The 71,142-nt window shown below is 47.1% G+C and overlaps 2 protein-coding genes across 2 annotated transcripts; both read left to right on the forward strand.

Moving 5' to 3' along the window:
- Positions 1 to 1,253: 1,253 nt before the first annotated feature.
- Snap47 (synaptosome associated protein 47) lies at positions 1,254 to 30,804 on the forward strand. Its single transcript, XM_051180554.1, has 4 exons — positions 1,254 to 1,789; positions 9,868 to 10,358; positions 16,811 to 16,935; positions 30,281 to 30,804. The coding sequence occupies exons 1-4, from the start codon at positions 1,293 to 1,295 to the stop codon at positions 30,425 to 30,427; spliced, it is 1,260 nt and encodes a 419-aa protein (XP_051036511.1). The 5' UTR covers positions 1,254 to 1,292; the 3' UTR covers positions 30,428 to 30,804.
- A 25,266-nt stretch (positions 30,805 to 56,070) lies between these two features.
- On the forward strand, positions 56,071 to 58,655 carry Prss38 (serine protease 38). Its single transcript, XM_051180560.1, has 5 exons — positions 56,071 to 56,212; positions 56,387 to 56,549; positions 57,125 to 57,396; positions 57,914 to 58,056; positions 58,327 to 58,655. Exons 1-5 carry the CDS (start codon positions 56,077 to 56,079, stop codon positions 58,579 to 58,581), a joined length of 969 nt encoding a protein of 322 aa, XP_051036517.1. The 5' UTR covers positions 56,071 to 56,076; the 3' UTR covers positions 58,582 to 58,655.
- The last annotated feature ends 12,487 nt before the right edge of the window (positions 58,656 to 71,142 follow it).

Genomic DNA, 71,142 nt, shown 5'->3' on the forward strand with positions numbered 1-71,142 from the left:
GCTTCTCTGGGTGTCTTCCCACCTCCCAGATTGGCTGTTCAGAGAGTGGCTCAGTGAGATAATGAAATTCCCATTGACTCCACATCACAGGAGCTAGGGATTTTGTCAGTGCTACCTCTTGTATGCTTACACCCATCCTGGTATTTGCTTATCAGGGACTTACAGGCCTGGTAACTTGTAGCACTGTCCCTGGAGCCTACAGCTGGGTTCAGTATTTGAGGGATCATGCTAAGGCTAAGATATTTACTAAGGAGTAAAGTCATATCATATGAAGACTATTTAAGAGACAGGGAGAGATTGAAAGAAACAGACAGTCAGAGATACAGACACAGAGAAACACTGGCAGGGAGAGGTGGGAAAACTCTGCTTGCCCAATCAGTACCACAGACTACAGTGTGGAACCTCCTTTCTTGACTAATATTTGGTATCTGTACAAAGAGGATTGGGCAATATATTCTATAAGGGTTAGTTTAAACCTGTTTCCATATTTACAACTGCCTTGATAAATATACTTATAAATATGAAATTATAAACAGTACCAGGTGTGCTGGCACATGTCAGTACTTCTAGTACTGGTTAAATAGGGCACAGGGAAATTGAGGCCACCCTGAGCTGCATAGCTTCAAAGTTTGTCTGAGCTACATGTGAGACCTTACTTCAAACAAACAAAAACCAAAGGCTGGCTCATGAGTAGACCACTTCCTAGATGCACCTGGGTGTAATCCTCATTACTGGGGTGGGGGGTGGAGGAGAAGTAGAAGAAAATGAAGCTGGCACACATCACTGCTTAAGGCTACATACCACTATCTGCATATAAATGCATCCATGTACATGTGACCCTGAGATTACTGTTCAGAAGGGGGACTTTTCTGTAAGCACTTGGACACATTCACCAAGATGAAAGAGGATCCTTAGGAGGAGGATCTTGTATAGATACACAGTGATAAGGACATCACAGCCACAGGGTCGTGTGCATGGGAAATGCCTGGGGCCTCGTCTGTACTGCTTGCACTCCTCATGGCTTGCCCAGCGGGCATAGGAGTGGAGGGTCTCATGTAGGGAGTGGTGGGACAAGCCCAGTTCTTGGTTCTGGTCTCAGCCCTCTCTACCCTTTACTTGCTGGGCAGAGGCCCAGAGCTCCCCCGAGGCTGTCCCTTCTCTCCTGGCTCACTTACTATCTGTGCTGTAAAGGAAATTGATATATTTCAGCCTCACCCACCCTCTAATTGTTTCTTTTCCCTCTGAGACAGATACTACAGCCGCCTGTGTGTAGTCCAGCTACTTAGAGACAGATGAGCGGTGATGTGCGTGTCCACTCCTGGCCTTGTTCCTACTACCTGACCCTTGAGAAGCAATGGGTTCCTGGGAAACTGACCTTGACACCTCATTCGCTGAAGTTCAGTGCAGACAGAAGTGAAGAGGTCCTTGTGGGCGTGCCTCTCTCCAGCATCACTGAGATCAGGAAGGAGGCTTCTCTCTTTATCTTCAGTGCCATCACAATCCTGGAGAAGGGCCAGGCCAAGCACTGGTTCAGCTCACTGCGGCCAAGTCGCAATGTGGTCTTCAATGTCATCGAGCACTTCTGGAGGGAGCTGCTGCTCTCCCAGCCAGGCACCGCTGCCGGCACAACCTCCCCCATGACCAGGGGGCAGGAGCTGATGGGACTGATGGCTAGTTCCCAAAGACGCATGGAAGATACTTCCAAGGTCCTTCATCACCAGGGAGAGCAGCTAGACAGTGTCATGAGGAACCTGGAGAAGATGGAGTCAGATCTAGATGTGGCTGACAGGTGGGCAAACTCCAAGGTCTGTTTCTCCTGGGAAGGCAGAGTGTCCTCTCGGCAAGCTCACGGTTAAGACATTTCCAGCACCCAGAGGAAAGGCTGTGCACCCTTCTGTGTAGACTGTGTGGGACGCAGCCCAGAGAGCCATTGCCTGTCACCACCTGGATCCTGTTGGTTCACAGAGAGTAGGGAGACGAGTGTCCATGTTGTGATGGGCTGTACGAGGATGGTGTCTCACTCTGTGGTTCCTGTGTGCTGTTCAGCCTTGTCCCCAGTTCTCAGGTCATGAGTGTGTCTGTCTCCTCCTGATAGTGATCAGCTTTGATGGGGGACAAATAGTTTTTTTGTGGTTGTTTTGTATATAGTTCAAAATGCCCTCATTGAGTTTGTCCCTCAGAGTGGGCTTTTTGTTTGTGTGCTTATATTATTTCTTTGGTAAGTTTTTCCACATCACTTTAAAAAATGTGACCCATTTGGAGCTCCTGTTTTTGTTGTCCTTTATTGGCTGTCTTGTGTTTTCTCTTCATTTTGCTCTGTCCTTTTTTCATTCTGGCTTATATTTCTTGAGTTTTTCTTTTATTCCTGTTAGATTTTAATTTCTAAGATTTTTTTTCTGTACATGTTGTTTGATTCATACTCCAACACTGCTTCCTGTCTGTTTTATCTTGGCATTTCAGTTGCCTTTGTTTTGTTTTATTATGTTTTCTTTGGTTTTACAAGGCCCTGGCTGTCCTGGAACTCACTTTGTAGACGAGGCTGGCCTCAGACTCACAGAGTTCTGCCTGCCTCTGCCTCCCAAGTGCTAAGATTAAAGATGTGTTTTTTTGTTTGTTTGTTTAATTGATCTGTCTCTCCTAAGTTTCCTTTTTCTGGATTTCTTTATTTTCTGTCTTTAATCAGAAGCATTTGTTCCAGGGTCCCTGTGTAGGGGGACTTCCAGGACTGGATTGTCAATAAAATTTCATCTTGGGTCCCTGCCTCCCTCCTGCAATGTGAGCCCTCTAGGCCTTGCTTGCCTTAGCATGGAGGTTCCAGCTCTCTCCTCTCCATTCTGACTCCTCTCAAGTGCCCAGGTTGTGTGTAGGATCACCATGTCTTCCTTCAAGTCGGCGTTCTCTGTCACTCACCCCATTCCACCCCTGCCTGTAGATGATGCTGGCACCGCCTTTGTTACTGCACCTGGATTTCCAGCCTCTCCTGCCACTGGTATACAGAAAAGTTTCCACAGTCTTTTGGCTGTCTTTCCCTGTCCTTGGGAAAGTGGCGTTCAGCTTGTAGTCCTTAAACAGCATTCCCTGAACATTTTTCCTAAGACCCATCTTTGAGTGTGCTCTTTTTCAACGTACCAAGTTCAAACTTATTTAAAATTTAAATTTCTGTGTTTTGTTTTATTTTTTTCGAGACAGGGTTTCTCTGCATTGCTTTGGAGCCTGTCCTGGAACTTGCTCTGTAGACCAGGCTGGCCTTGAACTCACAGAGATCCACCTGCCTCTGCCTCCAGAGTGCTGGGATTAAAGGTGTGTGCCACCAATGCCCATATATATATATATATATATATATATATATATATATATATATATACACACACACACACACACAAACACACACACTTGTGTGTGAGCTGCCATGTGGGTGCTGTGAATTGAACCCTGGTCCTCTGGAAGAAGTCTTAATTGTTGAGCCATCTCTCCAGCCCCTGAGCTTATTTTTCAGAAATTAGCTTGGAAATGTTCTCTTTTTGTTTTTGTAATTATATCCCTGTTATCTATAGTTCTGCTTTCTTGTTTTGGTTATCCCAGAGTCCCTCTGAAATTGTTAGGTAGGAAAATGGACCTCTTTGGTAACCTGTAGTATCGGTGCCACTCTGAGTAGCCTGGTGAGAGCTCAGACATGATTGTCCATGCCTCCTAGAATATGGATTAGCCCTTTGTCTGGCCTGTCTGCACTGCTGGCTACCATTGTCAGTCCCTAGCAGCCACTTTGGTTATCAGATATTTTAGGTGTTTAGTGCTGCATTCAGGAGCATTTTACTTAATAGTGATCCAATGTGCAGGATCCAATTTGATATGGCAAGGAGAAACTACAGAGTGAAACACAGGAAGATGTCTTGAGAAGGAGACCACTCACACAAGTCCTATTGCAATATAGCAATAGTACGTGTGATCTGTAAGTAACTATATTGTAAGTATGTGTGTAGGAAATGCAGCTTGTATAGGGTTTAGTACTATCCTTCCCTTCCATTATTCCTCAGGGCCTGGGAACATGTGTCCCTGTGGAAAAAGGACTGTGTTTGTAAAGAGTATGCGGTGCTCCTGAGCTGCTGCGTGGTGGAATGTCCAGGCTCTCTTGGTGCTTCATAGGCATGATGGCCTTTGCCATAGTCCACACCTGGTTAGGGATATGCTCAGTAGTAAGACTAGCCATGGAGGTATGTGTGTGTCAGGCTTGTCACAGGAACAGAGGCAGAGAACTCCTCAGACTGTCTAGAGTTGGCAGTTCTGTTCTCCTGGCTGTGACTTAGTTGGTCCTCAGGATGAAATAAGATAAAATGGATGGGGAGAGTAAACTCCCATGTGTTCTAGGAGTGGGGTCTTCCATTATTTCTTCTCTTCTGGTTGCCCATGTCATAGCCTGTTTCTGCCCCTGTGCATGTGGATAATTCAGCATATTTCATAGTTTGCCGAGTTAGAGTTCCTGTTGTTTACCTTTGGTTTCTGTTGGGAAACCAGGTTTAATCTAGACACACTGGAATCATCTGAGTTCCTGTTCTCTCCATGGAAACTCAGTAGGTGAGACCCTGCTGTTGTAGGGCTAGTCACAGTGGATGCTGGCCCAGTGCTCAACTCTTCTCTGAGGTGTGTTCAGGACTCCTCCTGACAGTGCTCACCCTTAAAGAGCCTGCTCCATCACCACCCCGCTCAAGTTGGAGAGGCCACATCCCTCCCACCTACCCACCTGCTATTTCCTGCACTGTTGTCTCATAGTCCCTGGCTCAGCATTCATGAGCGCCTCAGCAGAACCAGAGCTTTTGTGCTTTTAGTGTTAGAACCAGAGCTTTTGTGCTTTTAGTGTTAGAACAGATGTCTTGGCATGAGGCTCCAAGTGTTGGCTCTTGTATTTCCAGTATTTGTCAGTATCCTAGAGCCCATTGAGCCTGTTTCCATGGTAGGCTAGACTGAGGGTTGTCTGAGCAGGTTTGGTTCACAGAGTGGCCTCCAGCCTCAGAATTTACTGGGAGGGACTTGTGCATAAAGGGAAAACATTATCTGTTATTCTTTTGTTTGTTTGTTTGTTTGTTTACCACTTGTTGGTTGTGGCCCAAGTGTCTTGTCAACAGATGGACAGATAAAATGTGACATACACACTCACACATGCACACGCACATGCACACATACAGAATGGAACATTACTCAATGATAAAGAAGGATGAAATTGTGTCATTTACAGAGAGATGGAGGTACTTGAGATCGGTAAATAGCAGATTCAGAAAGAAATATACTGCATGTTCTCTCATGCAGAAGATAGGTGGAGGAGCAGGAAAGTAGTAATAGGACCGTCTGGAAGAGGGAGGAGTCCCAGTGGAAGGGGGTGGAGAAACAAGAGTAACAGTAAGGAAGTGCTACCTAACTGGGAGCAACTGGTGAGAGCATTTTCTTTCCTTTTTTTTCTCTAGACAGAGTTTCTCTGTAGCTTTGGAGCCTGTCCTGGAACTCACTCTGTAGACTTGGCTGGCCTCAAACTCAGAGAGATCTACCTGTCTCTGCCTCCCGAGTGCTGGGATTAAAAGTGTGGGCCACTACCACCCAGTTTATGTGAGCATTTTGACTGACAACTTAAAAAAGTGTACATCCCCTTGTCAGGCAGAAGGGATAGCAATAGGAAGAAGCATGAGGCTGTAAGCCTTGCCATTCCAGGAGGTGGGAATGAGGACACAGAGAGGGCCATACCAGGACCCAACAGGGGCTGCTTCTATGTAGAGCTGTGATGAACACACTCAATCACAAAGGCCACAGTGATGGTGGTCAGCATAGTGGGCTCTGATGGAAAATAATCTAGTCAGAGCAGCAGTGCCCCTCACACAAACACAGATAAGGAAAATATGGCATATCCGTGCAATGAAATGTCATTCAGCCATGAAGAGTAAAACCCAGCTGGTGTAGCAATACAAAGGAACCTGGGGATTATGATAGTCAACTAAGTAACTGAGGCACAAAAAGACAAGTGCTGCATGTTTTCTTTTGTAGAAATCTGGAGGGGATTGTGCATGTTTGTAGCTCCTGCCTGACTTAGTAGGTTCCCAAGCCCACCTTGTTTGTTTTTCCTCCAGCTATTCCTTAAGCAGAGTGGACATACTCAAGAGAGAGCAAAGCCCAAGTGTTGGGTCCCTGACCTGAACTGAGAGAGCCATTGTTGTGGTAAAGAGTAAAACGAAGCCCCTGAAACTCCATCTGTCAGGGAACATAGTAGCCAGCAGCTTAACTGTGAAGGGTTTGAAGAGGGAGGGCCACCACAGCCAGCTGGAGATTGGCTCCCTCTACCCTTCCTTGGGTTGCACTGATCAAGCCCCCCAGGATCCTCCACACCTTCAGCTCCTGGGAAGCTGTGAATGAGTCTCTAGGGGTTTTATAGACATTTCATTACATGGGGTGATTGGTTAAACCACTGGCCATCAGTGAGCCCCTTAACCTTCAGCCCTTTTTCCTTCCCTGGGGGCTGAGATGAGACTGAGGGTCTCCACCCCCTGATTCAGCCCTGGTCTTTCAGTGACCAGCCCTGTCTGGGTGCTATCTAGGAGCTGCTGACCAGCAGAGAGTTCATCAGCACATAGAATACACTTCACTTCCAGATTCCCAGGAAACAGGACAAGAACCAAATGTATTTCAGAAAGTCATTCTGAGAAATGCCTGAAAAGCACAGCACATTTAGGAATCTGCTCACTTTTTATTTTCATTTTGGGAAAAAAATAAAGTCATGTTGTTAAAGTTTTTTATAGGTGCCCTTTATCAGATTGAGAAAGTTTTCTTCCTGTGATAGAATTCTTCAGACTGGATGCTATTCTGATGAGCTTATAGCTTCCCTGTTTCACTAGCAGGGAGATGAATTACATTGATTAATTTTCAGGTGTTAAGCCATCCTCATCTCCCTGGGATAAGTATCTCTTATTTGTAGGTTAGTAGTTTTTTATGTCATCAACTATACTTCCTGATTTTTATAACGGATTTTACTGGGTTGGGATTCCTATGTCTGGTTGTGTCGGGTCGGTGAGTCGGGCGACTTGTGAGATGGATGGAGGATGGCGCTGCCCTCACACTGTTCTTTGAACAGGGCTGTGGACAGACAATTGTTGATCCTTATCTTTGGCAGAATTCACCAGTGAAGCCACTTAGGCCACGGTGTTCTCTCTGCTGTCATCCTTACAGATTTAGTTTCTAAACTTATTCAAATGTTTTTCCTTGCTTTGGTTTCAAAGGTTGAGCCATCTAGTGTTGTACATTTCAAATAAATTGTTAGACTTATTGGCACGGAGAATAATGTCCATTGCTAGTCCTGTGTCAGAAATTTATATTTTCTCTATAGTTTCCTTGGTCATTTCTTGTTAGTAATTTGCATTTTGTATTTAAGTCTCATCAAGGAACTGACTTTTGGCTCTGTCTTTAAAGACATGATCTCACTATGTAGCACTGGGTAGCCTGGAACTTACTTTGTAGGCCAGGCTGACTTCTAGTTCACAGAGCTCCAGTTACCTCTGCCTTCAGACTGCTGGGATTAAAGTCACAAATCACTCATTTTTGTTTATTTTCTCTGTGTGTATACAGGCATATATGTGCCATAGCATCTGTATGGAAAGTTGGAGTCAGTTTTCTCCTCCAATCATGTGGGTTCAGAGGCTCAAACTTAAATCTTTAGGCTTGGTGGCAAGTTCTACCCACTGAGCTATCTCCCCAGACCAGTTCCTTCCCCACCTTCCCGCCCCCCCCCCATTTTTTCCTGCTTCTAATTTAATGATCTCTACACTTGGGCTTTTCTACTTTCTTTGTATATATTTTAGTCTTCATTTTAAACCAATTTGAAATAGAAGCTTAGATAACTAATTTTAGACCTTTCATTTATTTGTTTATTTATTTTCGTTTTTGTGAGGCAGTATTTTTCTTGTAGCTTTGGCTGTCCTGGAACTCACTCTGTAGACTAGGCTGGCCTCTAACTCAGAGGACTGCCTGCTTCTGCCTCCTGAGTGCTGGGATTAAAGGTGTGTGCTAACACTGTCCAATCATAAACCTTTCTAATAATCACATACACATGTAGGAAACTCACTTTTCTCAGATGGGATCATGTTTGCTTCTCATGTGTATTGTATTTTCATTGTTAATCATTTTAAATGTTTTTTTTTTTCTTTTTTTTTTTAAAGATTTGTTTTTATGCCTTATGCTCTTAGAGGTCAAAAGAAGGTGTCAGATCCCCTGGCATTGGAGTTATAGGTGGTTATAAACCACCATGTGGGTTCCAGGAAAGAACCCAGGTCCTCTGTAAGAGCAGCAAGTGCTCTTAGCCACTGAGCCATTACTCCAGCCCCTTTAAATGTTTTATTTCCTTTTTGAATTTTTGGTGCATGTATTTTCAGGATTTGTATTTGTCATTTGGACATAGTGTCTTTGCAACTAGATGCATTCCCTGGCATGAGTGTTCTGCGCCCAGTTGAAAGCAGTGTGCATTCAGCAGATGCTGGGTGATTTAGTCAGGTTATACTGTTCAAAATTCCAAATTCTTACTTTTTTTTGGTCATTGTCCCATCGGCCATTGAAAGAAATGTAACTTTTGACGTCTACAACTGTGTTGTCTGGGGTTTTTTTTGTTTGTTTGTTTTGGTTTTGGTTTTGGTTGGTTGGTGGGATCAATTAATTTTGAAGTGGCATTATTTGGTACATAGATGTTATAGTGTTAAGTCTTCCTGTTGGGTGGATTCTCTATCATAACAACGCCTCTGGTAGCATCCGTTTACTGTTAGCATCCTGTGTATTATGTGTACATTTCAGCTCTTTGTTTCTGTGAATCTTCTCTTTCATGTTTTACGGTGTTTTTGTGAACAAGGTATAGCTGCCTCTTGTTTCTTTCAAGGTGATCATGTCTTTTAACTTTGTCCATTTGCTTTTAGTCTGAATGCTTACTTGGTTCAGTTTAACTCATTTAATTCTGCTTTGTGTTTACTGTTTGTTCTTTTTGATAGTTGCTTTTTCTTTTTAAAAATTTTTTATTTATATTTTATGTGTGAGTGTTTTGCATGTATACCTGCATGCCAGAAGAGGGCATCAGATCCTATAATAAATGGTTCTGAGCCATCATGTGGTTGCTGGGAATTGAACTCTGGTCCTTTGGAAGAATAGCCAGTGCTCTTAATCACCAACTCATCCCTCCAGCTCTGTACAGTTGCTTTTTCTTTCCTACCTCCACTTGATATATTGGATATATTTCTTGTTGCATTTGTGTTGTGCAGTCTAATAGACACTAGCTATACTAAAATTGAATTATATCAGGAAGTGGCTTAGACATAGAGCTTTGGCCTACTATGCATAAGGCCCCGAATTTGATTCCCCAACTCTACAAACAATTACTTAATTGAGTCAAGAATTGAATTTCTTAGTTGCCATGGCTATATATGAAGTGTTTGGTAGCTACATGTGCCTCCAGTTATTTTAGACAGTGTTGACAGAGCATTTCCATACTGCAGAATGCTTTAGCAGACAGCTCTGTAGAGCTTGATGGATTCATGGATTCATGGATGGACTCTGAGTCAGAACTCTCCAGGTCAAGGCATGGTGTGGAAAGAACAACATGAGTCATGTGCACATGTTGTTGTATCTTTGGTTAGCTGGATCCCTTCCACACAGGTGTGCTTACCACCCCAAGCCTCAGGTCCCCACCCTGTGCTCTTTCTGTTTCCTAAGTGCTTGTTGGGGAAGATTGAGTATAAAACGGTAACATGCTCTACAAAGATTAAAGCAGTCTTCTGGAGAAAAACAAAAACAAAGGCCTTACATACACCTCAAAACTGACCATCTCTGACTTCCATGTTTTCTTTGCTCTTTTAGATTGCTGACAGAATTGGAGTCTCCTTCCTGGTGGCCTTTTAGCTCTAAGCTTTGGAAGACGCCAGCAGAAGCCAAGACCAAGGAAGCTGCCTCTTTAGCTGCTTGTGAGCCCTTTGGAAAGGAAGGGGTGGTGATCAGAGTCCCTGCTATTGTTTCTCAGAGAACAGAGTCTCATTCCAAGCCAGGAAAGCTCACTGTCCTGGTTTCTGGTTTGGAAATCCATGACTCCAGTTCATTGCTCCTGCACAGGTTTGAGAGGGAAGATGTAGATGATATCAAGATCCACTCTCCTTATGAGGTCAGCATACGCCAGCGGTTCATCGGGAAGCCAGACGTGGCTTATCGGGTGATATCTGCCAAGATGCCAGAGGTCATTCCCATTTTAGAAGTGCAGTTCAGCAAGAAGATTGAGCTCCTGGAAGATGCCCTAGTGCTCAAGAGCAGGACCTGGACTTCCCCTGCAGAGGGTAATTGCTCCATTCGGCATGCAGGTGAGTGGCCAGCAGGGCAGTGCGTGTACCAACTTCCAAAATTGGAGCCTCACTCAGCATGCTGTGGTGTGTGTTAACGTGCGCATCAGTCAGCAGCTGCTGGCCCTAACTTGTAGGCAGTGAGGGGTCTGTACAACCCTTCCAGACTGCCAACTTAAACCTGTCCTTGACAGATAACTGAGTTTCAGAATAGGGCAGTGCCAAAGCTTGTTTTTTTGTTTTGGTTTTGGTTTTGGTTTGGTTTTTTTTGAGACAGGATTTCTCTATAGCTTTGGAGCCTGTCCTGGAACTCCCTTTATAGGCCAGGATGGTCTCGAACTCCTAGAGATCCGATAGCCTCTGCCTCTTGAGTGCTGGGATTAAAGGCGTGCGCCACTACCGCCCGGCAAAGGGCTTCTTGGTTCTTGACTGTCTCCCAAAAGTTCACCTCTCAGGGTTGCACTGTTAGGAGGCAGTGGGGCCTTTAGAAGGGAAGGCCTTCTTGGAGGTCCCTTAGGCCATTGGAGGCTTGCTCTCTATTCCCAATTCTTCCTGTCTGCTAGTGATAGTGAGCAGTTTTGTTCCTGCTATGACATACTACCTCACCACAGGTCAAAAACATCAGGGGTCACTTGACCTTGAACTGAGACCCTCTAGAACATGAGTTAGAGCAAATCTTTTCTAAGTTGGTGTTTGGGTATTTCCTTGTTGTATAGAAAACTGACTAGTGTAGGTAGAGGTATTATCAGCCCGTTCTGTGGTACTTTAACAAAATACCAGAAGCTAGGTGTTTTATAAAGAAAAGATTAGCTAGTTTACCATCCTGAAAGCTTCAAGTCCAAGATTGGACAGCTCTGGTCTCTGGCAAGGGTCATTGCATGGCAGATATGCAATGGTGAGAGCACTTGACAAGACAGGATACTGAGAAGATTCAAGGACCAGGCTTTTCTCCTTTATAGCAGAAACTTACTAGGATCCCATAATCTTTCTCAAAGACAGTATCTCTGTGAGCTGATGACCTCCCCCTAGGCTCTGCCTCTCAAAGGTGCTACCACTTCCCAACATCTCTTAGCACCTAGCATATGAGCCCTTGGAGACTCACTCAGACCATATCTGAACAATAGTAAAGGGTTTGGGTTAAGTCAGCGAAAGGAAGCTTCAAGCCCTGAGCCCTTGCCTTTACACCTGCCCACACCTGCTCTGACACGTCCCCTACCAGCTTACCACTATCTTTGGCATTGAGTTGGAACTTTCCAACCATAACCTGGATGTGCATTGTAGGGGTCTGAATCCTTGAATTTTTGGACACAGAGCTGTGTTTTCAAGTTCAGGTGCTATGTGCTGGGTCAGGTGGGGCAGCAGATCCAGGATAGGGGTAGTACATTTAGACATGATGATTTCACCATGGTATTCAGTTTCCCTGGATTAGGATTAGCAAGGTGAGGACCCAAGTATAGCAGATGAAATGCTGTGCTCAGCCCTTTCTAGAGAAACTCTCAAGACTGTGTCTGGGCCTGGAGAGATGGCTCAGTGGTTAAGAGCACTGGCTGTTTTTACAGAGATCCTGAGTTCCCAGCAACCACGTAGTGGCTCACAACCATCTATAATGGGATCTGGTGCCCTCTTCTGGCATGCAGGCATACATGCAGACAGAATACTCATACCTAGTGGAGGCAGGAGTAAGATGATGAAAGCTGGCACGCACCATGTTGGGGAGGAGGCATGTGATATCACGACTGGGTGGTAGCTGTCCCAGGGGAAGGATGACTGAGGGAGGAAGTGCCCCCCCGGGGGTGGGTGCTGCAGGTAGGAGACATTACAGTGTCTTAGGAAGGTGGTAGCCATCCCAGTGGGAGGAGGACTAAGGAGGCCTCACTAGCCTACAGGTAAGGTAACCTAAGGAAGTTTTCATGACTTCACTGCTTTGGTGGCTTCTGTTAGAGTTTTACTGCAAGATAGGTACCCGTCCAGTGGGTCTTGTTTGGCGGGAATTCTGCTAACCTAGTGTTAGCACCTAGTGTTAACAGAAGTTCTAGGCATGTACACAGACTGCAGTGGTTCACTGCCCAGATAGCATTGTCTTTAGGGAGCCACAGGTGTGCTTCCTGTTCCCACTCCTGATCAGAGCAGTTCTCCAGCTGGTGCAGGCCAGCCTCCGTTATTATAGACACTGGCTTCAGGATGTCTCCATAACCATATTCTTAGCAACAGGGATTTGATTGAATTACTGGGAACTGGTCCTTTGCAAGGGACACAGAAAAGTGACCATCACTGGGACTCTTGTGGGGGAGCATGACAAGCTGTGTTATTTTATGTCTTCTGGGGACTGCCTTGGAGGGAAATGCTATCCTCATTTCTAGTGGATGGGTGTGCCTCCCAGTTGGCTGGTCTGTTCAGGAAGCTCACATGTACTGAGGTTTGGTGGGGGAGATGGCTTCCAAGTAGGTGGGAACTCAGTGGTTTTCTTGCCCACAGCTTGATGGAAGGGTTGGCACCTTGCCCGCACCTTCATGCACTGCAGTGCTCAGCCAGCTTCTGTCTTACCGCTGGGAGGTGGAAATTGGAGGCTGTGTAGGTGGAAGCTTTGACTGAGGAGGCCCCAGGGCCCCAGCTTCTTCTGAAGGTGTGCTGTGTGCATGTGGCCACACAGGGGCAGTCTTGAAGCATGGCGAGCGTCTGCTGCTGGAGTTAAACTTTCCCTGGGAAGCTCCCCAGAGACTATTGGAGTGAATGCTTCCTGCAGACCACAGAGGCTGCCAGTATCAAGGGCCTGGGCCTGGAGAGCAGGAAGATTGGCATGTTGTCTCAGGACAGCACAGCTTGATTGGTGTTTCTCTTTGTAGCATGCTTAAAGCCATGTGAGCTTAGACTACTTCCAGATTTTCAGGCTCGTTATCTCACTCGATGCCGCTCAGATTTTGAGTTTTAGATCATGGGATATTTGTGAATAGTAATGGAATCATGAAGCATAAGTCTGCATATGAAACTCACTGCTGCTTCATTAACATAACTGTCCGACTTATGTTACATAGACCAGGCGTGATTTTATACATTCTTGTCAATGATGTTGTTCATAGTTTCAAAGTGTCCTGGAGCTTGTAGCTCATGAACTCTGGGTTTTAACATTTTTGTGTCCTTTGTTGCCCCCAACCCCAAATGTGCTCTGTCATTAACTCCTAATATTAGTGTGCCTCCTTGTCACATCCAGGGAGCATCAACACCGGGTACCTGGTCTCTTCCCTCCACCTGGCTACTCTGATGGTACCTCTGATGGTGCCTCAAAAAGCCTATAGGAGGACTCCCTGCTGGAGTACATGATCAATTTGTTCCAGGCTGATTTTAAGACCTAGCTAGGAAGCCCTGCAGGGTCCTAGGATATTCTATTGCTATGATGAAACACTATGAGCAAAAGCAAGTTGGGGGAGGAGAGGGCTTAATTTGCTAACACTTCCATATAACAGTTCATCATCAGGGCAGTAACTCAAACAGGACAGGAACCTGGAGGCAGAAGCTGATGCAGAAGCCATGGAGGGTGCTGCCTACTGGCTCTTCCTATGGTTTGCTTAGACACCCAGGGTTGGGTCCTCCCCCACCAGTCGTTAAGAAAATGCCCTGTAAGCTGCATGCAGGTTGGCCTTATGGAGGCATTTCATCAATTGAGGTTTCCTCTTCTTTGAAGACTTTAACTTAGGGTGAGTTGACATAAAAACTAGCCAGAGCAGTGCCCCAGGATGAGGTCCTCAAGTGTACAAGCCCTGTGCTGTGTTTGGTTGGGTTTTCACAAGGGTCCCTGGTGATACAGGTGTTACCTTTTGCCGGATGGTGATCTTTGGGGATACAAAAATGGGTGTCAGTGTGACTGATGGTGCTCCTGGGCTCCAAAGAAGGGTCCTCAGGGTTGCACAGTGCTGATCTGAGTTGGCCAGATGGCTGGTTAGGAGAATGGTTGGCCCTCATGCACCTTCGGTCTCCATGCTCCAATGTAACTCTGTGTTGCAAAGTTACTGTGAAAGTATAGGTGTCTGTGGAAACACAACTTGATCTCCTTCACTGGTCCTGCCCTGTGGATACATGTGCACTTTGTGCTCTGTCTTTGTACCAGCTTCTCAGGCCTCATACAATCTGCAGCCCCTACCAGAGGCACTGCTTTCCTTGTACAGATGGATGAGGAAGGTGCCCAGGAGGGGGCTCTGCCTAGGTCAGGCCGCTGTCTGTCTGTGGAGGCCAGTGTCTGTCCCCTTTGCCAACTGACTCCCCTGAAGTCTTACTCACTGCAGAAGCCAGTTTGCTGCTTCTATTAAACCGATCATTAGTGACTAAAGAGATAGAAACCACCCTGTGCAGAGCCACAGTAATTCTTCTCAGATGCTTCAAAACATGGATCAACAAGTCTGCAGCCAGCCCTGGAGGTGGCAGAGTTCCGTGGCTTAGATGGGTCCCAGCTGACCCCACAGTTCATGGAAAACATCCCAGATGTATTAGTAACATCCATTAGGAGAGTCTTGCTTCAGTTTTCTGTTTGTTGAAGTCCTGGTTTTTCAAGCTGTTGAAACTCAGTCAGTCAGGGTCAGCCCTGAGGTTTCAGTCACTGGGGAAGCTTCAGTCAATCTGTCTGTCTCCTGAGCTTCAGTCAGTCAGTCTCCTGTAGCTTGAAGTGTGGTCACCATGGTCAGTAGCTTTGGAGTTCTGCTTCCCAAGTCCATGCTGCAGCTAAGGCTCCCAAGAGGCTCTGGGGAAAGGCCTCCCCAGTGTGGGAGCAATGAGGCTGGGCAGTGTGACGATCACAGTGTGCACCGCTAATTACAGGCCAGTCAGCACGAGGCAGGGGGACCCCTAGTGCAGGCAGCGGGGGTTCTTCGGACCCCTGGATGGGTGTCCTTTGCCTTCTCACCCACCTGGAGGAGCCCTCTTTATCCTGGGCTCTCACCCCGAGCCCACCTACCATTATCTCCTTAGGTCGATGATTTCTCACACACCTTTTCTCTAGCTGTGTCCACTTGCTGTAAAGCAGTGCTGTACCAGCCAAGAACTCCCATGGAGAAAGGCGCTCAGCAGTGAGCCCTGGGAACTGGAGGTGTGGGGGAGGCACATAGTTACAACCACCACATTAGCATCTGGAAAATACAAGTTTGTAATCAACTGGTCACAACCTGGTGCTTTTTTTTTTTTTTTTTTTTTTTTTTTTTGAATGTAGTAAGAAAACCACTGTCCCAATGATGGACCCTAACTCTCCCTAACTCTGCTATTTGGTAGATTGGATTTACAGGCTAAAGTGTGCAGTGTGTGTGTGAGCTGAAGGGGGTTCACCTCTGTTCACTCACCTCTGTTCATCTACAATCCTGTGGGCCTGTCCTCGCCCTGCTTGCCTTTCTCCTGAGGGTGTGGCCAGTTCTTAGCTACTCCTGCCTCTCTCTTAGGAGGCTTGCCTTTCAGACATTTGGAAGCAATACAGAGCGAAGGGAACTCTGCTGTGCTGGAAGCCCCCCGGTGTCTTTCCTGGGGAAGACAGGCATGTCTCAGTGACTGATCATTTTGGTTCTTGCTCTCAGCACAGTGAGTGCTCCCCTAGCTGTGCCTCTGTTCCTCTCTTTTTCTGGTGTGTAGCAGTGAGCTGCAGGCTGCTCTACCCTATCTAGCTAAGAGATATGTAAAAGCCATGGGAGGGGCTGCTTGTCGGACTCTGTGCTCTTACTGTTTTTGTCCCAGCCTAGTAAACACACTTGGCTGCTGCTCTGCATCCATGGTGCCCCTGTTGCAGGAAGAGCAAAGATCAGGCTTCAGTCGAAGACCTTATCTGGGCTAGGAAGTTCTGGATTTGTGGCTGGAGTAGTTCTCTAAATAAAGAACAGGTGGCCCATGGCAGCCTCCAGGAGCCACACTGTATTACACCAGTTACACTGTACTGCCAGCTGTCCTGTGTTGGGTGCAGGCACACAGGTGTGTGTTGATCTGCGAGCTGCAGGGCTACCCAGTGAGCTGAGCCTGCCTGACCACAGAATGGGTAGCTCTGACTCACTAAGACTGGAGCAGGGCAGGTTTGTACATGGAGCTCCACTTGGCTCCAATAGCTGGCCATTTCCTGTGCTCTCTGGAACCGCAGTGTTCTGTGGAATAGCTCAACCGTCCCCACATTTCCTGGTGATATGTTTCACCAGGGTTCAACGGTTCTTGTGTTTTATATGCCACATCTTTAAGAATTGCACACTTGTGGATTAAAAGACCCTTCTCTCAAGAGATACTTACAGAATTGACCCTGTGTGTTTACAGTGTTGCAAACTCACCTTGATGTGGGGCTTTCAGCTTAGTAGAGGCCCAGGCACCAAGGCCCATCCATACCCACATGGACACTCGGACATGCTCCTTGGGCCAAAGCCTGTGGCAGTCTTAAATGCTCCTCTGTGAGCTGCTGAATGCTTGTGTGTGGTTTGCGCCTTCCGAAAGTTTTCACCACTGACCTCAGCTTTCCGTTCCAGCATCCAGACTGATGGGCTGCGCTACACACCGAGAGCTGCCCGCAGGAGGCCAGGAAGGCGAGCAGCTGCAGCTGCAGAGGAACTGGCCGCTACTCTCTGAGGGCGAAGCCCAGGAGTTGACACAGGTAGGGAGGGCCCACTGCCTCAGTGGGCCAGTTCAACGTCTCTGTCCTCACTACCTTTGCATCATCCCTCTCCTGCCTGAAGATAGATTACATATGCCTTTCACTAAAACAATGGTTCTCAACCTGTGGGTCTCAACCCCTTTGCAGGGGGTGGGGGTGAGGGGTTTGAATGACCCTTTCACAAGGATCATCTAAGACCACTGGAAAACACAAGATACACATATTACAATTCATAACAGTAGCAAAATTACAGTTATGAAGTAGCAATAAAATAATGTATGGCTGGGGGGGTCACCCCAGCATGAGGAACTGTATTAAAGGGTTGCAGCATTAGCAAGGTTGAGAACCACTGCTCTAAAAGGAGCTGCTTGGTCCCAGGCTTTGCTATGTTTTTGTAGTTGGAGAAAGGACAAGAAAGCTGCCCATCCCAACTCTTTAATTTCATGGCATACAAACTCACAGTGTTAATATGCTATAAACACCCTCTGCACATGCAATTGTACCCGTCGCCACATCTACCCATTGTATATGTATGTGTATTGTATGTGTATGTATTACATGTGTGCTGTGCCTGTTCTGTGCAGTATGTGTATACTCTGCTTACATGTGATTTTGCAGTATGCATGTGCTCTATGTACATGTGTTATAAGGTATGTATATACTGTATGCTCTGTGCTCAGCATGAACACGTTTTCCTCTACATGTATGTACTTTTAAGATTAAATTAGCTTGCTCAGATCTCTTATGTTCAACGTTAGATTCTGAAAGAAGTTTTCTACTTTTCCTCAGAAGATTGAAATTTAAATACTCAACACATTTACTTGACATTTACCTCTTCAGTGTCCCTGGACAGTGTGCTTGCCTCTTCTTCTGGTTTTTGAAGAAGTACCTCATCAGAGTGTCATTTTATGTGCAGATATTTCAGTCTCCATCCTTAGAAGATAGAAGTACTTGTAGGATATGATAGCTTTTCTCTGTAGTCATAGCAACCCTGGAGGTTTAGGAAGACTGCCACAGGTTCAAGGCCAGCCTGGATTGAAGAGAGAGGCTCTCTAAATCAAAACAACAAAAAGCAACAGCCAGATAAGTCAGGAGGATGAGGCAGTAGGATCATGAGTTGCATGCATTTATACATACATACAAGCATGCATAAATAAATGTAGTCCTATTCTTAATTTAGAAAATGAAGAGCAGGAGTCAAGGAGACAGTTTAGAAATTAAGAGTACTTGCTCTTCTTGTAGAGGCCTGAACTTGGTTTCCAGCAACCACATGGTGTCTCATAACCATCTATAGTGTGCCCCTCTGGTCTCTGTGGGTACTACATGCACATAGTGCATATACACACATATAGACAAAAGAGTCATACACACGAAGTAAAACTAAATAAATCTTTTTAAAATAAACATGATTAAAATGCCGAGTCAGTGTTCACATTGCCCTGGACCTGCCATTGAGGCCTGCCTGTTCTAACCAGGACCTGCAGCCACATTCAGAAATGGTAACAGCTCTGCCCCTTATCTGAGGGAGTTGCTGATAAAAACAGGGTTCTGTTGTGGGGCCATGCCTGTCTGTTTGCATTAGGAGATGAATATGAACAGTCATTCGGTAAACCTGTTTTTTAAAAGTGAGTTCTCAATTTATATGTCTGCATAGGCACTAACTTCTTTGAGCTCAGCAGTTTCCTCTTTGGGAGCCATCCCTTCTGTGAGGTACGTTAAACATAGACCCCCTGCTACCTTTTCTTCATGGGCTTGTGTCTATGTTTAAGCATGACCCACGCACACTGCCAGCTGTGACCAGCATCTTCTGCAGGCCACTAGTCATACTGTCTTCAAGACCTTCTGGGTGTGGTCTTACTCATATAGGATTTTGAGAAAGCCCAGTGGGTCAACGCCCACTTCTCTGAGCTCCTCTGAGCAGCCTCCTGAGAGCTTGGACAAGAGAGCTTTGGCCTCAGGAGGTTGTGTCTAAGGGTGCCTGGTACCCACTTTTATGACATCATCTGAGTCCTACAGTTGTGTTTAGGCAATTTTACTTGGTTGCAATGATGGTCATGTAGTCTGAGAGGCACCTTCTGTTTGTGAGCATCAGATCTCTGTCAGTCTTCATCCCAAAGTTGAGGTTCAGAGGGAAAGATGTCAGGATGAACACAGCACAGGCCAAGAATGGGGCAGGGCTCCACAGTGCCTGTCTATGGCAGCACCTAGAGGTCCTGGAGGGATCCATATTGGCAACAGTAGATACTGAGTGTAGAGGTCTTAGTCTTGGGACACTGAGATCAGTGGGGCTGGAATGGGGTCTATGATGCCAGACTGAACCTGAGGGAATGGGCAGGTGGGGGCTCTGTACTGGTCAGGGGGTGCAGCCTAGCTTTACATGAAATGGTCTTTTGAAGGTAAAACACATGTTTCATATTTAGAGAGGAATTCCTGGCTGTACAGTTGAAGCTCAAGCACAAGTAGGAATGAGTTAAATTCTGGGGAAAACAAAAATGCAAGAAATCCTCCTCCATCCAGCTGTGGTTTTGGTTGCAGATGCTATTAAAGCCATTATGTTGAGATGTGTCCTGGTGATTTAAATTGCAGTTGGGGATGCTAATGGGGAGGTGGCCAGGATTACACAGGGTGGGAGTGGGCCGAGTGGGTACGCAATCTGTGGCTACCAGCTGCCGCGTCACTGCGGCTAGGGGAGAAAGAGCCCAGGAGGCCAGAAGGAAACCAATCCCCTGGTAGATTTGGCAAAACTCCTCAACTGACAACTGGCATAGTGTGCTCCTCCACAGAACTGTGGCTGCACTTGGTTCAGGGGATCTGCAGGGCCACACGTTGTTGGTGGTAAAGGGTTGACGATAAAACAGGAAATGGAGACTGCTCTCCCAAAGCTAGGCTTGCAGGGTCCGTACAAGGCTTCTTCCTATCTCTGCTTCTGTGCCCTGACCTGAGCCAGGAGGTTCTTCCTGCTTTCCCTTTTACTGGGAAGCTACCAGTGGGGATCAGAGTGATCAGATCTGGTGGATTGTGGGCAGAAAGATAGCTGCTCCTAACAACAGACTGCAGCAGAGAAAGAATACTCCTATTTGCAAGATCTAGTGTCGTGCCCAGAAGATGTGGTGGGGCTCCTCACACCGGGCAGCTGAGGTCTGCACAGCACGTTGGTCTCGCAGCTTGACGTTTATCTTTAGAGTCCCCCATGCTCCCTAGATGCAGTCCACGTGTACCTGTACCTGCCCAGATACTTAACTGTAGCTTTCTGGAAACAATTTTGTGGCTCTCTATTGGCTATCTAACCCACTTGAAGAAATTTGTGGGCCAGTGAGATGGCTCAGTGGGTAAAGGCCCTTGCCACCAAGCCTGATGACCTAAGTTTGATCCTTCGGACCTACATGGTGGAAGGAAAAAGCTAAGTCTCACAAGTTATTCTATGCCAGACATGGTAGTACGTGTTTGTAATCCCCAGAAAATCAGGGAGAAGAAGCAGGGGAATCTCTGTGAGACTGGGGACAATCTAATGTACACAGGCCAGCCAGGGCTACACAGTGAGACCCTGTCTCACAACAAACAAAACAAAAATGATAAAGTAGCCAACTGTCCTCTGACCACCACATGCATGTATGCATACACACACAAAAAATCAATAAATATAATTTTAAAATTTAAAGAAATTCATGTCTGCTATCTCTGCCTTTTCATTCCTTTTGAGCAAATATGGGACATGGCTCATCATCTTCAGTATCCATCACCTCAGCCTGTTTTTGAAGACCTGACACACACCTGGAGGCCAGGCACACCTTTCCTCTGCCTCCTGTCCACCTTATCTTTTGAAATAAGTTCTCTAACCTGACGCCTGGTTTTGACCAGACTTCACTAGCCATTGAGCCCCGGAATCCATTTGTCTGCCTCACAGTTCTAGGATTATGGTGACACATCTCAGTGCACAACTTTTATGTAGGTGCTGGGATCTGATCTCAGGCCTGGCCCTCATGCCTGCTTAGTTAGCACCTTTCCACTGAGCCGTCTTGTCAACCCACAACTAACATTTTAATATAGTGTGCAAGTGACAACAGCCAAATGAGGAAACAGAGAGCTAGAGCAGAGAGGGAGAGAGGGCCCCAAGCATAGTTTGTCATCCTCTCTCGGGAGTTGGCCTGCTACCCTCCAGCACATTTGTGTCACCAACCAGGGTCTTCATCAAGTCTTTATTGGGGTTACATTGCAGGTCATGCTTGATTCACCAGTCTCAGACCTGAACCTAACACCTAACCCCGATTCTCTGAAAGGTCACACTGGGATCAGGTGGCCACCACCCCCACCCTCTAGTCACACACAGCCAGTCTTTGCATTGTCATAAACTCAGGTGTGGGCCTGGGTCTCGTTGGTTACAAAGACAGACATTTCCATTACTTGGTAAGTCTCAAAAATCGAGATGCTTCCAGGACCCAGGAACAAAGGCTAGTCAAATCTTGGGTTGCTCGGCATTTGTTTGTTTGGAGACAAGGTCTCTTACTCTATAACTCAAGCTAGCCTAGAACTTACAGTGTTGCCAAGTTGGCTTCAAATTCTTGACAGTATTCCAATTTCCCCTTCCCAGGTATATCATCATACCCAACTTTCAAGTTCCTCATGATACAATAAAAGTACAAAGAATTCAAATTATATTATCCCCTCGCTTTGGTATTTGAGGCATGGTCTCACTACATAGCCCTGGCTAGCCTTGAACTCACAGAGATCCATCTGCCTCTGTCTTCCAAGGCTGAGACTAAAGGGCATGCCCCATCTCACCTATCTTACCTGTTATACATGTTTCTGTTTTGTTGTTGTTGTTATTGTTCCTGTTTGTTTTTAAAGAACACATTGCCAAAAACAAGGCCCTGATGACTTACCCTGCTTTTCTTTTAGAGTTCTACCTTTTACATCTTAAGTCGTTGATCCATTTGAGTTCATTTTTGCACGTGGAATGAGATGGCTACGAAATTGCTAATGAACTATTTTCCCACTTTGACTTCTCTTGAAGCCCTGTCAAAAGTCTGTTAGCCACAGAAGTATAGGATTGGAAATTCCCACCCTTTTTCTTTATTCTGGTCTACTGGTCAGTGTCTTGATTACTATAGCTCCATAATAAGCTCTGAAATTGCTAAGTGTGTCTTACTTCTGTTATTTATTTTTAGTTTTTGAACCAAGGTTTCATATAGTCCAGGCTGCCATCACACTCATTATGTAGCTGATGCTGGCCTTGAACTCCTGAGACTCAGATCTCCCAAGTGTTGGGGTTACACGTGTGTACCACACTCCCAGCTCTGTGTGTAGAATTGCTTTGGTTCTTCTAGGCTTGCATTTTTACTGTGCCCACACTGGCTCTGTGTCACTTTGGGAGGTTCTGTGGCCAGGACAGCCTGAAGCCTTCTGGCCCGGCACCTAGGGACTCTTTCTGTTTGTTTTAGTCTCCAACTTCAGTCAGCAAAACTCCATTTCCGGTGCACCTGTCCCATCTTTTGCTAGGCTGCTGTCATTCTCTGGGATGCTGTGATAGGCAGAATAATTTTCTCAGCTCCCTTTTCCAGTCCTTTGCGGCTGCTGTAGAGAGCTGCAGGTTTTTGCCATGTGGTCCTGTGTTGAGTTCGTTGCTGGAACCTGTTCACTTTTATAAATAAGTCTTAGGTTTTCTGCCCTCACATAACACCCTCCGCACCCAGGAGTCGTTTCAGCGCTGCCTTCCCAAGACTGTTACATTTTTTCCCTTTCTTGCTTCACTATGAACATTTTATTTTCATTTTATGTATGAATGTTTGCCCACGTATGTCTCTGGTACCATGTGCATGCCCAATTCTCTCAGAGGCCAGTAGAGGGCATCAGGTCCCCTGGAACTGGAGTTTTACACAGTTGTGAGCCAACCTGTGAGTTCTGGGAATTGAACCCAGGTCCTCTGGAAGAGAACAGTCCATGCTCTTAACCACTGATCTTCTCCAGCTCCCTTTGGTCACTATTTTGACCTCCAGGATGTGGGTGCCTTGTTGGTAGGGGCTATGTGCTATTCATGAACCGTGTTGTCCTCTTGAAGAAGGTCCTCTATTCTGATGAATCAGGAGGGCATGTCAGATTTTGTTGATATCCTTCCTTTGTCAGTGGAAGGTCTTTCCAGTTGTCCTACTAATGTGGTAAGCCATTGATTTCCTTACCTCAGATCCCCTGTACTCTGTGATCTGCCCCATGTGGGTTCAGCTTGTTTCCTGTATTTTTATTTTCATTAGTCTCTAAAAATTTACTAATTTGGTTGTTTCAGAGCTGCTGTTTAATTTGTATATATCTATGAATGTTATGGATGTCCAAATTTCTACTTTAATTCCACTGCGGTCGGAGAAGAAACTTATTATTTCAGTCACTGTACATTTAATGAGATTCGTTCCCTGGCATATGATGTATGCTGGAGAAAGTCACTGAAGCATGGGATATTCTGCTTCACTCCTAAAATCCTGGGAATCTAAAAGTGAAATATTTTCCCATGTCAATGATCCCTCTGCTGGCCAGTAGCCACAGCCACTAGAGTACTTTCAGGGTGGAGCTGGTTACAGGAAAACAAGGGCAAACTGGAATGTGAAGACCTTCAGCCTTAACCTCAGAAGGGCTAAAGGTTGAGTGAATCACCAATGGCCAGTAGCTTAATTACCCACCCCCATATAATGAAACCTCCATAAGACCCCTAGTGACATTTTCAGACATCTTCCCGACAGCTGAACAATTGGAGGCTCCTAAGGGTGGGTGCCCCACCCTGAACCCATACCTGGCCTCCTGCAACTCTTTGTCTGTATCCCTGGTAATTATCCTCATGATGAACCAGACAATGTAAGTTAGTATTCTCTAAGTTCTGAACTGCTTGAGCAAACTAGTACAGGCCAAAGAGGAGTTGTAGAAACCCTGACGTAACTGCTGGTCATCAGGAAGGGTGACACAGCTGATCATCAGGAGAGGACTTACATCTGGCACTGAAGTGTGGACATAGTAGGGTCAGAGCCCCCAAGCTGGGATCTGACACTCTCCAGGCAGTAGATGTCAGAAGCTAAACTGAGTTGGAGGACACATTGCTGAGGAACTGACTGCTTGCTGGTGAGGAAGGTCCGCGGGCTCTTAGTGTTAAAAGGGTGTTGTTAGTACAGTGAGGCCGCGCTTGCCCTCCCCCCATATTCTTAGGCTGGGATATTAGGTGGAGTGTTGGTTATAGTTCACTGAAGCCCTGCATTTCCTTACGTGGTCTCTCTAGACAGACTCTTCAACATTGCACCCTTTTAATTAACTTGTCATAGTAGGTAACAAGTATGGAGTCGCTTTGGTCTTGGCTGGGAAGCAGGTCTTGGGTTTCGATGCCATTGAATCATGTCAGATGAATAAGAGATGAACAAGATTAGGGACTGTCTGTGTGCAGCGTGAAGGCAGCACATGCTGAGATGGGGAGGTGTAGTTACTGCATCCTTGCCATATAACTCATTATGTCAAGTATTATGATTGTCATTATCCCTTGTCATGCAGCAGGGTTGTACCTGAAGGTTTGGATAAAAGCAGGTCCTTGTGAAGCTATGAGAGGCACTCAGATTGCTAAGAATCTGGGGAGCCATCCCTCAGTACATCTTCCCCGTGTCTCCTGTTTTATGTAGTGAAGATTCATCTTTCTGCAAACATTTGACTCACTTGGACGTCACCTATGACTGAGTTGTGTAGCAGTGGTCTGGGCCAGCCTTGGGCCTGTGTACTCAAGCATCACAGCTGGCCCTCAAGTGAGAACAGCTATTTGTCACTGGCAGCTGGCCCCCAGAAGCAGTTCAAGGCCCCACAGATCCCTGAAGATCTGAGCTCAGCTACTCTGCTGTCTCTATGTCACCTCAGAAGTGGCACAAGCAAGCCCATGCATACCATGGTATGAGGGAGACTATGAGACCAGAGCCTCACACCCACCCTCCCTGCCAGCCCCAGACCACCAGGAGCCCCTAGGAATGCAGCCACTGGGACATGAGACTAGGGTGGTCTGTGAGCTTTGCGTGTGATGGATTGCAGCAGAGCATGCTCCTGCAGCCCCTAGGGCTTCACTGTTGGGAAAGCCAACTTTCCCCTCTTTACCTTCTCCACAGCATGTTAATGGCTCAACTGGAAGAACCGTTCAGAGTTGTAGACAGCTTGATTTATCCCAGCTCTGGTCTTAAATGGTTGCTAATTTTTCACTGTAGGAAAATTCACAGTTTCTGGGTGAGTCAGTGTAAGAAGAGTTGAGAGCAGACAGCCTAGCTCATACTAACTGTAGGTGCTCATGTTCATGGCCTAGATCCTGGGGTCATATGACAGGGTGGAGCAGAGCATCTTTTCTGAGACTCTATGTGAAGATAGCAACCAGTGTACTACAACACATGCGGGCACACAGAGTGTATCCCAAGCTAGGCTTTTGACAGCACAGCCCTACATCACAAAACCAAGATCCCTTGGGAGTGTGTGTGTGTGTGTGTGTGTGTGTGTGTGTGTGTGTGTGTGTATGGGCACATCTAAGTGGTGGTGCATCTAAATGGCCTCAGTCAGCTATGGTTCCATAATATGGCGTCTTTAAGGACCTTGTAGAGCTGGCAAGGAGGTTGAGGTCTCTCTATATTTGCTCTTCTGGTGTGCCTGGTATGACATTGCTGCCACCGGGACTGTTGGTGTTGTTGGTGTGCTTGTCTCAAGTCCAGGCAGCTTTGTGCAGTTAGACCACTCATCACATACCACTGAGCTATGAGCTCTTGTCCAGAGCAGACTTTCAAGACCAGCATGGTTAGAGAGCCCTCCTCAAGGATTCCCTGGACATGGCCCCTTGCAAAGTGGCATTTGTACATGTCCTAGGGACACAGCTGTGTGGGGAGGGGAGGGTGGGGGGGTGCTTGTCTGCTTCCTTCCCTGATCTTATATGTCCCTCTCTACTTCCTTCCTGGTTCCTGCCTGAGTCACCTGAACTATTCCCTTCTCCTGCCAGACACTGAGAGGAGCTGATGTGACTCAGGGACAGTGGCACTTGCTGCTGATTGTTGTGTTACATCCATGCCTTCCCTGAGAGAAGAGCCTTCAGTTTCCCAGGCCTTCCTCGACACATGCCTGCACATGTTTACGTGCCTTGCCTGGCCAGCATGGGTTGTACATTTTCAGTTAGGTAGGTTACTGTGTTGTTTGCTGCATATCAGGGTCTTGTGGGAACATCCATTTGAGCTTGGTCTTTGACTCACAGCCAGAGAGGGCTCATCAAGGGGCCCCTGGGTATGTCAGAGGCTGGCAGCATTATGCGATGATGACTAGACAGCTTGTCATCCTGGGCCACAGAGGGAACAACTGTTTTTAAGGTTTGGCCAGACTTCATGAGCTCCATTCTTTCCATCCCCTGTTATATGGAATGTGCATGGTGCTATTTAATTACTTCAATCCCTCTCTTAAAGAAAAAAGGCTACCAATATTCTAGAGGTATTAATGCTTGGAAGGTTAGCTCTGTGATTTTCTTTGTCTGCAGACCTAGTAGCTGTTGGATGTCTTTTCAGTATGGGCAGGATTAATTAATTCCGAGTGCATTTTGGCAGACAGGCCAAGGGGTCTTAGCTGGCTATTTGGAATGAGTTCTATTTTTAAGACTTAAATAAATGGCGAGACTTTTTCCAAATCAAAGGTTAAATAGCAACCAGCCTTTATTTTGATAATTTGTACAATAAAATGCTGAAACTTGGATAGGCAATTGGCTGTTTGGGTCACAGACTGTTGTTATACGTATATATTCTTTGACTGTTAAGCAAAGGCGACAGAATACACAGTCTCGCCCTTTTTTTTTTTTTCCTTTAGAGAAGATCTCATGTAGTTTAGGCTGGTCTAGTGAAAATGTTCTTGAAATTCTGGTCTTCCAACTTTCACCTCCCAAGTGCTGAGATTACAGGCAGACTGCACCACCACACCCAGTTTATGTAATTCTAGGGGCTCAGCTTCGTCCTCAGCCCACACATAGTCTTTCTTTTGCTACAGTTTGGCTGTACACAAGAAAGAGGCAATTGACTTAGCTTTTCAGGAAGATGACAATGGAAATGTTAAGTCTCACGGACTCTGTCATAGAGGTGGTCTTTGTGGGCACAAGGTCCTGTGGCCCCTTGATCCTATTTCATGTAGCTAGCATTCATGTTTGTCCTGGCTGAGATATTTGTTAAGCCTAACATTCGCACTGACGTACAGGACTTCTGTATCGTGTGTCTTATACTTAACCAGTCATGACTTTCCTTCGTTTACTTTTTGAAGTATATGTTGGATGCATTCACATTTCAGTCCTCAGTGTGTGGTCATTTAAGAATGTATTGTTTCTTACCGGACTGCAGCTTTACGGCCACTCTAGGCTGTGTGCACTGCTTAGGTTCTGCAGCTCAGCATCCATGACAGGACAGTGCCTCCTCCAGGCCCAGATGAGATCCATGCTTTGTTTTCAGGGACATGTGATTTCTCACAGTGCCCTGGTACTGTGACTGAGTCATCCCCCTGTGGCAGTTAATGACAAGGTAGTGGTTATGTCTCTTGTAAGCTGGCTCAGAACCCCAGAACTCATGGCCAGTGCTCAGCTTTTCTGGACCTTATTTAAAAAAGAGTTTGAGATTAAAACATACATACATACATACATACATACACACACACACACACACACACACACACACACACACCACTGCCACCACCACCACAACAAAAATAGTTCCTAAAATTAGGTTCTGTGAGTTGCATGGTGGGGAGTGTGGGGGGGTGTACTTTAGCCGTGTATTTTTATAGTTTTCATGCAAGCATGTGGATGTAGTAATAAAAATCCAGCTCACGTGGGCTGAACATCCCTTTGCTGAAGCACTCAGGACCATACTGGTTTTGGATTATTTAGGGTTTTGAAGTATTTCTCAGACATCAGATAGCTTCAGGCGGGGACCCAGCCTAAACATGAAATTCACTTGTTGGTGTGTACCTTTGACACATACCTAAAGATGATCTCAGACAATAGCTGCTGTGTGCCTACATATTGGAGATTTTGTTTTATTTTTGCTATTTTGAGATAGGATTACAGGTGTGCCCCTCCATGCCTGATTAGTGTGCCTGAATTTTGATGTGGCCTATCCTGTGACAGAGAGTCTCAGATTTAGGAATGGGGGGGAGGTGAGGGGGAAGATGCTAACTTATCACGGCTAATGTGATGAATAATGATATGAGTCATAGACAGCTTTCATTTTCTTCTTCAGTTCTCTTCTTCCCTACAAGCACCATTCTTAGACACAGACAAGACAAACAACTGCATCTACTAAGTGAGCCAGTGGCGGAGGGGCTTCAGGACCCAAGCATGCCTGGTTGGGAGCTGTTGCACCCAGGGTTTCAGCCAAGTCATAGTCTAAAACATTTCTTTCAGACCGTGGCATGCATTCCTTGAGGACAGGGGTGCTGGCTGAGAATTGCATCACCAGCACATCGCAGGGTATTTACACCCTTTGGAAAGGCACGTGTTTTTATGGGACCCATGTGTGCACAGACCAAGAGACTGTAGAGAAGCATGGCCAGGAGTTGTGTATGGCCTGACTGTGGGAGGCTGGGAGGTCTTGTCAGATGACATAAGTGACAGGCAAGTCTGTGGCACCAGGCAGGTGAGAGAGGAGTATTGGCCAGAGAGAGGGGTGGGACACGGTGTTAGGGGACTCATGTCCTTGTTTTACTTTGTTGTCTGGTGTCCACTGCGTGAGGTCACAAGTATAGGCGATGGAAAAGACCTACTGTATGATGTCATTGCCTATCTCCAGGGCTCACTGACCCCACTCACTGTATGTTTTCCAGAGCTCTAGCCAGCTTCTGGGGGAACAGATCTAGAACTGCTGGCAGCATGCTCTGTCTTGTGATGGCAGTGTCCATGGGGACATGGGCTGTCTCACTTTCGTCATTGTCTCCTGCAACCTTTGGAGTAGACTGTCTTTAGAGGAGCTCCTGAGACCTATTGGTGTCCCCAGCACAAGCCTTTGCGGTTTGCAGTTTATTGTGTGGACGGCTTATGTGACTCTAGCTGTTGGGAAAGAACTTAGGCCTTACTGACCTGTCTTCTCTTGCTTGTGGTGTATGTTGTTAGTCAGATGCATAGCTCTTGGCCAGGTCCCCAAGCTGATGGAAATGCCAGCCTATGAGCAAGGGTGCCTTTGTGAACTAGAACTGAGCACACACTGAGTGTGTGACCCCGGACACCAGCTAGGTGCTGATAGAGCAGTTTGGGCCACCTGAGGTGTGTGGTAGCTCTGCCAGACACTCATAGGACACTTTCATGTGTGTCATCAGGTAGGAGTCAGGGAAGATCTTGGGATATAATACAGTCACTAGATAGGCTTTGAGGGCCTCTGAAGTCCCCACTCAGCCCATCCCTGCCATGAGCAGTTATGGGAGACAGTGATTGTGACCAAGATGTCCTGCTGACTCAGGTTTGTTCCTCAGTTTCTCTTCCTTGGCCACTGTGATGAGGCTCTTCCTGGAAGAAGGTGTTCACGGTCATCACAAGCAGTGGGCACTGTTTTCTCTTAGTATGTTTTCCCTTTTGCTATCAGCTTGGAAATACTAGCTGCTTAACCCAGCTTCATGAGAATGTAGTTAGAGCAACTGCAGTGTGAAGAGCTCAGAACTTAATAAAATAAAACTGCCTGAAGTATGACATGCGTCAGAGATGTGAGTGTGGGCAGCTAAGGGGAGATGGGCCTCCCCAACCTGTCTGGCCTGCAGTGGTCCGTTACTTTCATTAGTGGCCTGTGAACACACATACCTGTTCTCGGACCCTCAGTGTGCTCTGCATAACCCACCCGAGGTCAGAATGGCCAGCCTTGTATTTTTGAAGTGGCCTTGTGTCGTGTAGCCTATTAAATTATAGGCATTTGTCACCTAATGATGAGGATGCATTTTAAGAGGAGTCTTGTGAGGGGACCTCAACATCACCAACATCTGGTGAGTTGCACAGGTCTGAATGCTTGGACCCCTTGCTGGTATGAGAATTGTGAGTACAGGCACTGCTGTACTAAGCTCAAGGCTCACTCCAGTATCTGTCTGACAGCATGAGCCATGTAGCCTAGTCATTCTGTTAGCCCGATTCAGAATGGTTTCACTCAGCACCTCCCAGGGATGGTCATGTACACTTCCTGGTGATAGACAGCTACATCCTAGGACCAAGGGGTCAAGCCTAGTGCTGAAGCCAAGTCCAGGCACAATCTCTGTAGGCTGTGTCCTCCTGGCTCAGAAAACCGTGTCCCTCTGGTTACAGCAGGCTTTTGCTATTACAAAAGGGTGGGGAAGTTAATGCTTGTGATTTGCCTTCTCCCAGATCCTGAGCAAGCTGAAGGGACTGGCACTGGACACTGAGGCAGAGCTCGAGCGCCAGGATGAGACTCTGGATGGCATCACCGTAGCCGTGGACCAAGCAACCCTGACTGTGGACAAGCATAACCGGCGTATGAGAAAGCTGATGTAATAGGGCCAGTCTCAGAACAGCCAGCCCTGGCACGGCTGTCCTGATTCTGCTTTCCTTAGCCCTGTGTCCTTTGCACTGGAACTTGGGAAGCCATTTTTGGTGCTGTGGACCATGAGACCCTACCTGGGAACTGTGCCTTCCTAGGAAGGGCCACCAAGAGGAGCCACGGCATGCATGAATGTGATGTGTTTTCTAGGTGCCCTTAGCATGTGGGCCAAGTCCAGTTCAAGAAAGGATGGCCATCACAGTATAGCTATCCTTCCTGTCCTCACCTTTGTGCTGCTGTTGTGAGGCCATGACCCACGTTACCTTGCACAAATCACATCATATTGTCATCTTTTCACTGTTTTTGCCAAACATAAAGAATGTCAGTCATTCTGAGGTCTAACTTTGCCATTCACTTGCTACAGGCATTGGTTCCCCTTAAGATGCTGCTGTAGCCCCTGCCACCTTATTTCTGGTCATCAGTTAGAGTTCTGTAGAAGAAAATTAGTAGCCTCTATGTGTGTATTATAAAAGAGGGTTTATTAGATTGTTTACATCATAGAGGCTGGGTCCAACAATAGCCATGTGCACACTAGAGAAACAGGGAACATTGTAGCTGCCCAGGCCAAGAATCTGGACCCCTCAGCAGCCCCAGTGCTGAAGGTCTGGAAGTTTGTAGACTCACTGGTATTGGTTCAGCATTAAAAGGTCAAGGATAATGGATGCTGGTGTCAGCGGAGGGTAGCGGCAGCCATGCACTCTCTGAGAGAGAAGGCCTGCACACTTGGCACACATTGCTTCCTCCACACTCATTTGGGCTGCCCACAGTCAGGGCAACCCCCTTTCCCTAATCACTGTCCCTCTGGAGCACATACCCCCCTCCCCTAGACACACAGGCATGTCTCACAACTCCTAGACATCTCTAATCTAGTAAACTAATGCCCAAGGCCTGTCATTCTACTGACCTTGCCCTGCCAGATAGCTTGTGTGGTGACTGGCTGAAGTCACAAATGCAGCCCATCCCCAGCACAATGTCTCCACAGCAGATGCCTCAGTTTCTACCTGAAACAAAAACAGTGCTGATTTCCAAGAGTTCTGACCCAGACTATTCAGAAATGTAGCTAAGTGCTGTCTTGATGTTTTCCTTTGCTTAATCTTGTGTATTTTCAGTGCAGGCTCTCACTTTACTGGCCCCTTCATAAGAACCACAGAACCACTAGGACTCACTCGTGGACTTGTTTATTTGTGTGTGCACGTGTCGGGGGCCGAGGGTGTCTGTGGGTTGTGGGGTTTTTTTGTTTGTTTTTTTGGAGACAGGTTCTTGATCTAGTCCAAGCTGGCCTCAGACTTCCAGCATTCCTCCTGCCTCAGCCTTCCAAGTGCTAGGATTATCGATGTGTGTCCCATCACCTAGCCCCCCTTGTGTATTTATTTAGTGGTTATAAGGTCACTGGTGCATGGGGATGTCTGTCTGCAGTGTGTAGTGATCAGATCAGGCGGGCACCATTTCCACCTAGGCATTCCTTGCTTCTGCATGTTGTGTGAGAGGCTCTGTGCTCTCCCTTTTCCATGGACATAGTGATCAGCTTGGCACTGTAGTCTCCCTGACTACACTGTCTGGAGCACCTGTACTTCAGTTCCCATCATCCATGCTTCCTCCGTCTACTCTCCCTCTCCTTCCACTCAGTGCTCCTCTGGGGCCTTGAGCATCCAGCACTTGTCCTTCTGTGCCTGGCTCATTTCATAAAGCAGCCTGTCCTCCCGGTTTATCTATGTTGCTGTAAATGATGGGACTTCATTCTTTTTCATCACCAAGTACTGATGTGTATCTATAGTTTACGGTGTGTGTTCCTGTTAGTGCTAAGACTTGTACATGTTATGCAAGTGCTTCTCAAACATTCATCCGTAGCCCTTGGCTCTTTGAGACTAGGTCTCACTGTGTATCCCTAGCTGGCTTGTCCCTGAGATTTTCCCACCTCTGTCTTGAGTGTCTTGAGTGTTGGGTTTACAGGCCTGTGCCCCACACCCAGCACTGGCTACCTTTTCTTTATCCATTCATGCCATAAGACTTCACCCATGTGGAAGCCAGAAAAACTAATTTCATAGAAGCAAAGAATAGAATAGTAATTACTAGAGGCAGCATGTAAGAGGCGTGGGCAGGGAAGTAGGTACAGAATTAAAGTCAGACAAGCAGTACACTATGGTATTCTATTTATTAGAGGGACTAGAGTGAGCAATGGGCATGTTTCAGAACAGCTGGAAAAGAGTTCTCACCTGAGAACTGATGGGTGCCTAGGGATATGATCTGACAGTTAGTGGGTTAGTGGTTAAGAACACTGGCTGTTCTTGCAGAGGACCTGCGTTTGATTCCCAGCACCCATGTTATGGATAGCATCCTTTTCACCTTCAGTAGCCTGAGAGACTTCTGGCACTATGAAAACTAGCTAGCAAGGAAGAATTTTTCTGATCAGTTCCAGATTTGTTTATGTCCTTCAACCAAAGTGTGTGGTGTTTCCAGCAGTAGGGTCTTACCATCTAGTTATGATGGGCAGCTGTCCTAATTTCCTTTCTGTTGTGATAAAAATGCCCTGGCAAAAAGCAGTTTATGGGAGAAGAGGTTTGTTTTAAACTCACACACGGTTCCAGGTCAGGGTCCCATCATTTTAAGGAATCCACACCGGAGGAGCTTGAAGCAGCTAGTCACACTACATCCACAGGCGAGCAGAGAGAAACGAGAAGGTCCGTGCTTATTGTTCAGGTGGCTCTCCATGCTCTGACAAAGCCCAGGGCCCAGCCTGTGAAATGGTGCTGCCCTTGTTCAGGGTAGGTCTGCCCATCTTACCTTCCAGCATACTCACAAGGCAGCGTGAACTAGGCAATCCTTCATGAGATTCTACCCCTCAAGGTGATCCTAGGTTGTATCCACTTAACAATTAAAGGAACAGTAGCCACTTCTCTGGCTACCAGACCGTTGTCAGTCCCTCATTCTCTTCTCGACACAGCCTGTAGCTCCACACTCACAGTCCCATAGGCCCTCCAGCTGTACCTCCTGGGATTGCTTTCTCAAGTGGGGATGCCAGGCCCAAGTGAACACATTCCCTGTCTCAGAATCGGCTCATTCCAAACCTTGATTACATCTGCAGAGGTTTACCAAAACCTCCTTAATGTTTGCTCAGATAACTGAGAAAGTTGTGTGTACGGCAGGCTTGAAATACTACGGCATCTAAGAATATGCCTTTCTTTTCCCTTCATCCACAAAACCATATCTGGCCCTTACTTCTGACCCAGTGAAATCTGGAAATTAGTATTTATTGTCAACTTGATATAACCTAGAGTCACCTGGGAAGAGGGACCCTCATTTGAAGAATTGCCTCGATCAAATTGGTGTGTGGCCGTGTCTGTAAGGGATTATTTTTGACTGTGATATGGGAAGGCCCAGCCAAATGTGGGCATCATCACACCTATCATGGTGATCTTGGGCTATATAAGAAATGTAGCTGCCCATGAGCCTAAGAACAAGCCAGCAAGCAGTACTTATCCATGGCTTCTGATTCGAGTCCCCTCAATAATGGGTGGTGAGCTGGAAATGCAAACCAATAAGCCTTTCCTCCCCAAGTTGATTTTGATCCGAGTGTTTAATCACAGCTACAGACAGGAAACTAGGACAGAAATTCAACATTCACCCTCTACTTGTCCTGTCTCTATGCCCTTCACTCCAAGCTGCCAGACTTTCTGCTGATCAAACATTCTCAAAAACCTCCTAAGCCTGGGGAGCATAGCCTGACTCTCCATCCTTGGTGCCTGTGCTGCATCTTCGTGGGGCTCCGGAAGTTACTTCTATCTCTGAGCTTTCATTTCCATGTTGATAATGTGCAGCTATCCCTGTTTCCCACGTACAGTGATGGAGTGCAGCATCCCAGCCAGGTAAGACCCTAGGCCCAGCTCCGGTGTATGTAGCCTCCAACTCCCTGCAGTTCCTCATGCTGTCCTCCCTGTCCTTATCTGAATAGGAGCACCAACTGTCAGCTCCTGTTCCTGCCGACGTCCAGGAGCTCCAGGTCCATGTAATCTGACTGAGACAGAAAGGACACCAGTGATGCTATGGAAAGAGACTGCTCCCTCATTGTCTTCAGTCCTTCCCACAAGATAGCCAGCGCCTGTGACCCCCATGGGCACCTCTCACCATGAGCATCTCAGCAGAGTAATGGCAGGTTGGCAGCCAGCTTAGAAACCCAGGGAGGGCCTGGGTGAGACAGTCACAGTGGCTGCCACACCCGGGAAGTGGGGGGAGCAGTTTTTGTTCTTGCTCTGTTGACTTATAGTAGAAGGGCTGGGTGCAGGCACAGCCCATTGGAGGAGCTGTCGGGATTTGTTCCACATGTGAGGTGTGTTTTTGATTTAATGGTTTATATCGTGGTGGATGGTGTTTACAGCAGTGAAGTCAGTGAGAGATGAAAGCACTATGAGCCCAGAAATCTTGCTTGGCACACAGGCTGGTCTGAGAGAGGATACCGTGTCTGCTTGACGGTCATGGGTATAGGTCGCCTGAGGGGCATAGCAGTACGGGGGAGGGAAAAAATGAGAGATGGGGTGGGGGCGGGATGGGAGTTGGGCTCTTTGATCTCACTGCTCTCCACCTTGGAACCCCTCACCCCTCCCCGCGTGCAGGGATCAGGACTTGGCTGGTCACTAGCTCCAGTTCTACACTGTGCCATGGATCTAGTACTCCTGGCCATGGCGTAAGTCAACAAGCACCTCATCCCAGGGAAGAGGGACAGGAGCCCAAGGGAGGAGGAACAAATCAAGGCATAAAATCAGGTCTTCAGTTCTGTCTGGGAGAAGGAAAGTGGCTAGAGAAAGGGAATACTACCTACCCTAGGGTATGTCCAGCTGAACCGAAAGTGTGTGTGTGGGGGGGGGGTGTGTGGGTGTCTTGGCATGATTTGGTAGAGTTGGCCCCATGCCCACACATGCACAGGGTATGTGTTATAAGAATCCAGTGGATGCCTGAACCTCACACAGTATCTGGCTTGACTACTTTTCTTTTGTCTATGGTTTTATAAGCTAAAATTCAGCCATGGCAATAAATTAAAAATAGCTAGCTGAGCAAGGTGGCACACATTTGTAATTTCTGAACTTAGGAGGCTGAAGCAGGAGGATTGCTAAGAGTTTATGGTCACCCCACCCCCACCCCTGCCAAACACCCTTACCTAGATTGTTGTAAGTGCTGCAACCTGTTTTTTTTTTTAAATAATGGTTTATTTATTTTATGTGCATAGGTGTTTTGCCTACATGTATATCTGTGTGAAGGTGTCGGATCCCCTGGAGGTAGGTAGTTGTAGACTGTCATGTAGATGCCAGGAACACAGCCCCTACAACCTAGTTTTTAACTTGTTTATTGCACAGTGAATTTCAGCTTTTCACCTGAAGGAAGTACTTTTGTGGCTAGTCTTTGTTGTGTAGTGACAATTGATCCGATCATGGAGATGGCTACTGGTCACAACACTGCCCAGAGGGTGTGTCAATTCAGACAGGAACGGGGGGGGGGGGTGTCAGGGATTTTTTATTAATGTCTTTAGATTGTGGTTGCCTAAAGTCAGACATCAGACCTGGGTGAGGGAACTGGCCTGGGTGACAGCAGTTCTGCACCCATGTGCGTTGGTGAGTACTCAGGCAGATAGATGCTCTGGTAGGTGGGTGGACTGACTGCACCCTGGACCAGGGCTCTACCTCTCAGCAAAAGCAGATGTTCATCTCTGGATCCCTATGGCAGCGTGCAGCCTGAACAAATAAAGGAATGACCACAGGTTCAGAAGAAAGAGGGGCAGCATTGCCTTTCCCAGCTTTTCAAAGGAGACGCTTCCAAGACAAGACTCTTTAGATTTGGAATCATACCTCCTAAGAAGCTTAATTCTTTCCTTATGTCTGGAGCCTGATAAAAACAGGCTCCTTTGAACACAGTCCCATGGTGCTACGTGTATGACGGGAAAAAGTGCCCAGAAAAAGTTCCCAGGGTCGTTTGTGGGCAGTGCCTGTGAATGCGCTGGTGCAGCCCTCGCCCAGGCAGGATTGGGCAGTGGGAGGGGGGGCAGGGACAGAGAGAGGGTAACACCCTCAAGCCCTCATGGTGGAAGAGGCCATTGAGGGGTGAAGGAAGGGCACTTGTGAAGGTGGGGAGCAGGCTGTGCAGGGGAGGGGTGCATAGACTAGAGGAAGGGCTCCTAGGAAACAGAACCTGGGTAGGGGTGGGGAGATAAGGGTCCATGGCCAGGAGTAATCAGAGGAAGTGGGGAGTTTGGGTCCTGGTGATTAGTGGGGCGGGATGGGGGAGGCTAGGGAATGTGATGTCAAAGGGATGGGGCCCTGGGTAGGAGGGTATGACAAAGGTTGGAATAGTGAGGAGATGGAGCTGAGACAGGGGAAAGGTGCAGCTGCAGACTGGTCTGGCAGTGAAGGTCTAAGCAGCTGTTTCCAACTGTGGAGGGGAGGGAGTTGGCAGCATCAAGTGGAGAAGCAGAGGGCAGGCAGCACTGGTACTGTTGGTGGAGTAAGGTAAAGAAGGCATATCTCTTTACAAAGCCCAGGCTGAGATCTGGAGACAACTCCTCTGGCTCTTGCTGCCTATCCCCATGGAGTCTGAGAATGAGCGCAGGTATGTCCCAGCCCTCTGGTCATCAGAGTTAGGCCAACCCAGGACAGTCAGCCATGCAAGGATTCCTCCCCAACAGCTGCTCTGGGGTCACTGCGGAAAGGTCACTGGTCACAGCCAGTGTCAAGGCATCAAGGGCAAGTCTGTGCCTGAGGAAGGGGGACATAGGCTCCTTTTTCCAGGAACTCGGTTCTCCAAGGTGTGCAGTAGAGTGTTTGTGTTCTCAGATGTGTGTGTCCGGGTGTGTCTTCCTGTGGGTGTACGCAGATATGCAGATTGGCGGTGTTATCCTGTGTGTGTTCTCAGGCATGTGAGCTAGGCTGTGCGTACCTGCCTCTCAGGTGTGTGCTGGGGTGTGTTATCCTGTGTGTGTTATCAAGCGTGTGTACTTGCTTGTGTTTATCTATTCATGTTCTTTAGGTGTATACCAGGGTGTGGGTGTTCTAACATTTGCACTGTGTGCTTTTGGGTGGGAGGTGCACACGTGTGTTGAGTGTGAGGATCTGCATATACTGTGTCAGTGGGCACTGCCTGCTTCCACCTCTGGTGAGGGAATCCTCGGGTTTGCTTTGACATAGTTTCCTAAACACTGGCTTGCACTTCCTGGGGACTTTGGCACTAAATAATGACAGTCCTTGGCCACCCAGGACTAGTTTCCCCAAATCTTACCTTCAAGGAACCCTGTAATTCAGTTGGGAGCAGATACAGACAGTGAGGGTGTCTACCTGCACTGACCACAGGACAGTTCCAGACACCTCAGTCCCAGGGCCACCCAACCCGCTGCCCCACCTCCATCTCCTAGAAGGTTCTAAATGGTCAGAGTGGATGTCTGTCTGAAGCCTAGCCTTGGAAGGTCCTGACCAGGTTCTGATAGTCTTCCCAGTGGGTCCTCATACCCACTTCTCATACCAGTCTCCACCTCTGGGCTCAGCTGGGCTTTGTACCGTCCAGGGATTATGCAATGTGCTATCTGTACCAGTAGGAGAGGGAACCTCCCCCCTCTGCCTGTTCTCCAGAACTCTCCTGGATGGACATCCCCCTCACACTCTGCCCCAGGAAGGAGGCCCAACCGCCCTTGGGATGTTCACTATAGACTCAGCCAGCCGGTGGTTCTCTGGTACCCAGAGTCCTATAGGAGAGCAAAGATACTCTTAACCACTGAGTCATCTCTCTAGCTGGAGAATTGGTTATTGTTGGGATAAGTATCAGACAGTTTCTTGGAGTCCAAGACAAGGGGGGACTGCCTGAACACACATGGACGAACTTAGGAGTGAGGAGAGCCTGCTCCTGGGGTTCCTCCCTCTCAACAGGCTTCAGTGTCTCTGGTCCTGGCCCTGGCCCTCTGTGCCCAGAGCCTTCATAGACTGGCCTCGGACCCTCTGAGTGCAGGTCAGCCTTGAATTCTGCTCTCCAGCAGCCCTGCTTCACCCTGCTATGTTGTGGGTTTCAGACATTCACCACCATGGCTGGTTTCTTGTTGCCTTTTATTAATTTTCATTAAACATATAAGCAGTTGTATTTTGGGCTGTTTTTGTTTTTGCCATATTTTCTTTCTCTTGAGTTCTGAGTCATTTAAACTAAAGTCTATCCTGTCATTTTTTTAAAAAAGGGCTTGCTATGTAGCTCAGGGTAACCTTGAACTCTGAGCAATCTTCCCACCTCTGCCTTTTGAATAATGAAATTATAGATATGCATTGCTGTGCCAGGCTCAGTCAAGCTTTCAAAACAGCAGTGAATTTTCTGTGTACACTGGGCATGGTAGTGGACACCTAACTAACTAAATGCTTCTGTACTTAGGAGGTAAAGACCAGGCAACCAGGGCTTAAAGGCCAGCCTGGGCTACATGATGAGTCTGAGGACAGCCTGGGATACCTGGAATCTTTTTTCAAAGTCCCCAAAAGATTTATTTAAATGTTATTACATTTATTTATTTATATTGGACACACAGAGAGAGGTGGAGGGAGGGAGAATATGAACATGAATTGAGGCTACAGGACAATTTTGGGAATCAGTTCTCTCCTTCTACCATGTGTGTTCTGGGACTCGAACTCATGTCAACACTATAGGCAGGTACCTTTACCCACTGAGTCATTTCACAGGTCTCGAAAAACAAGAAACAGCCATGCAATGGTGGCACAGACCTTTGATCCCAGCACTCAGAGACAGAAGTAAGAGGATGATATCTGAGTTCGAGGCCAACCTTGTCTACAGAGTGAGTTCCAGGACAGCCAAGCTGTCACACAGAGAAACTCTGTCTCAAAACAAAACAAAAACCAACACACAAGAAACAGAGGAGGAGAAAGATGAGAAGGAGAAGAATTTACTACCTAGCCAATAGAATGCATTGTAGCTGAGACTCTTAATCTCAAATTTCACATTTCTGTGGGGGTTGAAGCCAATTCATCGTTGCCGTCACTGCCTTTATAAACGTTATGCATCGAGGTTTACAGGAACACGCGCATATGGATTTCATTTGTTTCCTTGCTGTAAGTCTGAAATCCCCGACCTCCATTGCTGGCCTTTTTTTCCCTGATGGGGTTCACATACAAACCTCAGTTTACTGCCGTGGGCTTTAAGCACCACCTTCAGTTTTCTCTGAGAAGTGTTCTCACATGTCAAGTCTCCTCCAGAACCCATCTTGTATGTGTCATACCTTGGGTCACATTTCTCCTGTGAGAGGAAGGGACGTGGGGCTGAGCAAGAGTTTTCCTGTTTTGGTCTGGTTTTGTTGGTTGTCTTTTGACACAGGGTCTCACTGTGTTGTCAGGTTGGCCTTGAACTCATAATGATCCTCCTGCCCAAGCCTCCCAAGTGCTAGGATTAAGACATCAGCTCTGTGCCTTACCCTATGTGGTTTTGAAATCTACATAAAGGAAGAAAGAACCCCTTGGACCTGCAGCCTTGGAGTTTGTGCTGGGACTGAGCCAAATCCAAGAGCTAAGATGAGCTTGCAGGTCTGGGTTTGAACCATGAAGCAAAGTGACATTCTCAAACATAGGTATCCCTACCATCAAGTCTTCCAAAAGCCAAAATTCAGAAACATCAAAATTACAAAAATAGAATTCTGATAAAAATTCAAAATCTTGAAATTGTTCATTAAACACTTTTATTAATAATTACTGTTACACATGCAGCATTATTATTGTTATTATTATTATTATTACAATATTTGTTGGGGGGGTATTAGTGTCATTCCTATCGGGAGCTCAGACAACCTGCAGGAATAAGGTCACCTTCCACCATGTGGGTCCCAGGGATTGAACTCAGGCTGTCAGATTTGACAGCAAGCTCCTTTATATACTAAACCCTCTTATCAGCTCCCTAATTTAGAATTTTTTGAGACAGGATATTACTTCATACCCAAAACTAGTCTCAAATTCAAGGCAATCCTCCTGCCTTACCTTCTGGAACGCTGGGATTACAGGTCACCAAGACTGGCTAATTTATTTCAAGAAGCAGATTTGAGATATGTGACACTACAGCGTAATACTTCACTGGCTGCTCTGCAGAAATATGTAGGCAAATGTGGCTCTCAATTAAAAGTGAGTAAGAGATAATTATCCTAAGCCAAAGAAGAGTGATTATGGCCCGGGGACCCAGACTCAGGTTGCCTTCAGTCTATGAATTTTTACAGACACAGAACAAAAGACAACGAGCTTTTAAGACATCGGTGGGGTCATCGGGCAGACAGCAGGTTCCTGTTATTTGCCCTTTTCAGTGTGTCACCTGAGAAAAATCTCTCCTATAATACTCATCTCTTCAGTGTATTGAGGACTAGTAGCCAAGACTAGCTTTAAGAGTAATGCTGGAGCCCAGAGAACTTTCCCCTAAAAATTCCAGTTGCAACCCGTATTTATAAACAATGAATTATTTCCATTCCTTTGCATGACATCTATTAGAGAGCACAGTGGAGAAAGACGGTAATCCCCTGTCCTCCTCGGGGTGCCATGCAGAACAGAAAAAAAAACTGAGTTCAAACATCAAAAAGAACCTCTTTTAAGGGGAGTTCATCCTGCAAACTGGACAGCTTTAGTTCAATTCCCAGAACCATGGTGGAAGGAGAGAACTAGTTCCTGAATGCTCTCTCTCCTCTCATACACACAAATAAAAATAATAAATAACATAAAAATAGCCACTCAGTCTCTCGAAGTGCTGTGTCTTCTGAACACTAACTGTTCTAATTGAGCTCGAGACCCTCTCAACAAGAATAATACCTTGCCTGGTAATGGAAACCTAGGTAACTACTCAGAACCGGTGAAGTCATGGTCACTGGAGGAGAATCTGCAGCCACACATTTACTAAACCAACATATCTCCTAAAAGCAATCTATGAACATTTGTCCTTATACTCACAGATAAGTGTAGTCCTCACCCTTCATCAAGAAAACATCTCTCTGTAACAGAGACCACAACAGAAAACCACAACTAATCAAAGTGCAGAGTTGTGGAGCCCAGTCCCAGTGGCTCCACATCTAAGACATAGGGAACATTGTGGAGTGGGACATAAAGATCGGAAGACCAGGGGCTTTGCTGTGAGACTGTCTCCTAGCAACATCAGAAGCTATGCCTGCAAAGTCTCACCAGCATTACTGTCCAGATGTGAACTGAACAAGGACATCAATGAACCTGCCAAACAGCATGGAGGGAAGAAAGCCTATGATGAGGCCACAACCCTACACAAAGAACTACAGGCAGCTGAATGAAGGTAGGAATAGGAGAGGCAGTCCTCCCCAGGGAAGAGCATCCCAATTGGTTGCTCAATGCCATATGGTCAACCCTAAAAACAAGTATCATTATATGGACAGGTTATATTTGGGAATATATATATATATATAAATACATAAAAACATGCAATAAGTGATAAAAAAAAAAAGGTCATGAATTTGAAGGAGATATATACATATGTACACACACACACACACGGTATATGGAAAGGTTTGGAGGCAGGAAAGGGAAGGGAGAAAATGTAATTAAAACATAATTTCAAAAATAAACAATAAAAAGAGAGTCCACGTCATCATCCCCAGGTAAAGTGACAACAGCTTTTCCCAAACGCATGCCCCTGTTTAAAGAATGTTTAAAAAAACAAAAAACTTCCAGTCTGTGGGACAACCATTCAGGCTGTGCACAGGCAACCAGGGTTGGCAAAGACAGTGGTGCCTCCATTCCCGAAGATACAAACCAAGGCACAGGAGCCCATCGGTGGAGGGAACCACCCTGTGTCCACTGGTGTTTGTTCAGATACTATAGGGTTGAAACAGCCTCCCAAGGAAGACTTCCACATCTTGGGGCAGCATGTCTAACTGGTGTGAAGTCTTCTCATCAACAACTAGGCAGAAGCCTTGAATGTGTGATCTCCAGGCTCACAGGTGAAGTGCCTGGATCAGCCTTGTCCCCTTTAGGGCCAGGCCTGGTTTCTTTGCAGTATTTGCAAGAATGAGATGCAGGACCTGGCTTCCCTGCACACACACAGTTAATACATGCAAGGCACACACTTGCACAGCTTAGCCTGTTTAATACATCTCAGGGATCAGCCTCCCTGAGCCCAGGCCTGTCTGGTGTCTCCCTACCTTTTATCAGCACAAGAGCAGGTAGAGCAGGAAGTCCTGGGTCCTTGTTATTTCTGAGGCCACTTCCTGCCCAAGCAAACCAACTGTGGACCACCAAGACCTTTCCCTCGCCTTGACCAGAACCACTCAGATCTGAGGAGAAGCAGATGACCCAAGAAGGTGGTGTGCCTGGCAGCCAAGTCCAGAGGAGAGGGTATTTCTTACAGAGCCAAGTTTTGTGGCCATCAGGGAAAGCTGAGTATCAGATCCTTCTAGAGGCCGAGAACCAGGTATATTTCAGCATTCCTCAGAACCCTGGAGGCAGGCCTCAGGTGTTCCTAAACCCTTGGTATAAGTGGTGTGTCTGTATGTGTGTGTGTTTGTGTGTGTGTGTGTGTGTGTCTATATGTGTCTGTATGTGACTGTGAGTCTGTGTGTCTCTCTATGTGTGTCTATGTGTGTGTGTGTGTCTTTGTCTATGTGTGTCTGTGTGGCCCTTGGTGTGTGTGTGTGTGTCTAGGTTTGTGTGTCTGGGTGCGTGTGTCTGTGTGTATTTGTGTAGTATGTGTCCGTGTGTCTTTGTGTGACTCCTGGTGTGTATCTGTGTATCTGTCTGTATCTATGTGTCTGTTTGTATGTGTGTGTGTCTGTGAGTCAAAAGCCAGTGGCTAGAAAATCCAAGCCAAGCAGAGAAAAGAGCTGGGAGGGGAGAGAGCTAGGAGACATCTGCTCATAGCCCTCCTGGTGGAGCTTGCTCCAGGTCCACTTCCTGGGAGCTGCACTCCAGGAGGTAAGGATCAGTTTGGGGGATTCCTCTTGGCTCCTCCTGAGGCTGGAGTGTGGGATGAGGAGCTGGGATTAAGTTTCCGTCTCTGCCTGACATGCTCTCTTCACCAAGGGGAACTGAGCCCTCATAATCAGAACCAGCTGTGCCTCAGGCTGGGATGCTGAGATGCTGGGGGTATGGTAGCGGTGTCTGCTTGAACACAACTGCCTGGTCCCATTTACCTCAGGGAAAAATCTTCTAAAACCTCTCCGTTTATAGTCAGGAAACTGAGATGAAAGATTCCCATCCAGAGCTCATACCATTACAGGGTCTCGGCCCTTCCCCCACCTTGCTCATTGAGCCTGGAGAGAGTGGTTCTGGCTCCTGGGACTAGGAAGCAGGTCTTCAAGTATTGGACTCCAAGCATCAGCCAGCATTAGCTCCAAAAAGAGCTGTGATGGGCATGTGGACAGACTGTACGTGTTAGGTTTTTGCAGCTATGACAAGATATCTGACAGGAATAACTTAAAAGAGAAGTGTGTCATGGTTCAAGGTTTGTGAGTCTTCTGTTCCCCCTTCATCTGGCTCCTGTGTTTCAAGCCTGTGGGGTGGGAGGTGTTACAACTAAGCCTCATGTCAGGAGCATGCCTGCAAAGCAGCTAACCTAGTGGTGTACAGAGCAGACACAGACACAGAAAGGAGCTGGGGCCAAGAGGCAGAAGCCATAGCCCTCAGAGGCTTGTGCCCAGTGGTCCTCCTCCAGCCAGGGTCTCACTCTTGATGGCCTCCTCAGCTTCAGTAAAGTCATCAGCAGCAGCTTATCTGATTATGAAGTCAGCAACTTACCAACGTCATTCAGCTGGTGTCCTAGATTTTTGTTGCTGTGTTAAGATTCCATGATCAGAAGAAACATGGGGAGGAAAGGGTTTATTTAGCATACAGATGACAGTCCATCATCAATGGAAGGAGCTTGAAGCAGAAACCATGGAGGAATCAGGTTTCCTAGCTTTTTCCAGGCTCGAGGACCACCTGCCCAGGGGTGGCCCCACCCACAGTAAGCTAAGCCTTTCTCTATCAATTAACAATCAAGAAGATGCCCCCATGGACATGCCCATGGCCAATCTCATGAAGACAATTCCTCAGTTGAGGTTCTGTCTTCCCATACATGTCAAGTTGACAACCGAGATTACCCATCACAACCGGGTGCTGAGCATCAACACATCAGTCTGGAGACATGTTTAGGCATGACACCTTAAGACAAGTCAATATGTCCCACTCACATTGTTGGCAGTTTATTTTCATGTTAACTTTTAGGGCAGCTTAGCAATGTTTTGCCTGTCATCCTGTGCAACCTGTTGAAGCAAAGACCATTGAAAACCTTCCTACTGCTGGAGGAGGCTGTGTGGTACAAATGTGTCATTGTGAGAACACATCAGAAGCTGGTTAACTAGGTGGTGGGGTAGGTAGTGGTGGTAGAGAGACCCCCAGTCCATGGACAACACTACATAGTCAGCCACAGACACACAGACCCATACTAACAGACACGGAGGGGAGGGATAAAATATATGCTGCCTGTCACCCAAATGCTTGGGGCCAGAAGTATGTTTGATTTTTTTATGTTTTCAGATCTTGGAATATTTGCACACATTTTAAAAAAAAGAAGAAGAATTTAGGGCATGAGACAGGATTGCCATGATTCCTTCACATTTCCTGTTCACCTAAGGTTTATAGTCTAGAAAGGGTTTCATGTGTCTTCAGTGCACTTACCCTTTGAGTATGACCTGTCACATGAGGTCATGGGTGTGATCTACCTATTGTGGCATCACAACAGCTCTCAGAGGTTTTGAAATTCAGACCCTTTTAGATTCCAGATTTTCAGATTAGGAATGCTTAGCCTGCCTCAGTGGAAAAAACAAATCAAAGTATTTCTGGCTTGCTCATCAGGAAGCCCTATCTGCAGGCTCATGGCTGTCTCTTCCATAGGTTCCAGGTCAGCCCGTTCATGTGGATTCCTACCTACATCTACTCAGAGCATCCAAGCGTGTCACCAGGCCAAGGGGCATTTCCCTGTCTCATCACTGCCTGCTCTGGGAAGGCTGAGGGAGTCCTAACACAGCACAGAGGGAGAGCAGGCCTGGCCCTAACCATGTTCCCCACTGAGTGAGAGGCTGAATTTAGGGCATGGGGCTTGGGGTGAGGCCGGATGGTGGGGAGCATTCCAGGCATGCCTAGCCGAGGACTGGCTCCGCCTGGTGGGTGGTGCCTGCAGAGGCCCCTGGCTGACCCTGCATATGTAGGATGTTCTCTGCCCCCAGACTCCTAGGAGGCAGAAGAGTACAGTGAGGCCACCAGACCTTTCCTTCCGATGTTCATGTTACTGTGGAGAGTCCCCTCTGGATTGGGACGGTGTTTATGCAGCCCCAGAGGGACAGTAGTCACTGGTAGCTTTCCTGAGCAACTGAGGGAGTGGGGGAAAACAAGCAATGTCCTCTCTATGGTCCCTGTTTGAGCTGAGGAGCAGGGTCCAGGGAGTCTTCCTTCCCCCCAGTGCAGTCTGCTACTGCCCTGCCATAATGTGTCCCGTGAGGAGGTCTCGAAATCCCTCAGCCTGTCTCTGCTGCCTCACACAGGAAGGGTGGTTGGCCACGCCTCTGACAATGAACAGGCACACGGAGGAGGCCAAGGAGAACAGCATAGGCAGCTCACCCCTCTGCCTATCTCAAGCCGACTTGGAGGATGGCGTGCCACCTGCACACACTTTTCCAACCGCAGGCATCTGCCTCCTGTTTCCCCGAAGTTCAAAGACAGACAGCTGGCAGGCAGAAGCAGGGTGGCTAGCCTGCAGTTGGGTGTGTTGTCTGTCTGGACAAGCTGGCCTGAAGAGGAGGAGGTGTGGCCCTCTGGCCCAGCCTTGACCCAGCCTGGCTTTGATTGAAGCCATGTGAAGGGTGGGTGGGCAGACAGCCAGGACTCTGACCCTGAACAACCAGGACTCTGACCCTCAGGAGAGGTGCAGTGGTCCTTGGATGCCAGACTGTCTGCAAGCTCTTTGCAGGGCTGGGCACATTCTCCTGGGCTGACTAGTAGCCCCAACTTATTCAAGGGCTGGAGGTGCTTGTGGCTCAGCTGCATTTCAGTGTGCTTGGCTCAGTGAGGACTTCGGCTATAGAGGTTGGGACAGAGCTCTCAGAGCATCTCATCTGGACCGAGGATGGCAGTGACCTTCAGGGAGCTCCGTAGTTCCACAAGTGAACCTTCTGTGTACTGGGTTAGCCAGTCACTCAAGACTCGGTGGCTGCGGCTGCGGTGCTTTCCACAACGCAGGGTGTTAATCAAAGGTTCATGTGTGTGTCCTCCAGGGCCATGGTGGCACAGGGGAGAGATCAAGGCCCAGCAGGCTCCAAAGCTGGGATGAAAGTCAAGAGAAAGGTTGTGGTTGACTGCCCACATTTTCTGGACAGCAGTCTGTGGGGGTCCATAAGGAGAACAGCTCCCCTACAGGGCTGTGGACAAGGGTGGGCATGCCAATGGCATTAAGGGGTGCTGTCTTTGTGACATCTGGGTGTCCCCTACCCCAAATATTTATCATCTGCCTGCAGCATGCCCACCTACCAGCACTATAAACAGAGCTAGCCATGAGCCTCACCCCCACCCCCACCCCCTGCATTGTGGGCTAGGCACTGGTCTGAAATTCTTGAGAAGTTCATCGTGGAGTAAATAGTCTTTTAACTACTTCAAAGTCCATCATTGCCAGGATTGGCTGAAGCCCCTGCCAGGCTGCAAGGTTGATGTATGATGTGCTTTCATGTAGTATGGAACAGCGATCTTTGCATCCTGCTATCCTGAGTTCATCCCCTATACACATTGCATAGTGCTCAGTGTACCATGCATGCTACACAGTGCATAGTGTTCATGTTACATGGTGGGTAGTACACGCATACACGCGTATACACTGCTAGGTGCATGGCAGGCTGGTGACTGGTAGCTGCTTAAGTTCCGGGGGGGGGGGGTGGACCCTGCCCTAAGTGGGAGCTCACCTCACCTACTCTATCCATTGACAGAATCCTCTGCCCTCCTAAGTGTAGGTCTCGTATTCTCATCCTGATTCCTATTTCAGTGCCCAACGGCGTACTTTGATGGGCTAAGGGAATGAGAAGCCTTGCTGGAGTGCAGATCTGTAAGTCAGGGCCTACAAGATAGAGCTAAAGAAGCCACAACATCCAGGCATATTCTGTGTGAGGAACATGGGTGGAGGGGCCTGAACCAGAACTCCAGATGCATGTGTCTCAGGAGCAAACCACACATGAATTTGATGGAAATTCTGTAATATGTAATGACAGATATACACCCCTGCTACCTACTCCCGAAGTTCTTGGCCAAGAGCACCCAGCCATCTAATGGCCTCCTTCTTCCCCATCATCTTGTCCAAAGGGAGCAAGTTTGGAAGCTAAACATAGAGAATTGCAGGTAATAGAAGCCAGTAAGCAGCACCCCTCCATGGCCTCTGCATCAGCTCCTGTCTCCAGGCTTCTGTTCTGTGTAGTGCCTGCCATCACTACTTTTGATGCTAAACTGTTTTTTTTTTAAGATTTATTTTTTTTATTTCATATGCATTGGTGTTCTGCCTGCATGTATGTCTGTGTGAGGGTGTTGGATCCCCTAGAATTGGAGTTACAGACAGTAGTTGTGAGCTGCCATGTTGGTGCTTAGAATTGAACTCTGGTCCTCTAGAAGAACAGCCAGTACACTTAACTGCTGAGCCATCTCTCCAACCCCCTTGATACTTCATTGTTATATGGAACTGTGAGTAAAATAAACCTTTTCCTAATCAAGCTTTTGGTCATGGTGTTTCATCACAGCACTAGAAATCCTAACTAACATTTCCCATCATATAATTTTCCTGCTTCAAAACCTCCTGGAGGGTGTCTCCCTGATCCCTGAGTTACAAGGCTTGGCCAAGTACAGTTGACTCAACCCTTTACTCTGTCCAGCACTGAACTATCCAACCCAGATGAGGCACCATCTTCAAATATCAGTCTCTCCCTGCCTCAGCTTTTCTGACAAGGCCTGGCCAGGTAACCCTGGGCACAAGGTAGTGATACATGACCTCCACCTCTGTATACCTTCCTCCATCTAAGCAGAGTGTTCTGTGCAGTGCCTACTACTGCCATAGCCCTTGGAGACCAGTCCACAGTCCAAAGTGGATACTCCTCACTGACCCCTTTCCAGTCTCCTGCCCAGGTAGGTATGTGAAAACTTTTCTTAAGAGATATAAGGGTGGGGGATTCAACTCAGTTGGTAGAGTGCCTTCCAAGGGTGCATAATGTCCCGAGTACCTCCCCAGCATCCCCAAGGCCAGACTGGGCTATATTAAACCCAGAGAGAAAGACGGGGGAGGGAGGATCGAGGGAGGGGGACTGTAGAGATGCATATTGCTAACAATGGTATTCTAGATTTTATAAGTGGACATAAAGGAACAGGTTAATCCAGTGGGAGATTTCACACCTCCTTCTCACCACAGGTACATCACCCAGCTAGAAATCCAACACAGAACTTCAGGACTTAAAGGACTGCAGCAGAACTATTTCACTCAATAACTGTGGTATAAGAATTCTTTTCAGCAGCCAATGAAACTTTCTCCAAACAGGATCAGATTTTAGGTCACAAAGCAAGTTTTAATAAATAGAGAAAAAGAAGCAATTTTAGGACTTTTTCATATCAACATGCAATAAAACTAGAAACCACGAAAAGTAAGTGTGCAGTTATGAGCACTGGACAGTGTACTTTGAGTGGGTCATTGAGGAAGTCTGGGAGAAAATAAGAAATTCCTAGAACCACATGAACACAAGATCACAACTTCAGAACTTCCAATGAAGGCCATTGTTCATAGATAAGAGCCCACACACTGAAAAATCAGAGACAAGGCAAGCAACTGAATGATGCCACTCAAGCCCTTCGCATGGCAAAGACACATGGAGCCCAAAATCAGCAGCATGACAGAAATAATAATGACCAGAGCTGACAATAATGAAACGGAAACAAAAAATACAAATCAATGGGGATGAAACATTGGTTCTTCCAAAAAAGGTGAACAAAGTTGACAAACCCTTAGCCAAACTTATTTATCCTGTTGGAAGAAAAAGAAGGGCTCAAATAATAAAATTAGAGGGAAAGGGAGTATGTTATAGCAGATGCCACTGAAATAGAGAACATTAGGCACGTTTGGAAAGTTTATGTTCTAATAAACCAGAAAATTGTAAGAAATAGATATTTCTTAACATTATGACCTACCAATACTGAACCAAAATAAGGCAATAACAATCAATGATCTTAGAGCAGTGATAACCAACTCCCTGCCAAAAGCCCAAGGCCATACAGACTCACTGATGAACTCTACCAGGCCTTTAAAGAGCTAATCAGCTTGGAATAGTAGCACACACCTTTCATTCCAGAACTCAGAAGGCAGAGGCAGGAGATCTTTGTGAGTTTGAGACCAGCCTGGACTACATAGCAATTTCCAGGACAGCCAGAGCTGTCCATTGAGATCCTGTCTTAAAAAGAAAATAAACTGACAGACAGGGGCTATAGGAATAGAGGACCTGAGTTTAAATCCAGCACCCATGTTGGATGGCTCATAAACACCTGTAGCTGCTCTTCCAAGGTATCTGACACACCTCTCTTATGTGTCACGGGCTCACACACACACACACACACACACACACACACACACACACCTACACATACATGCACAAACACCCATATAAATAAATCTTTAAAAAAAGAATTGCAAATGGGACAGACAGCATCAAATAAATTTTTCCACACATCAAAAACAATGGGAGAAAAAAAATCTTGCCAGCTATTCATCCAATAGGAGATTAATATCAAGAATATACAAAGAACTTAAGTATAAACACAAAAAAGAGTGAAGAATCTATTCAACAAATGTTCAAATTAACCAAACAGACACTTTCCTAAAGAAAAAGTACAAATGGCCAATTAACACATTTAAAAAAACCATTCAACTTCCTAGCCATTAGGAAAATACAAATCAAAACTATGCTGAGATTCTGTCCCACTCTAGTTATAATGGCTCTCACCAAGAGGAAAAAGAAAGTAATGGAGCTGAAGATATACAGCAAGGGTGGGGGATCTTTACACATTGTGTGTGGAAATGTACATTAGTGTAGCCATATTGAAATCAGTATGGAGTTCCTAAAATACTAAAATTGCAGCTGCCACATCATCTAGCTATACTACTTCCGGGCAGACACTGAGAGGGTTCTAGCATACCATGTTTTTTGTGTCAGCATTTACAATAATCAGGTTATAGAGTCAGCCCATGAGATAATGGATAAATAACAGGTGATACAGAGTCACAAAGAATTTGCAGGAAAATGGATGTAACAGGAGCTTGTCGTGTTAAGCAAAATAAATCAGACTGAGACTGAGAAAGACAAATAGAACATGTTTCCTCTCATTTACAGAATCTCAAAAGGGGAAAGATACGAAAGTAGGATGGGGTTATTAAAGAAGAAGAAAAGGATTGAGGGGAAGAGATGATGAGAGGGTGCCTGTCTTGGCCATTGTCCTATTGCTGTGAAGAGACACTATGACCAAGACAACTCCTATAAGAAAAAGCATTTAACTGGTGGCTTGCTTACAGTTTTAGAGGTTTAGTCCATTATCATCATGGCAGAGAGTATGGTGGCACACAGGCAGGTGCTGGAACAGAACAGTAGCTACGAACTACATCCTGGTCCCTAGACAGGGTTTCTCTGTGGCTTTGGAGGCTGTCCTGGAACTAGCTCTTGTAGACCAGGCTGGTCTCGAACTCACAGAGATCCGCCTGCCTCTGCCTCTGGAGTGCTGGGATTAAAGGTGTCCACCACCGATTTCAAAGTTCACCCTCAGTGACATACTTTTCCAATGAGGAGAGCCACACCTTCTAATCCTCTTAACCCTTTCAAACAGGGCCGCTCCCTGGTGTCTAAGCCTTCAAATATATGAGCCTGTGGGAGCCATTTGTATTCAAAACACCACGGGGTCCCAGTTTGCTTTCTCTGGGACTATGATAAATACCATGACCAAAGGCAAGTTGGAGAGGAAAGGTTTTTTGTTTGTTTGTTTGTTTGTTTTTCAGCTTACAATCCATCACGAAGTAAGTCAGGACAGAAACTTGAGGCAGGAACATGGATGCAGGAATGGAAACAGAGGGCCTGGAGGATCGCTACTGACTGGCTTGCTCTCTCTAGCTCACATTCTTACACCTCCCAGAACCACTGGCCCAGAAAGCTGGGCCCTCCCACATCAATCATTAATCAAGAAAATACACCCACAGACTTGCCTACAGGTCAATCTGATGGAGGCATTTTCTCAAGTGGAGTTCCCTCTTCCCAGATAACCCTAGTTCGTGTCAAGAAATTAACCAGCACACACATAATAGTAGGGAGAATATGATTAAAAGACTTCACGTGCATGCTTGGCAATGCCAGTATGCAAACCCATTATTTTGTATAATTAATAAACACTAATTGAAAGAAACAAGGCTGGAAGTGTGGATCAGTGGTGGAGTACTTGCCTAACAAGATTCTAAATTCAATCTCAGTACCACAGAGATATACCTATAAAATTTACCAACAAGAACACTTTTTGTTTGTTTTTGTTTTTGTTTTCTGAGACAGGGTTTCTCTGTATTGCTTTGGATCCTGTCCCTAGTGCTGGGATTAAAGGCATGCTCCACCAACACCTGTCTCAACAAGACCACTTTTTTTTTTTTTATTAAATTTGAAACAAGGTTGTTCTACATGTCAATCCCAGTTCCCTCACCCTCCCATCCTCCCCTATCACTCCCACCAAACCCCAGCCCCTCCCCTTTCTGCTCCCCAAGGAGGGTATGGCCTTCCATGGGGAGTCTTCAAAGTTTGTCATATCATTTGGAGCAGGGCCTAGGCCCTCCCCCATGAGTCTAGGCTGAGAAAGTATCCCTCTATGTGGAATGGGCTCCCAAAAGCCATTCAGGATAAATACTGATCCATTACTAAAGGCCCCACAGACTACCCAGTCCTCCTAACTAACACCCACATTCAGGGGGTCTAGGTCAGTCCTATGCTGATTTCCCAGCTATCAGATTGGGGTGCATGAGCTCCCCCTTGTTCAGGTCAGCTGATTCTGTGGGTTTCTCCGTCTGGTCTTGACCCCTTTGCTCATCACTCCTCCCTCTCTGTAACTGGATTCCAGGAGTTCTGCTAGTAATTAGCTGTGGGTGTCTGCTTCTGTTTCCATCAGCTACTAGATGAGGGCTCTAGGATGGCATATAAGGTAGTCATCAACAAGACCACTTTTAAGTGTGTAGTTAAATGGTATTAATGCATTCATAAGTTTGCACAAATACCAAGGCTACCTATCTTCTCTTCCCATCTGTAAAATGAAAATATACTCACCCAACAGCAATTACCAGTTTCCCAGCAATCACCATTCTACTATGTATCTTTGTAATTTTGACCAGAATAAGTAAATCAACCGAACATAGTGAAGGATAGAAGGACAAAGAGCAAAAAATAAAATGAAAATAGAAAAATTAAGAAGCAGCTGGGGGAGGAGGGAAAGAGGGAGGAGGAGAAGGAAGAGGAGGGAGGAGGAGAAAATGCATACAGCATTGAAGCACTCACACCTCTTTCCCAGTACCCCCTTTTTCTTCCTGCTGTGAGTAGCTTCTTTGGACTTGCACTCTACTTCATAGAGTCCCCCTTCATCTGTATACGAAGTCTTGCTAATGATACTCAGTTAGCTCTGGAGTTTGAGTTTTGGGGTTTTCAATTTCTAGAAGGTCCATGGTGGTTCTTTTAAAAAAAAATTCTTAAATGTATACTGTCCAGTGTTGAGAAAATAGAAACTTAGAAGCCCAGTTTCTCCTCTCTGACTTTAGCACAATAAGCCACGTGCTTTAGGGTCTCTGGTTGATAATTCAGGTGTCTGTATTTCCTCTTCCCATCTGTTTTGGGTTGTTTCTCACTCATCATATCTCCTCTCAGGTTTCTTCATCTATGCTCCTGGGCTGGAGAAGTATCTAAATGTTGTTTGCAGAAATAAGCAACAGCTAGGGTAATATTTTTACTGTCCCGAAGAGATTGTGTTTACATTTTCTGGACACACTGAGCTGTGAGCTTTAGAATTTGAGATTTCCTGAGTCTAAGGCCTGCGCCACCCAGATGCTTCTAAGCTGGGCTGCTGCCCATCAGACTGCTGGCTTGCCTTTGTCCATCCCCTCATCCTTTGGGTGCACTCCTCCTTGTTTTCAGTCAAAAGCAGGTGTGGTTGAGTATGATCCACACCCTTGATGGATCCTGGACTCCTATTTGTTTCCTTAACCTAGAAAGATGCCAAAAATGACAGAGTCCCTTCCTGGCCCTTCCTGAAAGGGCGGGATAGCCTGGGTGCCAGGATCTCCTTGCTAGCCTAGCTTCCTCTGGAGAGTCATCACTATGCTTTAGATATTTCCTGCTTCTATGGAGATGGCATTTGTGTTCTGTGGTGAGTTTTTCCTTGTCCTTATTAGGAGGGCTGGTCCTCACTGCATTGCTCATCATCACCGGAAACTTGTCTGCATTTTAATCTAAAGTTTTAAAGGGCTTTCCGTGGTCACTTAAGTTCAATTCTGCATAAAGGGTGTGGTGAGATCTTTCCTCTCTGCAGATCCTGTGTCCAATAGAATTCCCACTGACAGTCAATGCCTGTTGAGTCATGTGCAAAGCTCTGTATCTATAAAGATCTAAGTCTGGGATTCATTTTTGTAACCGACTAAAGTTTGCCTCCTTCCCCTACAGCGGTCAGAATCTTGACTCCAAAGAGAGTGACAGTATTCAGAAGTGGAGCCTTTGGAATGTTGTGATGGTGGGGCTCATGGATGAGGATAGTATCCTTACAAAAGGGGCTCCCCCAGTTCTCCCATCCTCTCATTTTGTGAGGACACGGCCAGCAGATGCCAGTCTGTAAACCAAGAGGAGCCTGACAGGCGCAGTGCTGGCCCCCTGACCTCAGACCCCATCCCCAGAACTGCAAAGAATACTGTCTATTTTCACGAGCCATCTAGCATATTCACGAGCCATCTAGCATATGGAGTTTTTTTTAATGTTTCTTTCTTTATGTATATGGGTGTTTTGTCTACATGTCTGTCTGTGCATCATGTGTATCCAGTGCTTGAAGAGGCCAGAAGAGAGACTTGGATGCCCTGGAACCGGAGTTGCAGATAGTTGTGACCCACAACATGGGTACTGAGAATTGAACCCAGATCCCCTAGAAGAGCAGCATTAGATTTTTATTTGTTTGCTTTGTTAATTAGGGCACGGTTTCTTTGTGTAGCTCTGGCTGTCCTGGAACACGCTCCGTAAACCAGGCTGAACTCGAACTCACAGAGATCTGCCAGCCTCTGCCTCCTGAGTGCTGGGATTACAGACCTGTGCCACCACATGGGTGCAGCATTAGAGCTTAGTCGTGGAACCATCTCTAGCCCTGGAGTTTTAACAGCCTGAATTGATGAAGACGATTCCATTATGTCTTTCTTCCCCACCCTCCATTAATTTTTGTCCTAGGCTATGCCTTACTGACATTTTAATTGCCACAGCCTTATTCTTCTTGTTTGGCTCCTGTGAATCTACTGTGATTAGAAACAGCTGTTATTTATGATGTCAACCTTCATATTCAAGTGATAGCTCCATCCCTCTGACTTTGACATCTCTCAGAAAGTTTTGTAATTTTTCTCATCCTTTATTACGTAGCCTTATGGGATCCTCTTCTTAAAATGGTTTTTAAATTATATGTATCTCTGTGGGTGAAGTCATGTGCACATCCGTGCAGGTGGCCTCTAAGGCCATAGGTGACAGATAAATACCTGGAGCTGGAGTTACAGGTGGTTATGAACTGTCCCAATGTGGGTGCTAGGAATCAAATGTACATCCTCTACAAAAACAATACAAATATAGCCTTTTAACCACTGAGCCATTTCACCAGTCCCAAATATATTTTTTTGTTGTTTCTTTTGTTTTAAGACAAGGTCTTATTATGCCTTGAACTCTCCTGTGTCCCCAGTGCAGGGATTAAAGGCTTGCACCACCATGACCAGTGACATCCTCCCTTGAAAGTAACAGGACTGACTGTATGCACTTGTCAAAATTTGCAAGAAGGGGTAGGTTTTACTGTATATAAATAGTTATATTTTTTTTAAGAAAAGGTTTTGATAGCAGATGATGTATGTGAAAATAGTAATATTTTCTGCCACAGAGAAAGCTAAAAGCACTGGGTTTTTATAACACAGAATTCTCAAATAGAACCTGTCTATCTAGGTCTGGCCATGGTGTGTGTGGGGAGAAGGGGGGTTCTAGGGTACATCCTAAATGCTGGTCTCTATATCTGCTGGGGATGGTTACCCGCTGAGGACATCATTAAGTATATAGACCCAGGTACTGTGGCCTGTACCTGGGGGGAGGTCAGGCATCCTGCCTGGCCTGCTGGCAGTGTGGTCATTTGGCAGTCTTCAGTGTCAGCCTCCACGCGGTTCAGGATCTGTCTACATCCACTAGCTCAAAGTCACCTGCTGGGGGCGCCACAAACGAATCCAGTACCTAGTCACGTGTCCAGGGGGAGGAGGAACACTGTTGCACTTCCTAGTCAGCTGCCTCTTGTAGGGCTGCACCTCCAGCTTCATGGCCGCCCCCACTTCCGCCTCGGGCCCCCTGGGATACCAGCTGCTTCTACTCCTGCTGACTACCCCAACCTGGGTTGCATCAGTCAGTCACCGACACCTTAAAAGCCAGGAAAATTTAGTGATCCATGATGTGGGTAGGTCCCTGTCCCAGAGTCTGGGTGGTGGTCCTTTCTTTGAGCGCTGAACCTCGGCCCTAAGACCCGGCCTAGCCCCTTCCCACGACCTACACGTTGTCCCCTCCCCCTTCCGTGGCCCTCCCCTCCCGTGGGGTGACCTTATGCCCACTCTGCATTTGTTTCTCTCCTCAGCCTGTGGCAAGCCAGTTCTGCAGGGCAAGGTCTTGGGTGGAGTGGCGGCACCCTATCAGAAATGGCCGTGGCAGGTCAGCCTGCATTTCTCTGGCCTTCATGTATGTGGTGGCTCCATCCTCAGTGCCTACTGGGTGCTGACGGCAGCACACTGCTTTGATAGGTGAGAGGTGCAGAAACTGTTAAGGTAATGGGGGAGGGACACAGGACAGGAGAATACAGGAGGGCCCAGGGCTTGGACTGCATCAAGCCCTATCCATGGCTGATAACATTCATTTCCCTGACCCCAGGCTTCAAGCTGCTTCCCACGAACCAGCATAGATTTATCCACCCTGGCTAGTGACTAGGCCAGTACCTAGGTGCACGGCCTGTCCTCTTGAGCTTAACCCTTTTCTACAGACTAAGCTACATCCCTGCCTGAGAAGCTAGTCCTCCACACTAGAGGAGATTTTCTCCTCCACAGCGAGCTCAGAGTGTTGTCTGGGCAAATGGTCCTGTCTCCTGAGCCTCGTCCAGTCAGGCCCACAGCTGTGGTGTACAGGGGCTCATCAGCTGTTCAGTTAGAGGCAAGAGGTCCATGTGCATGGCTATCTGGCTCTCATAGGCACAGTCTCCTGGTGGTCCCCAAGTCTCCATCAGCCCAAGTCAGGACCTCTTTGAGGTCAGATAGTCAGACCCCCATCTGTGGGCTGATAATACAGGGGGCTGCAGGCAGTTGGCCTCTATTCTAGTCAACAGTGGGAAGAAGATTGAAATCTTTGACATATATGTGGGCATCAACAACCTGGAGAAGGCTACCAGATACACCCAGTGGCTGGAGATTGACAAGCTGATCATCCACCCCACCTATGAAATGTTTCACCCTGTTGGAGGGGACGTGGCGCTGTTGCAGTTGAAGAGCCCCATCATATTTTCTGACTTCGTGCGCCCTATTTGCTTGCCACCTTCCAACCTGACCCTCCAGAAATTGTCTTGCTGGGCTACTGGATGGGGAATGGCCTCACAGCAAGGTACGCGCTGAACAAGATCTCATAGAAGTAGAGCGTAGAATGGGTGTCCCTGATGTCTGGGAAGGTGGATAGGAGAAGAACTTAAGCCAAAAGATGCAGACTCTAAGGAAATAATCCTCTGCAAATAAAAAACAGCTACCAGAGATGAAAATTCCATTATAGGGCTTATGGCAGACTAAGGGAGAACCAGATAAGGAGAATTTATCCATACTGAAAATTTGTGTGAAAGGGAAACAAAATAATGTAAAATTGAAACTCTCAGAAGTATGTGGACTGGGCTTCTCTGTGGGGGTGGGGCTTCCCTGTGGGGGTGGGGCTTCCTTGCGGGGGTGGGGCTTCCTTGCGTGTTAGGTGGCTCTTGCATGTGGACAGGACTGCGAGTGGAAATTCCTTCCAGATTTGTCCTTCGTTGACCAAGAACCCAAGAATATCTCTGGCTCCTGTCCCCCAGGAGCTAAGACTTTGCTGGACTCAGACAGGCACCTCACCTGGCACTTCCTCTCCCTGCTCCTCACAGGAGACATCTTGAAACAGCTACAAGAAGTCCAGTTGCCAATAATCCCCATGGAAAAGTGCCAGCTGCTCTATGGATTTACAGCTTACTTCCTGCCAGAAATGTTGTGTGCTGGCGACACCGTGAATGAGAAGAATGTGTGTGAGGTATGTTCCATTCTTTTGGATCAGAATTGGGCTCTGATATAGGTAGGGGACTGCTGGGGTGGCTGTATCCAGGCAGACAGCGTGTGACAATCACACACTCACTTGTGTCTGACCTCAGTGTTGAGGCTCTGGGCTCCATGACAGCCAGAGAGAGAATTTTGTCTGTGTGTGCATGTAGGGTGAGGGATGGGGGTGGGGGTCAGGGGCCTCGCTGCACCTAAAGACCAGACCTGAACTAGCAAATCACAGACAGCCTCTCTTCCTTCACAGGGTGACTCTGGTGGCCCACTGGTATGCGATGTGAACCAAACCTGGGTACAGATTGGAATAGTGAGCTGGGGCCGAGGGTGCACCCAACCCCTGTACCCAGGGGTTTATGCCAGTGTCCCCTATTTTTTGAAATGGATCCATTATTATTTGGAGAGCACACCCATTCCTCCCCTGCCAACCCCCTCCATCGCTTCATCCTCGAGAAGCACCATTAGCATTTTTGTGACCATGCTGACTAGCCTGTTAGTTTGGTGAGAGCCAAGACACTCATCCCCATGGGCTGCCTCATGCCCTGTTCCTGTCCTCTGTAGCTCTCCAGCCCTGCCCATACACACTTGTCCCAGACTCTAAGACTCTAAAAGGTTGAACAAAAGAAGTGAGAGGATCAGAGATGGACCAGGAGAGAGAGCTGGGGGTCAGCTGGGGTGAGCCAAGAGCTTGGGCTCCACACAGTCAAACTTATTAAACATTCATGAAACAAGTGCCTTGGAACTCCTATCCTTGCTTTCCGCTCCAGTCTTATTACATTCCCTGTGCAATGGGTAGGAGTCCACACATAGAAAGGAGGCCATCGGACACATGTCTCACCATGTGAAAAGAGACACACAGGAGAGTAGGGAGATGGCTCGGTGGTTAAGAGCACTGGCTGCTCTTTTACAGGACCCAGGTTCAATTCCCAGCATTCACATGGCAGTTCACAACTGGCTGTAACTCCAGTTTCAGGGGATCTAATGCTCACTTCTGGCATCCACAGAAACCAGGCACATGAGTGACACAGATATACATGTGGGTGTAGCATCTATACACATAAATTGTGGTAAGGTTTGGGGAGTTGGGGAGAGAAAGGTACAAAGCAAACTGAACTTTTTCTAGACACCTGGGCAGGAGTGTGGGCACAGCCCAAGTGAGGGGAAAGGTTACAGAGTCATGGAAATATCCTAAGTGGGGAAGCAGAAAACGTGAGCTGAGAATAAGCAGATGTGGGAAAGAAGCCAAAAGGGTATGTGTAGAAATGAATAAGCAGAAAGCCACACAGCACCAAGTCTTGATATCTGTAGGACCTGTGCCCCAGGTTCTGCCAGCCTTAGATAGAAAATATTCCCCCGAATTTCATCTCTGCCAAACATGAACAGACTCTCCAAACAATGCACCGTAATGGTGATTCACATTGCAACTCCACTGTGTCAGGGGTCACAAGTCACCTAGAGATGGCTTAAAGTATATGGGAGGGACCAGGCACAGTGACACATGCCTATAATTCTGACAGTCAGGATGCTGAAATAGGAGGGTGACAGGTTTGAGGCCAGCCTGGCCTACCTAGAGACAACCTGAAATAGAGGGTAAGAGCTAAAAGAAGGTGTGTGTGTGTATGTATATATATATTTCTATGCAAATAAATGATTAAAAAGTACTTTTACTTAAAAACAAAAACAACTATCTCCAGCAGAGAGAGAACGTTAAAACAAACCAGATTCCACAAACAAGTGGAGATATTTAAGAAAGTGACACCTACCCCCACCTCCGATTAGTAGAAGTCCCTGTGAACAGATTTTCTTGGGAGATGGACTAACCTTCAACTACAGAGATGCCCCAGCACTGCTTGGACTTCTGGGAGTGCAGGTTAGGAGAGCAGCATTCTGCTTGCCACCAGGAGCAGCTTCGGATGAAGATACACTAACATAATCCAATGTGGGGACAGGAGTTCAAGACCCTAATGAGGGGCAGGTGAGATGGTCCAGTGAGGAAAGGTGCTTGCCACCAAACCTAAAGGCCTAAATTCAATCCCAGGGACCTCCAGGGTGGAGACAGTTGACTCCCACAAGATATCCTTTAACTTTTACATGTGCCATTTAGTTCAGGAGCATATACACACATATAAGTAAATAATAAATGTGGTGAAAACTAAATAAAACCCTACAAAAAGATTAACAAATAGAATCCTATTTACTTTTCAAAATAGTGCCCTATGGTCAAATGGGACCTTATCTATTATATGAGATTGATTAAATGTTGGCATTGTCGGCCCACGCCCTTAATCCCAGCACTCATGACACGGAGGCAGGTGGATCTCTGTGAGTTCTAGGCTAGCCTGGGCTACAGAGGGAGTTTCAGGACAGCCAGGGTTATACAAAGAAACACCGTCCTGAAAAAAACTAAAGAAAAAAGTTAGGAAATACATAGATAAAATTCCCATTATCAGTTGCTCTGCTATGGAGAACACCAAGATTTTGACAAATTCAAAAGCCATTCCCATCCTAAAACCAGGTAGAAATATATGAATAGGGAGATGTATGCTTGGATCCCTCAGTTTAAATCTGGCAGAGTGGCATTAGGCTTGCCTTAAGGACTGAAATACAGGGAGGTTGGAGCAGTCCCTGCTCTGCTCCTGAGCCCATCACCAGAGGATCTGTCCCAGGAAATGCAAGGAATGGTTTGAGTCACCTTTTGTAAAAAGGACTTGGAGGAAGGTGAGGATTTACCATGGTCACTACCACTCACTTGCTAAGAGGAACTTCAAAAGTACCTGTGCCTCAGTAGAAAGCACACACTAGCAGTGACGACCAGAACAAGACTCCATGAGCATGGGCTGTGGAAGCTGAGGAATCTCTCAAACGCCACCTCAGACGGAGTTGTCTTCCAAAGCATACGTGTTTCTTTGGCTCACAGTCCAGAGCATGGTGCTAGTACCGCATTGTGGCACAGCAGCATGTCACAGAGTACTGCCCATCAGTCACCCTCTCCTTAGCCCACAAATCTAGAAGTTCACGAGTGATTAATCTACCATCAGAGGAGTTCCTCAGCACCTAGGCATCTCTACATTTAACTGACTTACGGCTTAGGGATTAAGTGTATGACACATGGATATGGAGGACATAGTCAAGCCCTAGTACTCCTAAAAACAGCAAATAAGCAAAGAAAAAGTAGACTTGAGGCTAGGGATATAGTTACTTATATACTTGTCTAACATGTATGAGGCCTAGGGGTGGATCCCCAGCACCATATAAATCAGGTATGGTGCCATACTCCTGTGGTCTCAGTGCTTGGAAGGTGGAGATGGAAGGATCAGGAGTTCAAGGTCACCCTTGGCTTGAACTTAAAAAAAAAAGATTTATTTATTATATATACAGTGTTCCACCTCCATGTATGCCTGTATGCCAGAAGCGAGGCATGGTAGTATAAGCATGTAATCTCATCACTTAGAAGGCGGAGGCAGAAGGATTATGAGTTTGAGGTTAACTTGAGTTACATTATAATATCCTTTGAAAGAAAACAAAAATTATAAATGCTGTAAAAGGATTCATAAAATTGCCACATGCGAGGTAGTCATATTGGAAAGATAAGAATTAACTAGGATGACTAGCTTCTGCTGTCCTAGATCTCACATCCTGGCATAAAACTGGAAGGACGCTCCACTGTGGTCTCTGTGGTGTTTGCATTATTTCTATTAATAAAATATACATTTGTTTTAGCAGCAATTGTTTAAAAGCAACTGTGAACACATTGGGCTTCTTTTCCCAGCCTACATCCTTTAACATTCGGAGGCAGCAGGGACCACACAGGCCCCAATTCAGAGACAGGTACTATAGGCAAACACAGCAGTTACACCAAGAACCTGTCCAGTATGAGGCTGACAATGTAGCGTGCGCAGGGTGGACACTCCCACCCATCCCTGTCTGGATGTAATGACATGAGCCAGACTCTTTTCAGTCCCTGTACCAGGTCTCTCCAGGAGATGAAGGCTGAGGAAGATGCCTGCTCTAAACAAACCAGTTATGACTCTGCTGTTGTCACCAAGTTCACAGTTTCTAGTGAAACCACACAAAGGATTTCAGGAGTCGTTCATACTCACTTCCTGAAATAACAATATTTAAGGAACAAAGAAGGTTCTCACACCAAGTCCTTGACCATCATGTAGGATAAGGAGTGAATGCTTAAAATGTGTATCATAAGAGATCACATTGGTATATTGTGTGCATGTGTATGTGTTTGTGAGGAGGTATGCATATGTGCACACGCATACGGAAGCCACAAGACAACCTCGTGTCACTCCATAGGGACCAAACACTTTGCCTTTTTGGTTTTGTTTGTTTTTTGTTGTCTGGCTGTTTTAGTTTTTTGAGACAGGGTTTATCTGTGTAGTTCTGCTGTCCTGGAACTCACTCTGTAGACCAGGCTGGCCTCGAACTAACAAAGATTCTCCTGCCTCTGCCTCCTAAGTGCTAAGATTAAAGAAGTGCACCACCTGACTTGTTTGTAAATGTTTTGTCTGCATGTATGTCTGTGCACCACATGCATGCCTGGTGTCTGCAAAGGCCAGAAGAAGGCATTAAGATGGTGTGAGTACCAGGAATAGAACCCAGGTCCCCTTAGCCACGTTGCGGGTCTTTCACTGGCCTGGAGCTCACTCAGTCAGCTAGTCTAGCTTGTCAGCCATCTCCAGGGAGCCTTCCATTTCTGTGTCCCCAGAGCTGAGGTTCAAGCACATGCCATCATGCTGGCTTATTTTACATGGTCCTGGAGATAAACACAGGTCCTTATGCCTTACATAGCAGCACTTTACTGACTGATCCATCTCCCCAGCCTTTGGTGTCTTTCTTCTTCTTCTTCTTCTTCTTCTTCTTCTTCTTCTTCTTCTTCTTCTTCTTCTTCTTCTTCTTCTTCTTCTTCTTCTTCTTCTTTAGTTCATTAAATCGCATTTCAGTTTATTTACAGTTTTAGAGATCCAATTTTTCTATTTTTTTCCCAGTTGTCATGATAGTACACACTTTTGAATATGATGTGCTGTTTCAGTGCATGCAGACTCTGAGCAAAGTGAGGGTGTATCTCCTTCCCCTCAAGCATGGTGGGCCCCCACCTTTCTTCTCCTGTCCCTCAGCCTGTAGTGTTTGCACATGAAAACCCTCATGGTACATTAGGGCTGATGCATGCATTTTCCAAGCTCCTGAGCATGCCTTCTCGTTTGTAGCTCCCAATTTGTGGTTTTCCTCCTAAGACACCAGAGCTTGCTGCTTCCTGGCATCCTGACATCTCCTGCCACAAGAGGGCAATTCTCTGGCATCCGAGAGTGGCACTGCCCTGGATCCTAGGCCATATGAGGCGGCTTCTGCCAGGGCTCCACCTCCACCCCAGAATGTTTGGAGCAGGGACCTGCTCAGGAGGAAGAGGCACGGTTGTGATGTCTCTGTTGGGGTGCTGAGGTTGCTTGTGGAGATGGCAGATTGAAACCAGGGACTCATTAGCAGAGTGAGAACAGGTGTCACGATGGTCCAGACCGTAGGGTCACAGGATCATCTATGCTGGGGATGCCATGAGCTGCTTCACGCAGCAGCCTGGCCTGTGTCCCACTCTGTCTCCTCCACTGTCCAGCAGGGTGCTTGTGGAGCACCAAGCTACTCTTGGGAGAAGCAGTGTGATGTCTGACTTGAGGTGTTGAGATTGGTAGTGGGGAAATTGGGGATGTTCAAGAGCCAAAAGAGCCCATCTCCCCCCCCTCCGACCCCACTATCTTTTTGAAATTCTCCCAGCTCCAACCTGTCAGGAATCCTAGAATTATTTAAGAAATAAAATATAAGTACCATGAAATGCCATATTATTAGAACAAAGGGGACATTGACATCTTTTGTTTTGTTTTTATTTGAATTTTTAGGATAAGGTTTCTTTGTGTAGTCTTGTTTGTCCTGGAACTAGCTCTGTAGACCTCAAACTCACAGAGATCCACCTGCCTCTGCCTCCTGAGTACTGGGATTAAAGGCGTGTAACACCACCGCCTAGTGGCAACATCTCAATTATTAAAACAATAAAAGCCAAGCGGTGGTGGTCACACCTTTAATCCCATCACTCGGGAGGAAGAGGCAGGCAGATCTTTGTGAGTTTGAGGCCAGTTGGGTCTACAGGACAAGTTCCAGGACAGGCTCCAAAGCTATAAAGAAACCCTGTCTCAAAAAAACAAAAAAACCAACAACAAAAGAAGCATTGGATAAAAGCTAACATCCTTTTCTGATTTTTTTTTAAAGCATTTAATATACTGGGAGTAAAATAGAACATACTCAACACAATAAAGAACATGTTTGAAAAGCCCATGGCTGGTACTATGCTTAATGTGAAAACAGACACCTTTCCCCTGTGATTAACCATACAAGAAGGCGAGATTTCCCCCACAGCTCTCAGCATCCTACTGAGAGTGCTAGCCAGAGCAAGCAGGCAAGAAAAAGGAATGGCAGGAGAAGGAGCACTTTCTGTATGACATGATTTTATGCTGTGGACATTTCTAAAACACACAGAGAGAAAGAGAGAGAGAGAGACCTCAAGAAGCTGCAGGTTACAAAATCCACACACAAAATCAATCACACTTATAAACATTAGCCTTCAACAGCCCAAAAAGGAAATGAAGAACACCAGATACAGGTCCAGGACAAATGCCCAGGGCCCACCCACAGAATCAAAGCCATGGTGTCAAGGCCACAGAGTCAAGCCCACATTTCTGGCTTGCTTCCTGGTACACATGGCTGAGCAACCATGGGCAGAGTCTAGAAGGTCTTAAGCAGCCAAGAAAGCATGCATGAGATCTGAGACCTTGCAAAAGGGTAGTGAACCAGGCTCAGGGTAAATGCTTCCCTTCTAAGTCTGGGTTCTACTTCTACTCAGCACTGTATGCTGTTGGTCCTTAGTGTTTTCTTGGGATAAAAGCTCCTGGATGGCCAGAGAAGATCCCTAGCTTCAGAGAGATGAAGAAATACCTAGGATCCCCTTATCACACCTTGTGCCCTTCCTGCCCTGTAAGAAAGGAGCCTTACTGCCAAGGAAGACTGGCTGTTGGTCTTCAACAGGAAGTCTCACTAGCTGAGGAATTCTGGTAGGAGGAGGTGGGCTGGAATGGGGTAAAAGCTAGGGGTAGGGAATTAAGGCCCCAGAGTTAGGAAGAAACTTAAAGGGGCTGTGCTTGGGAAATCCAAATAGCCTAGTCTTCATCCTGCCCTCTTGGCAGGATGGGCCTTCCCTGCAGTCTCACTAGCTAGAAGGGGAGACTGAGGCCAAGAGTCAGGGTAGCCTGCACTCCAGGGAAGGAAAGCAGAGGAAGTGTCAGGGATGGGCAGGTGCCTGACCTTCTGTGTGACCACTCTACACAGTCACTGACAAGAACACCAATGGGAGTGAAGGCATGCCCAGGAGCCTACTGGGCAGAGCAGGCTCATCCCTGTTTATTTATAGGAGGGACAATAGGAAGTTCCCCAGTCACTGCAATAGATTATGCAGTTGTAGCCTGAGGCTGAGGCTTCCTCTCTAACCTCCTCTTTCCAGCTTTCCCCCTTTGCCTTACAGAACCTCTCCCCATAGCTTCACTCCTCAGCATTTCCCTTCCGGATCCTTCCCTCAGCCCAAGCAATCCTTGAGCCCTCCCCTCCCTAGCACTCCCCTCCCAAGCCTCAACCCCTCCTCCCTAGGCTGTGGGGCTGGCCAAGCCTCTCAGCTCCTAAGTGGGGCTCTTGGTCCTTTATGGGTCTCCCACCCCATAAAAGAGATCACAGCTGAGCAGTTCAGAACCTCTGGGAGCAGCTGAGCCAGCCGCAGCCTTGCAAGCTGGGCCTAGGGAGGGCATAGTGGAAGAAGGCTGTCTCAGCGTGTGAAAAGTTTTCTCCTGTGCAGTCTACTGAGGGACCTGTTTGGCTTTGTCTTGGTCCCCACTGGTCTCTGGGCCCTTCCTCTTCTGGGCCAGTGAGTAGGCAGGAGACCAGGCACTGGACAGGCCCCAGCAGACCTTTCCCTGTTCATCCAGAGGGATCAGACAGGGGTTGGTTTACAACAAACGCCTCCTGATTAATAAAAGTTTGATGGGAATTTCATATGTTGACCAGGGTCCTAAACATTTTCCAGGCACGTCTGGCAGAGGCCAAGCCGCCTGTTTATGTTCACAGTGAGACATTTTTTCCAGTGAGGTCCACAGCAATTGTCTCCTTCAGAACCAGCGTGGGGACAGACACACTCTGAGTGGGACTCTGGGTTGCTGCTACTGCCCAGGCCCACTCCCTCAATTGGTGACAATCTGATCCCTCCCCAGAAGTAGAAGCCAAGTCCTTCCTCACCGTGGGAGTCTTAGGCCAGATTCTTCTCATTCATTGTCCCTTCCTCACAAGGGTCTCAAAGGCCCCCATCCACAGAGGGGCTTCCTGGTGCATAGCACACAGCTCCATGCCCTTGGAAGAGGCAGCTTGTGTGGAACATCAGAGAGGGCCCCTACCTTTCCCATGGGGTGGGCATTGGTCTGTGGCCTTTTCCCACCGTGATTGGGACCAGCCCCCCCTACCCCCAGCTCAGAGCCTGGATGGGGGGGGTCTCCTGGGAAGGGTAAGAGCAACCAACGTGTGTACAAACAGTGAATGTCTGGGGTGGTATTTGGATTGGCATAATGGGAGCCAGGATGGGGTCCCCAACTGTGTTAAGCACCATATACTAGACTCCTAGAGGGAAAAAATAGCAAATGACATCCTATCAGAGGTACACCAGGGCAAGGCCTTGCTAAGTCCCCTAAAGCACTCCAGACCCCTGGTTCACAGGCCTAGGGCAGCCTCAGAGAGCAGCGATGTACAGAACTCACAGCTGTGACTATCTACCCCGGTTCTGCCCTCTAGGCTTCCACTGGCATGGGGGTCCAGTTTGGAGGTGGCAGTGGCGATGCAGTGTGCCAGCTGGGGCTCAGCCTGCCCTGCGGCTACACCAGGCCACCGTGTGTGGTCCTTGTGGGAGACTCTCATTTATTTTTCTTCCCCCCCTTCCTTTTTAATAAAATGCATTGGAGTGGAAGCCAGACACCACCTCCGTCCTGTGTCCTTATAAAATGTGTGTGCTGTGTGTGTGCATGTATATGCAAGTGCATGTGTTCATGGCTTGCTTTGGGCAATGATAGGTAGTTTACCTACACAAGTGTCCAGCTACACTAGTGCCCACCTATGTCACACTACACTACAGCCCTGCATCCCTGCGCAGCCATCTTTCTGAGGATGGAATAGGGATACAGGCCGTGACCCAGAGCTAACTCTGTGGAGTGCTTCAGGTTTGATTCCTCCCTGTTCTCGTTATAGAAGACTATGCCCCTCCTCAATTCCCCCAGAAGGCTCTCAGTGTAGGACTCCTAGCCACTGCTTTCCAGAGCCCTCCATCTTTGCTCTGTGTCCCCCACCACATTATTTTGCTTTGCCCAAAGAGTTTATCTCTGCCACACGCCCTCTACAAAACCTCTGTGAGCAGGCCCTAGCCTTTCCTCACGCCCTTGAGTACCTTTTCCACATTGTTCCCTACTCCTTGCCACCAAGGCCAGATGGCACCAAACTAGGCAGGTATCAGCACAGGGCCTAGATTTCCTAGGCCAAGAAGGCACCTGTCTAGTCAAGCTTCCAGCTGGCTTCCCCTTCCAATCCTCCTCACACACCACACACCAAGATGTGGTATTGTTATCAGACTTGGGGCCTCCTCTCTTCACTCAGTCATAGATTTTGTTCCTTCCTGGGCCTGTGCTTTGAGTAGGCAGCAAACAGAAGACTGGGAAGGCAGAGCATTCTGGGAATGGCAGCCCATGAAGCACCTTCTATTCTTCACCACTCTCCTCCAGTAGACCCCTCTTTTGGCAGTTCTGAAGTGCCTGGGGCACTCCTCATGGAGCAGAGGGGGGGGGGGCTGGGGCTATCCTTGTAGTCATGTGTATCCTCCCATGCTGCTGTGTGTGGGAAGGATGGTTTAAATGAGAGCGCTCCCCATAGGCTTGTGTATTTGACCACTTGGTCCTACAAACTGCACTTTAGGGGAAGGTTTGGGAGGTGAGGTCTTGGTGGATGTATGTCACTGGAAGTAGGTCTTGAGAGTCTGAGGACTCAGTACCATTTTCACTTTCTTTCTCTACTTCATGCTTGCAGTTTAAGATGTGAGGTCACAGCCTCCCCATTTCCGACATGCTTGTTGCTTGTTGCCACATCTGTCTGCCACAATGGACACTTATGTCTCTGGTACCACAAGCCAAATTAAGCTCCTTTTTTCCATAACTTGTTGTAGTCATGGTATTTTGTCACATCAATAGAAAAGCAACTGATACAGACCTCTAACTCTCCTGAGGTCCCCAACCTCTCATCCCATTCTCTCTGTGTCAAAGTCCTGGAAAGAATGCATCTTCAGCAGAGGCAGCATCTGGGAGGGCAGGTGTGGCAAGCTGGAATCCTGGAGGTCAGGGGCTTGGAGGGGGAAGGGAAGGCAGAGAAGGGGACAACAGAGGGGAAGGTTAGTGGGGAGGCCACTTGTGTCCCACTCTACAGGACAGCTGGGAATGTTCTCCAAAGCATCACAGTCACTAATACTCTCCACAGCTCTTGGCCTAGGTTATCCTTGTAGTCCTGAGTTTGGCTTCCAGGCTATGCAAGATGTCCTTGGCAGGAGAGGTCCCCATCCTCGCCACTGTGTGTCCTGCCTGGGACCAGGACTGGACTTAGAAGCAAAGAAGTTTTATCTTGGAAACTTTAACTTGCCCAGAGGCAAGGGTGGCCTGTGGAATCCACAGGGTGAGGCAGAATTGATATAGAGCTCTATGCTCAGCTTCATTTTGGAATAACAATCACTGTAGTTTTGAGAGACCCCATGCAAAAAGTCACCCAGCCAGAAGCATCCTGCCTCCATAGATAGTTACCACATATGGTCCTCTTCCCAAGATAGTTCTTCCGGCTCCATCTGACCCTTGGAGGTTTGCTGACTTGGTCAAATAGCTAGTCATCCCTGACCCCTAGCCTGTGAGGCTTCAGCAATGGCTTGTGATTGAGGAGTAATGATTATTCAGCATTGGATTGAACCTCTCAGGTTCATGGTTCCTGATGCAACAGAATACATATTCTTAAGCGGCTCTGGGGGATGGTTCTCAACAGATCTGGAGCGCACACGATCTACCTTCCCATAGTGAGTTGTCCCAGACCTATGAAGGCAGATGTGCACATGTGTGTCCACAAAGAATAGATGGCAGCCTTGGTGCCCCTGGGTCCCAGAGTTTCATGTGTGGGAACCTTATTAGATTCTGCCTGAACTTGTCCCTGAGCCAGGATGACCCTACCTGTGGTGCCACATGTGCCCTGACCAGGGGCTTCAGGCCAGAGAAGCAGGATCCAGAGGCCATCTGCATTGTTTCTGTAGGTAGGAGAAGTTAGGAAAACTAGTGAGACCTGGCCTACTTCCTGAAGGGTCCCTTGTCCCCATAGGGCCTGTGCTGGGGAGGCTACAAGTCCAGGGACCACCAATCCACCCTAGACTACCTTCTAGAGACAAGGTAACTGGAGAGGTCATTGCTCTCCCTCAACCTCTAACCTATCTGTGACCGAGCCTACTAAACAGCAGTGTGCAGTGGGCACAGAGAGCCAGCGAGGACAGCCCTGGCTCCATTTGCTCCCTAAGTTCATGGGCAGAGTAGAGATACTCCCTGTGGTTGTCTGAATGAGAACAGCCTCCATAGGTTCACATATTTGAATGTTTGGTCCCCAGTTGGTGGATGTGTGATCTTTCTGGAAGAGGTGTGTCCCTGGGAATGGGCTTTGAGGTTTCGAAAGACCACACAGACCCAGTCTCTCCTCCTGCCTCCAACTGTGGATCAGATGTGAGCTCTCAGCTACTGCTCCATTGTCATGCCTACCTGCCTGCTGCCTTGCTCCTGGCCATGGTGGTCATGGACTGACCCTCTGAAACTGTCAGCAAGCTCCCAATTAAATTAAAAAATTTCTTTTATACATTGCCCTGGTCATGGTGTCTCTTCACAGCAATAGGAAAGTAACTAAGACACTCCTGGGACTTTGAATGATGCCACCTACTTGTCTGATCAGGGAGAATGACCTCCACTCCCAGGTGGACAAAAGGCCAGGGACAGGTAAGGCAGGGGAAGGAAAGTCCTGACTCAGCAGGCACCAGGCAGGGAGAGAGCTCCACAAGGGATAATGCAACCGTGAACACACTGACCTACATAAGTGTGTTTGAGAGTACAAGCACATACTCATGCACGTGAACAGCACATATGTGTACACACAAACCTGATTGTGCACATAAGCCTACACATACATGTATATAAGCACATATCTACACACAGGATCCTCCTCAATCACACATATGAGCACATTTCATGCACACAAGTGAACATACTCATGCACAATACATAAGCACATATCTGTACACACAAGCCTGTTTTTATATACATAAGCAAACATGCACACATATGAACATAAGCACATACCTATACAAAGAGGTCCCCTCATGCACACATAAAAGCACTCATGCTTAGGCACACACACACACACACACACGCCTGCTTGTGTACATATAAGCACATGCATGTAATATATGAGCACATAGCTAGATACAAAAGTCTACTTGGCATACACATGAAAGCACACACTTAAACACAGAGTATGTTCTCTCATATGCAAGCACACATATACAAACACAATGCACAAATGAACATATTCTTGTGCACACACATGTACTCTCACACATGCAAATGTGGGCACACTCATGTAAGTACAAAAATGCACCAGGGTTGCTCACTGCGAAATGCGTTTTGCTTTAGTATTTCTGGCTCAAGCCTTCCCAGTTTGGGCTCCCTCCCTTTCCCTGGCTCAGGGAAACTTTGTGGGAGGCGAGGGGCAGCAGCCAGCAGCTGGACCTCAGAGCAGCCTGAAGCTTGGCTCCCTGGAGGACAGCCGCTGGGGCCTGTGTACACGTGTGAGAGGCCAGGCGACCCCCTGCATGGACGTCAGGGTGGACCCCAGGCTTGATTTATGATGGGCTCCTGCACATGTGTCAAAC

The sequence above is a fragment of the Phodopus roborovskii genome, unplaced genomic scaffold, assembly GCF_943737965.1.
Source record: "Phodopus roborovskii unplaced genomic scaffold, PHOROB, whole genome shotgun sequence".
NCBI classification, from domain to species: domain Eukaryota; kingdom Metazoa; phylum Chordata; class Mammalia; order Rodentia; family Cricetidae; genus Phodopus; species Phodopus roborovskii.

Bases quoted from the DNA above. Each gene is read 5' to 3' on its own strand.
- Snap47 (XM_051180554.1), top strand. From the start codon at position 1,293: ATGAGCGGTGATGTGCGTGTCCACTCCTGGCCTTGTTCCTACTACCTG. The intron at 1,790-9,867 runs GTGGGCAAACTC...TTGCTCTTTTAG, and splicing joins GATCTAGATGTGGCTGACAG to ATTGCTGACAGAATTGGAGT. The intron at 10,359-16,810 runs GTGAGTGGCCAG...TTTCCGTTCCAG, and splicing joins TTGCTCCATTCGGCATGCAG to CATCCAGACTGATGGGCTGC.
- Prss38 (XM_051180560.1), top strand. From the start codon at position 56,077: ATGGCCGCCCCCACTTCCGCCTCGGGCCCCCTGGGATACCAGCTGCTT. The intron at 57,397-57,913 runs GTACGCGCTGAA...TGCTCCTCACAG, and splicing joins GGGAATGGCCTCACAGCAAG to GAGACATCTTGAAACAGCTA. The intron at 58,057-58,326 runs GTATGTTCCATT...CTTCCTTCACAG, and splicing joins ATGAGAAGAATGTGTGTGAG to GGTGACTCTGGTGGCCCACT.